At 46.6% G+C, this 72089-nt stretch overlaps 1 long non-coding RNA gene and 1 pseudogene across 1 annotated transcript; one reads left to right on the top strand and one right to left on the bottom strand.

Moving 5' to 3' along the window:
* Positions 1-21059: 21059 nt before the first annotated feature.
* On the top strand, positions 21060-60351 carry LOC144381151 (uncharacterized). The gene is made up of 5 exons (XR_013445860.1): positions 21060-21500; positions 23435-23622; positions 37142-37282; positions 47505-47639; positions 58284-60351. It is a non-coding gene; the product is annotated as an uncharacterized LOC144381151 (long non-coding RNA).
* Positions 48328-49111, bottom strand: LOC118524598 (Y-box-binding protein 1 pseudogene; annotated as a pseudogene).
* Positions 60352-72089: the final 11738 nt, after the last annotated feature.

Raw genomic sequence — 72089 nt, 5'->3', positions numbered from 1 at the left:
AAAGAGAAAGAACAGTTTCACAAGCATACTATACAGTCTCACGCCTCCTCCCTTAGCACATGCTGTGCCTCTGCTGGAAAGACCCTAATTCATAAACAAGACACAAGGACAGGTAAAAACAATAAGACTTCACATTTTGGTCATAAAGGTAAAGGATGAGTCCATCAGGGAAGATTTGTCTTTGAGAAGAGGAATGAGCCCTATCTGGGTCCATTTTGCTTCTCTTGACCACCATTTTAGCAAGGAAAGGGGGAGAGGCACGTTCTTCTCAGAGAGAGGGGCTCCCAGGGTTCCACCACTGATCATGCATCACGGGTGCTGAGCCTCTGCTCTGTCCAGCAGTACACTAGGCACTGAGAACAGGGGTAAAATGAAGCACAAATCTTTGCCCCAGGGGAGCTCCCACTGCCTTGTCACAGCTTTTTCTGCATGTTTGAGGGCCTAGCTAGCAGTTGCTAAGGGACGGGCTTTCGTAATGTGCTCAATGAGATGCCTTTTGTTGCTCCTTCCTGCCTGCGTCTTCTGCCAACTTTATATCTCTCCAATTGATGCCAACCAGGCAGAAGGTTGTAAGCAAAAGACATGAGAAAGTTTTAGGCTTCTCATAGCTTGAAACTGACACCCCCCCCCACCCCCCAGTCCACTATCCTTTGCTAAACAAATTAATGCCATTCTCAGAGCTCTGCCACTGTGTTGAAAATGGGAAAGGAAAATCTTTCGTGGGGATAATTATATCAACCAGATCCAATCAGGCCTGGGTCCTTTTTTGATAAGGTGAATGAGGAGATTACTATCTAATGGTCTAACCAGTAATAGTTAAACTATGAATTTGTATTTGAATAAAATGTTAACAGTCCTGGCATGCAGAGATTATAGAAATGTAAATTGTATCATAAGAAACAGTCCCAGTTGTGTAGCTTAAAAAAATACCAAATTCTACTTGCAATTATTGCCAGAGACTTAAAAATTAAGTTTCCTTCCCTGGAGTAGTTTAACTGTCAGTATGGTTACGTCCATTATCTGCCCATCCAAAATTATTCAGTTGATTTAATACACTCAAAATTAGGGGATTTTCACCATGGGATTTAGCCAGGGGATTTTTCCAGCTCTGCTGATAACAACGTTTAAAGTGATTATGTATAATCTATTTCCTTTCCACTATTTCATCTCAGAAAATACTATTTTCCAAATTTTTCTCTCTTCAGCAGAAAGGAGATCAGGACTGGATATGCTATCAGAATTCAGCGCTGGGCCATTTATTGGATGAAATAGCTCTAAGAATTGCTGCTGAGATCTCTCCAGCAGTGGATTCTCTTTCCAAAATCCTGATATGTTCCAGCCAGAGCTGTTCACAGGTCAGAGAAGAGTAGGGTGTTGGGTTGTTGACATGAGAAGGGTTGGATAACCCATGAAACATTTGGAGATATGGTCAGAGGTCTTTGTAATAATATTATCCCCAGCGAGTATTTCTGTTCAAAGTGATAGGAGGCAAGGAGAAGGAATGGGCATTGTTGTTTGTTCAGTATCAAGGGGTGGTGGGAATTGACACAACTACATTATAGAAGTTAAAGTCCTAGCTATATTCACAAAGGCATAGAGTACACAATAGATTTTACATAAATTTAAAAAGTTGGGTCATTTATTGTACTTGAGTACTAATACCCTTTACCATGTATCCCCCTGCTTTATGTACAGCAAAGGCCAGCAAGCTGATGTTGCCTATAAGGCAATTCGATATGGTCCCAAATAGCTTATTTTTAATAATAAGGTCTAAATCTTTAAGAGATAAATATTTTGGACAAAATTTATCAAAAACAACTTTTGATTCCTTCAGTCTTTGGGAAATGTGAATTTGAGGACAAGAACATGGTACAACATTTCTGCATCTCCCTCCATCCCCAATAAACATAGATAGAACTGTTTCTGCTGCTGTCCATGAAGGATTAACTGCTATATAGAAGTGCTCATAGGGCTCTTTTGAGTCTTTGGTTGATACCAATCTGAGCATACTCTCTTTGTTCAAGGAAGTAAAGGAAAACAAGAACATAATGAGTACAGAAGTGGAAAACATCCCACAAAGCTGGACAAGACCAACTTCCAGTGTAAAATAATTACAGGAAAACTATAAAATAAATAATTCCCAGAGCTCACACAGGACTGGGGACTATTTGACTAATGTGTAGCCACAGTAAAGAGACACTTGAATTGAAGAACATTCACAGTAGAGACCTCAGAAGGGCAAGTCTTAGAAGTGGGTAAGAAGGGCTCCTTTTATAAAAAACTTAAAAAAAAATATTTCAAAGGGGTCAAATTTAATGTGAAAGTAACTCAACTACCTGCCAGAAAATGTTGAACACTACTTAAAGGAATACAATAAAATTGAACACTCAATAGTGTTAAATTGACCATGTCAGGGTAACCAATAAAAATTACTATACATATAAAGAACCAGGACAATGCAATCCAAAATGGGAGAAAAATCAATAAAGATAAACCCAAAATGATAGAAATAATTAAATTAGCAAGATGTTAAAATAGCTATTATAAATATGTTCTGTTTATTCATGTAATTAAAGAAAAACCTGGACTTAATGAAGAAGGAAGTGGCAGAAATAAAGAGGAATTAAATGGAACTTCAGATGATGAAAAATACAATATCTGAAATGAAAAATTCACTGAATGGGGTTTAGAGCAGATTAGACACTGCAGAAGGAAAGATCAGCAAACTTGGAGATACAGAATATAAATCCAAATACAGAAGAATTTATCCAAAATGAAACAGAGAAAAAAATTTTGAAAAAATATGAGCAGAACATCCATGAGCTATGTGGCAATATCAACCAGTCAAACATGTGTAATTGCAATCCCAGAAGGAAAGGAAATGGGAAGAAGCAGAAAAGAATATGTGAAAACAGCCAAAGTTTTTTCAAATTTTGACAAAACATGAAACCCATAGATCCAAGAAACTCGGTCAACCTCAAACAGAAACAACAAAAAACACACCTAGGCACATCAAAATCAATTGCTGAAAACCAGTAACCAAGGGAAGATCTTAAAAAGTACCCAGGCTTCTGGTTTGGTATGTAAGGAATTTAGAACCCGTCAATCCATCCTAACAAGTAAAAAGCTGGACAAATTGAAAAATCAACAACTCTTCTTAGATCTGTCAGAGAAGTGAGATCTTAGGGTAAAACCACTGTCCCCCATGTTGGAGAGACAGGCAGGTTCAGAGAATTAACAACATACTGGAACAGAAACCCATGAGCAAAATGCTCTGTGGGAACCATTCCCAGGTAGAAAACCTAAACTGTAAATGACAAATTGCTGGAAGCTCAATGTTGACAAGTAGGAGAGTTAAAAACTCCAGAGGGCACTAGTCAGAGAGGAACCTCCACACTTCAGTTGAGTTTTACCATCAGGAACCCTACCAGGTTCTCGTGATGAATATTGGAGAAAAATCCCCTCATGCTTCTATAGTATGGGCAGGGGGAAGTTACCTTTTTTGCAAATATGCCAGAGCATTCTGTTCTTAACATGGCTTGCACTTAGGAAAAAACTATTTTATCAAACTATTTATCTATTGGGGTTTTCCTAGAGCCTAGCCAACTTGAGGGAGGGAAAATACCCAACTCCAGCCCCCACTAGCCATCATGTCCCACCTAAGAGGGGAAAACAATGAGAAACCCTTGTGAAGTTCATAGTTCAGAGCCACAGGCTTCACTAAAAGACTGAGACCTAATTGTAGAACAGAATGCTTTCCCTTTCCTCATGCCCTACCACCATATAGCTAAAGGCCTATTTACCAGAGTTTCTTTTACCCAATACAGCAGGTGAGACTTTCACCAAAAAGTTACAAGGCATATAAAAGGCAAAACATTGTTTGAAGAGGCAAAGCAAGCATTAGCATCAGACTGAGACCCCAAATACCCAGAGGAATGCTGAAAAAGAAAAAGCTGGTGGCATCACAATGCCAAACTTCAAGCTATATTACAAAGCTGTGATCATCAAGGCAGTATGGTACTGGCACAAAAACAGACACATAGATCAACGGAACAAAATAGAGAACCCAGATATGGACCCTCAACTCTACAGTCAATTAATCTTTGACAAAGCAGGAAAGAATATCCAACAGAAAAAGGACAGTCTCTTCAATAAATGGTGCTGGGAAAATTGGACAGCCACATGTAGAAGAATGGAACTGGACCATTTTCTTAGACCATACCCAAAGACAAACTCAAAATGGATGAAAGACCTCAATGTGAGACAGGAATCCATCAAAATCCTAAAGGAGAACACAGGCAGCAACCTCTTCGACCTCAGCCGCAGCAACTTCTTGCAAGACACGTCTCTAAAAGCAAGGGAAACAAAAGCAAAAATGAACTATTGGGACTTCATCAAGATAAAATCTTCTGCACAGCAAAGGAAGCGGTCATCAAAATTAAAAGGCAACCTACGGAATGGGAGAAGATATTTGCAAATGGCATATCAGCTAAAGGGCTAGTACCCAAGATCTATAAAGAATTTCTCAAACTCAACACCCAAAAATCAAATAATCCAGTCAAGAAATGGGCAGAAGACATGAACAGACACTTTTCCAAAGAAGACATACAAATGGCCAACAGACAAATGAAAAAATGTTCCACATAACTTGGCATCAGGGAGATACAAATCAAAACCACAATGAGATACCACCTCACACCAGTCAGAATGGCTAAAATTAACAAGACAGGAAAAAACAAATGTTGGCAAAGATGTGGAGAAAGGGGAACCCTCTTAACACTGTTGGGACTAGAAGCTGGTACGGCCACTCTGGAAAATGGTATGGAGGTTCCTCAAGAAGCTAACAGTAGATCTACCCTATGACCCAGTAATTGCACTACTAGGTATTTACCCCAAGATAACAAATGTAGTGATCCAAAGAGGCACCTACACCCCAATGTTCATAGCAGCAATGTCCACAATAGCTAAACTATGGAAAGAGCCGAGATGTCCATCAACAGATGAATGGATAAAGAAGATGTGGTATACATACACAATGGAATATTACTCAGCCATCAGAAAGGATGAATACTTACCATTTACATCGACGTGGATGGAACTGGAGGGTATTATGCTGAGTGAAATAAGTCAGTCAGAGAAGAACAATTATCATATGGTTTCACTCATATGTAGAATATAAGAAACAGCACAGAGGATCATAGGGGAAGGAAGGGAAAACTGAATGGGAAGACATCAAGAGGGAGAAAAACCATGAGAGACTCTTAACTAGGAAACAAACAGGATTGCTGGAAGGGAGGTGGGTGGGGGAATGGGATAACTGGGTGATGGGCATTAAGGAGAGCACGTGATGTGATGAGCACTGGATGTTATATGCAACTGATAAATTATTGAACACTACATCTGAAACTAATGATGTACTGTATGTTGGCTAATTGAATTTAAATTAAAAGAATCAGACTGAGAGACATGGCAGGGATGTTGGAATTATCAGACTGGAAATTTAAAACAACTCTGATTAATATGCTAAAGGCTCTAATGGAAGAAATAGACAACATACAAGAACAGATGGGTAGTATAAGCAGTGAGGTAGAAATTCTAAGAAAGAATCAAAAAAATGCTGGAATTCAAAAAACACTGTAACAGCAATGAAGAATGCCTTTCATGGGCTCATTAGTAGACTGGACACAGCTGAACAAAGAATCTCTGAGCTTGAGGAAATGCAAATAGAAACGTTAAAACTGAAAAACCAAGGTAAAATGAAGACTATAAAAAAATGGAGCAGAGTATCCAAGCACTGTGGGATAATTAAAAAGGAGGGGGGAAAAGGGAAGAGCAATATTTGAAGCAATAATGATTAAGAATGTCCTCCAAATCAATGTCAGACGCCAGGCTATAGATCCAAAGCTCAGAGAACACCAAACAGGATAAATGCAAAACAAAAACACATTAAAAATGAAAAACTATGCCTATGCATGTCATGTTGAAACTGCAGAATTTTAAAAAACTAAGAAGAAAACTTGAAAGAAGATGGGGGCAAAAAACCTTACCTAAAGAGGAATAAAGACTTAGAATCGCACCCACCTTATCCTTAGAAGCCACACAAGCAAGAGAGTGAAGTATTTAAAGTGTTGAGAGAGAAAACAAAACAAGACAACACACCAATTTAGAATTCTGTGGGCTGTGAAAGTGTCTTCAAAAGAGAATAAAGACTTACTCAGACAAACAAAAATTGAGGGAATTTGTTGGCAGTGGATCCACTTAGCAAGAAATGTTAAAATAAGTTCTTCAGAGAGAAGGAGAACGATATGGGTCAGAAACTTGAATTTATATAAAGAAAGAAGGAACACTGGAGGAGAAATAAATGAAGGTGAGAAGGCATAAAAACAATACGTTGTGTCTGGAGAAATAAAGCTAAATGTACAGCAGACTTCAGAAGAATACAGTCAGATGACATCTTCAAAATGCAGGGGGGTCGGTAGAGCATGCAACACTTGATCTCAGCCTTCCAAGTGAGCATGGAGTCTTTAAAATCGAATGAATGAATGAATGAATGAAGAGAAAGAGGGAGAGAGGTAAACCCAAGTTTATTTTCTTTCCAGAAGGCTAGTTATTAATAATTTACCAACACAGAATGCCAGAGCATTCTGTTTTTAACAAGACTTGTGCTTAAACAGGAAAAACAGGCCTTCTCATACTATCGTTGTTCTGAACATAAAGCCACACAGTCTCTACATGGAATTTTGTTAATATCTGGCAAAGTTATTGATTGCACTCACTTTTCAAAGCAGCAGTTCAACTTCTAGGAACATGGCCTAGATATTTCTGCACACATGTGAAATGCTATGCTTTTTTTTCTTTCTTTCTTTTTTTGCTTTTCTTTTGTAATAGCACATATGTCCATCAATACACAATTGGTTTAAAAAATTGTAGTACATTTTATACAGTGGAATGCCAAGCAGCTATTAAAATAGATGAGAGCATCCTTTATGTCGTAAGGTGAAATGAGATCCATGCAATAAATACATATCTTTCTCTAAAGTGCTGTGGTAATATGTAACAAGGATTTTTTTTTTTCTCTTTAACATAGCAATTACAGTTTTGGGTATTTATCCTGAGAAAATTAAGCAGAGGTGAAAACAAAGATTTATATACAAGATGTTCATCATGGTGTTCTTTATTTTTAAAAACATTTTATTTATTTTTAGAGAGAAAGAGAGCACAAGGGGGAGGGGCGGAGGGAGAGGGAGAGAGAACATCTCAAGCAGACTCTGCACTGAGCATGGAGCCCGCCATGGGTATCAGTCTCACAACCCTGAGATCATGACTTGAGCTGAAATCAGAAGTTGGATTCTTAACCCACTGAGATACTCAGGTGACCCCAACATGGTGTTATTTAGAACAGGGAAAGATTAGACATAGCCTAGATGTTCAGTGAAATGGAAAGAGTTAAATAAATTTGGTTCAGCCCTACAAATGAAGGAATAGCCCTTAAAGTTTTGAAAAAAAATTTAATAACATCCTCAAAATATTGCAAATAGAAAAGATGCAAAGTGTCATCCATGTTATAACACTAATTTTGCTTAAAAGCTATGTGTGCACATTCACATGCTTACACTGTATTACTTACAAATATAGGAACAAATATACAACACATTAAGAGGATTATTTCTGGATAACTCAGTATCCTGGAATTGTAGTCTCTTCTTGATACGATTTTCAGTATCTTGCTTTTTTAAATTTATTTTAGAGAGCAAGAGAGAGTGCGCTTGTGAGTGGGGGGTGGGAGAGGGAGAGAATCTTCAAGCAGACTCCTTGCTGAGTGCAGAGCCCCACATGGGTTTCAATCTCATGACCCTGAGATCATGACCTGAGCTGAAACCACTGACTGGGCCAACTCGGTGCCCTGATTTTCAGTATCTTCTTGATGATCACCTGTATTTTAAAAATTTTCTATGATTAGCATGTGTTTTTTTATTTAAAGGGCACTTTGAAAAATTAAAATCTTTTATGCTTTACAACACCTTAAAGAAATACTTTGCATCCTATTGTACAGTACCCCCCCACACACACAATCACTCTGTGCACTGTTACCAAATAAAGCATGTGGAGCTATAAAACATCTCATCCATAAAAATGAAGACAAAAATACAAATATATGCACTCATACCCAAATTTTGTTGTAAAAAGTAGGGCTTCCAGAAGGAGAAGAGTCCCGTGGTCAAGTAAGTTAAAGAAACATTAAAGCCACATTTCATATCTTCCTCCTAGAGATCTGTAATTAATATTACTATATGAAAGTGTCAGAATGATCCAGCAGTAAGGAATATTGTTTCATTGTTTGGCTTATACTTTCTTTTTCTCCCTCCCTTCCCCTCACCAGATACCTAAATATGGCCTAGTCTCCCAAAGAACGTGGTTTAGAACATGATAAGCTCAGGAACTTCCGAGACTCCTTTCTCTCATCTCTAACGTGTTTTGGTTCTGTGGCATTGGCTTGGTGTAACATCAGTGATAGCAAGTGTGAGGGCTGTCCTAACTCTCCTGTCTTCCCAAGGCAGGAAGTCACACCTGTCACTTCATTGTCCCCAACACCCCCACCCCGGCAGGAGGGTTTACCTGCACATTATCACTCCTGCCCATCAGCATATCAGAAGGAAAGGACCAAAAAAATTCTTGGAAACATACTGCATTGTGTTCCTAATGGGACATAAATTATTAGCATATAATTTTTGTATTTTCTAGTGTTTCCATTTCCGTTAGAAGAGGGATCTCATTTTTGTTTGTTTGCTCAGTTTTTCCCTCTCCTTTGCCTTCCAAGGAAGTCTGTCATATTTAGAGGTCCTCTTTGAGCTTCGGAGTTACAGGTTTGGAAGAAAGGGGGGAAAAGAAGGAAATAACAGGCAAGCTGTAGGGAGGAAATTTGGAAGAAAAATACAAGGGGGAAGGATAACAATATTTGAGAGGAGTGGAAGGAAGAGAGAAGTGGAATTTTAAGAATTGTTCTTTTGAATGTGTGTTATCTTTGTGGTCTTGAAGAAATGATAAATGTGTGAGGAAGGAAACAAGAGAGGAAGGGAGGGAAGCGGAGGGTTACCTAGAAAATTCTGTTTTGGTTGCTAGACTGAAGTTCTGGGACCACAGCACAGCTGTCTGATGGGCTGTGGGAGGCCCCTTCTGTAGTGTAACGGGTTTCCATGTGCATTCCCTAAAGCCCGCCCCCTGGTAAAGGAAAAGATTTTATGGGCGTGGGAAAAAAACTGAGAGAAGAGAATGGCAGCCCTGAAATGAATATCTTAGTCTCTCAGGTAACTGCATCCTAATCAGAAAATGGGGTTTAGGAGACTCTGAATGATCCTGTACCCTGAAGACGGCTTTCTGTTCTGAAAGGAAATGTAACCAGAAAGCTGAGCTTGCCAAAGGACAAACTAATGAAGAGGGGAAGAAGCAGAACAAAGCCAAGGCTGAACAGAGGAAATGCAGCAAATGGGAATCCAGATAGCTCACCAGACAGGAGAAGTTCAATGGCACGGTTTGAAAAGGAATGCAGATGATAATGCTCAGAGCATCAAAGAAGGAAAATGTTGACAAAACTCGGTGCTAGAAAGGATGCCAATGGATTGGCACTTTTATAAACTGATGTGGTAGAGGGACTGTGAATAGGTAAAACTTTCTGAAGGGCAGTCTGGCAATACGTACCAGAATCTAAAATTGTAAATGTGTATATTCTTGGCATGGCAGTTTTCTTTGTAGGAATTCATTCTGAGGACATAGGTAAATGAGTACATAAAGATGTATGGATTTCTTTTAACTTATTTTTATGTAATAGCAAAACAAACTTTGAATAATTTAATTATCCATGAATATGTGGCTTGCTTTAATACATTAAGTGGAATACAGTGGAATACTTTGCACCATAGAGCTCTTATAAGCATAGGCTTTGGAGTCAGTCTGAGTTCAAATCTGACCCTACCACCAACTACTTGTGTGACGTTGATCACATTATTTAGTATCTCTTTGCTTATGTTTCCTAAGCTACAAAATGTTTTAAAATCTCTAAAATAGCTTCAAAATCTATAAAATCTATTCAGAAAGTTGTCCCAAAGATTAAATGAATTAATTACATTGGAAGTCCATGCACATAGTAAGTCCTCAGTAAGTGTTAGTATCATTATGCAAACATTTTCAATGATGAGATCTCATTAACATGGAAAATGATCATGTTGGGCAAAAGTTACAGACTAGCAAGTAATATAGGTTTATATGGAATAATGTATGTGTGAATGTATGCATAGAAAGAATTCTGAAAAGATGTTTACTATAACTTTAATTTTAATAATTAGATATTTCTGATAGTGCTATTCCAGATTATTTTTATTTCCTTTTTTTATTTTCTGCTTTGATATTTTTATTAACATAAAACATAATAACTCCTGAAATGCCGAGTTAGGAAATTTAGATCAGCTTTTCTGCTGGGAAAATCAAAACTCCAGATGGAATATAAAAATTACAGTTTTGGGGCACCTGGGTGGCTCAGTCATTAAGTGTCTGCCTTCGGCTCGGGTCATGATCCCAGGGTCCTAGAATTGAGCCCCACATTGGGCTCCCTGCTCAGCAGGAAGCCTGCTTCTCCCTCTCCCACTCCCCCTGCTTGTGTTCCCTCTCTCACTGTGTCTCTCTCTGTCAAATAAATAAATAAAATCTTTTTTAAAAATTAATAATTTTAAAGCACTAAAGTGCCAACTAGTTAGGGAAGAATTACCAAGGCAAAATCTTGGAAGAGGTAAGTTACTCAAAGTAACTTTTACTCTGAGGGCCTTTGCTGATCCAATAAGAAACAGATGCTAACTGAGCTAGAGTTGTGATGGCCTCATGTGACAGGGGGAATAGAAGTTAAAGCCAAGGATTTGCAGCTCGGGATGTGAGTTTGATGCTCATTCTTCCATGTACCTATTAAGCTGGTATCCCAATTGGCTTCATCCTCAAAATAAGGGTGAACCAAAAGTAATTCCTTCTTTATTCAGTTTCTTCTCATTTCCCCACCTCTCCCTCCCCACTCCTCCTCCCCTTCTCCTCCTCCTCCCCCCTTCTCTGCCCCCTTCTCCTCCTCCTTCTTCTTCTTTTCTCTCTTTGTCTCTCTCTCTCTGTGTTTCTCTCCCTCTCTCTCAGCCTTGCAGTCTGAGTTAACATCACCTGGGTGGTCCTGGGTGGTCTCTCTCAGCCTTGCAGTCTGAGTTAACATCACCTGGGTGGTCCAAAACAGCTTTCAGCCCTGAACTTGGATTAAGGTGATTCCAGACAGGTGATGTGCAAAGCAAACAAAAATCCTTTTTGAAGGAATGTAACTTCATCTTAGTTAGCTTTGAATTTTTTCTAAAACATCTTATTTTTAAGCACAGTGGCCAGCATGTACTCAAGGATAACCAAACATACAAGGAAATAAGACACCTTGAGCAAGAACCAGCTCAAAGACATAACAAACAGATTTTTTTAAAAGATTAGAATTGTCAAACACACTATAAAACTCTCATTAAAGTCAGTTTGATCAGCAAAAGACAGGGAAGTATAAAAAATGATATAGCAGGTATTTAAAAGAGCCAAATAGAATTTCTAGAACTAAAAATAATATTATTTAAATTAAGAATTCAATAAATGGGATTTTAGCACATTAGACTAGACTAAAGAGAGAATTTGTAAATTGGAAAATAGATCAAAAGAAATTAACTATAGCACAGAAAGACTAAAAGACTAATAATCAAAGAGAAGAAAAGTACAGGAGAGTAGACACAAGTGATAGAGTAAGAAGACTTAAAATAAGTTTAAAAAGAGTTCTAGAAGAAGAGGGAGAGAATGGAATAGAGGCAGATTTAAGGAGATGATTGCTGATAATTTTCTAGAACTGAAACCACAGATTGAAGGAACCCATCATATGCCAAACTGTATAAACAGAAAGAAATCCACCCTTGCATAATGAAACAACAGAAAATCAAACCAAAGAAATAATCACAAAACAGATAGAGAAAATAGATAACCAAAGAAACAGCTATTAGAGTGACAGCCAACTTCTCCACAATCACATGGAAGCTAGTGACCAGTAAAATGATGAGGTCAATCTGTCAAAAGAACAAAATTCTACCAACAAAAAATGCTATGCCCACCCAAGATAGTCTTCAAGAATAAGAAGAAATAAAATATACAAACATAAAATCTAGGATCAAAACAAAAAGATGGAGCAATTTTGCCACTAGTAGACTCACACCAAAGAAAATTCTAAAGAATGTACTTTAGGCAGGAAGATAGTGATCCCAGATAGAAAGTATAAGATGAAGAAAGAGCAAATAAAGTGGAAAATATGTAGGTAAACCTAAATGAACTTTGATTGTATAAACAGTGATATTATTTTGTGGGGGTTTTTAGAATACAACTTTAAAATACAGTTGCATGTGTGTGTGTGTGTGTGTGTGTGTGTGTATGCACACATATAACGAACAACAGGAGATTTATAAACATTCTCCTCTTGGGCTCTGGAACAGTGTGGTGAGAATGTCACCTGTAAGTGTGGGAAGAATAGTCACAGGAAAGTTATCTGAGGGACACTTTGAGCCACAGCAATCTGAAGCAGTATATTTTGAGAAAGGTACCAGATTGTGGTCAAGGAAGGTATAGTGGACCTCACCTTTTTTGCCTGTAATCACCCTTCCTCTTGTCTTGGAGCCACACACCCCTTTCCTTTGGAGGAACTTATCTTCCACTCCATCTGTATCCTTTTATTGGTACCTTCCATTGTAATACCCAATAGTCATGGAAATGGGCACAATACCTGCGTATGTTGGTTACTGAGTGTGTAGTCTGTTTGGGCTGCTGTAATACAGACTGAGGGACTTACAAACAATAGAAATGTATATCTTATAGTTCTGCAGGATGGAAATCTGAGGTCAGGGTGCCAGCATGATCAAGAGCCCTTTCCCAGACCAAAGACTTGTGTCCTCACATGGTGGAAGGAGGTAGGGATCTCTCTGAATCCTCTTTGCTAAGGCACCAGTCCCATTCATGAGGGCTCCTCCCTCATGATCCAGTCCCTTCCCAAAGTCCCCACCTGCTAATACCATCACTTTGGGGGGTTAGGCTTTTAATACGTGAACTGGAGAGAGAGAGACTCAAACATGTAGACCATGGCACTTAGACCAGGTCAACCAGAATCCTTCCCTAGGAGTGTGTGTGTGTGTGTGTCTGTCTGTCTGTGCTATAGAAAGATACCAACCCCTCTGTGATGACAGGCTGCACATTGTGGGAGTGGCCGATGGCCAGTTTCCAACCACATGCAGGAAGCTGGCCTCAGAGAATGAACTGGGCACCAGAGAAGATTAGGGAGGAGATTGGAGAAGAAAGAACCTGGAATTATTCAGGTCCTTTGTTCCATTAGTCCCGGGTATGGGGGTGGGGTGGGGCGGTCAGCTCCTTCCTTTCTTTACCCTTCCTTTCTGAAGATTTACCTTTTTGTCTCAGCCAGTTCAATTCCTAGTTGTTCTGCCAAATACAGAGGGGGGCCGTGGGGAAAGCAGGAGGACCGTGTTTGGGAGCATGGTTGTACTATTATAACAAAGCTGCGTAAATAGCAGAAGCCAGGGAACAGAGGCAGGTGATACTCCGGATCAGGAAGGGGACAAGCTATTGCACAACTGGCAGGAGTTGGTGGGGCCCATTGCTGGGTCATTGGGTTGTTTTGTTGTTGTTTGATGGACTTGGGGCAGGGATGGGATGCCACCTAACATTTCATGGGAGCAGAAAAACAGGCTAAAGGAGCCAGGGGATGTCACCCAGAACTCTCAGTGCGGAAGCCACAAGTTATCTGTGGCTAAGTTAGGGAGAAACCAGAGATCTGGATTTTAAAAGCAAAGGTTTTCTGAGATGATACCTGGAAAACCATAAATAAGTTGAGAGAACAGCTTACGTTAGGGAGAAAGCACTTCTTCGTACCCGTGAATTGTGAGTTACTAAAATCTTGTTAGATAGCCATGTTCGCTCACATCTTAGAGGTTAACGTTAGCATTGGTTTCTGCTCTAGTTGTTAGGAAGAGCTGGTATGTGCAGACAGCGTCGCACTCGTTGGGGGTAAGGGCGAGCTCATGGTCACGTTGGCCCCGTGTCCCCTTGGTGGCAGCTAATCACTCTGCAGACGAAGGGCCCCTGTTGGGGTTGGATAGAGACTTTGCACCGATTGCTGAGACACGGTATTTTCATGTCTTGGCTTTGTTGCTTCATTGTTTCTTCCCTCATCACATGCCCTCTGCCTCCCCCTGCCAGTTTTGGGTGGTATTATTCTGTAGCTTTCGAGAACGAAGACATCCCACCTTCCCAACAGTATTTCCTTGTAACACACGCTGCTCCCACACATGTCAAACACAGGTCCTACTGCAGGTGACTCTCAGTAAGACGTAGGAACCCCAGCTCCCTGGCGTTCGGAGAATTCAAGTCCAGGTCAGAAGCTACAGTGGAGGGCCAGCTGGGAAGCAGGCTGCACGCTGGCCTCCGGAAGAGAGGCTGCACTTCGTGCCTCACGGCTCAGATTTTTCCAGCACGGGAGCAGGGACCAGCGCAGGCGCGGCTCACCAGTGGGCTGGGAGTGCCCGAAATCCAGCCTGGCTGGGTGCCGTCCCCCGGGTTGGCCTCCCAGGTGGGACAGAGGTGGCAGGCGCTGTTCCTTCTTGTTCAGCTGGATTGCAACGGCTGGGTGGCCTCGGCTGGGTTGAAAAGTCATTCTACCAGAGGTTCCAAAATTTGAGGTTCCCTCCCTTCTCTCTTTTTTCTGCCTGTAAAAAATCAAAAATGTGTGTTGGAGGCCTGAATATTTCTTTTTGGGGTTTTGTTTTGTTTTGTTTTTTTAAATCTTTCAAGTGGTTGGCTTTAAGCAAGTGGACAATGATCTAAACAAGTCTCATAGCTGAGATCTCCCCACTCCTTGCCCCATTTTATCAATTTCCTAAGCTCTCCCTACCTTCCTGCCCACGGCTCTGTGACTCTGGGTTTGAAGCCCCGTGGAACCGAGTTTAAAATGCCCGCCCTCGATGTCTGCCTTCTCAGAACCGTCTGACTCACAGATCCACAGCCGCCCAGAGGAGCTGTCTCACGAGCGTTTACCGAGCACCTGCTAGGTGCCGGGTACGGGGGCAGCTACTGGAGACATCATCCTGGGAGAGGCAGCCTCGCTGCTTCAGCAGTTTTGTTCTGAAACAGCTGTAGCAGGCTTCACAAGAGGTTTGGGAAAATTCTGCCTTGAGCGCGGGAGTCACTTAAGGTTCTAGAAGGACGTGCAAGGCCCAAATACAAATATGACTGTGCTTGACCAGTTTAGGGTGAGTGACACAGGAGTAGAGGCCAAGGAGGTTTGAGACCTGAGACTCTTTCTGATTCCGGGTCTACCCTTTTCTCCATCCCTTTGGCCTCAGGGATGAATGGTTCCCAAACAAAACAAGGCAGACAGAGCCTTAGGGTTATTGCTCATCAGAAAAGCCAACTCACGTTTCCTCGCCACTTTATCCTCCTGGTTTTTCTTTCCCATTGAAGCAAAGCCCTGGCGGGTAGATCTGAAGGCCAGATTGGGTCTCAGAGCTGGGTGATGCTCCAGGCTTCCTAGAAACTGGACCTGTCACTCCTGCGTACTGTCCTGTCTGGTTTCTTACAGAAGATTATGCGCTGACGCTTTTGCTTCTCTGCAGAAGGTACTGGGCTCCTAACTCCTGAGTAGCTGCTTTGGGGTGATTCAGGACAGGTCGAAGAGGGGAGATTCCACCGGAGGGCAGGCCGAGCCGCTGTGGGTACTGAGGAGCCAGAGAGAGGCGACTGCAGGCAGAAGAAAGGGGTCCGGGGGACGTGTGGGGCTGTGTTTCAGCGCAGGGGGCTTGGCTCTGAAGGAACAGCATGGGGAGTCTGGCCAGACCCTGCAAGCTTGGTCTGAGAACCCGAACCATAGGAAAAGGGAATCTGCTCTCCTTCAGCCAGGCCCTGTATATACTTTATGCTACTTAATCCTCACAGAAACCCTCGTAGTGGAGCACTGCATGGAACTGAAGCCAAGGAGATTAAGTCCCAAGTTCACGAGACCACACAGAAGATGCTAGCCTCAGATGCAAACAGGCCTGCTGATCCCAAAGCTGTGCTCTCCACCACCCCGGGCCCTCTCAGTGGGGAAGGGCCCCTGCTCACGGGCCATGCAGTATAATACCAGTGGTGGTGTCCTAGGACGCAGAGGACAAAAGCTGGATGCCCTGCAGCCTTTCCGTCATTCAGGGGCTGCTCCCTGGCTGCCAATTCGTATTGACTCATCTCCTGGTTTTGTGGGCAATTGATGTAGCCAGCCCATTCATTCCCCTTGCCCTGGACCACCACAGGACCACACAGATGCATAGGAGACGTGAAAAGCGTTTCTAGATTGAAGTTCATTGCTACAGTTTAATTCAATCTCAAAATACAGGATTCTGTTTTCCAGCCCCGTGCCCGCCCCCCGTTCCCCCGCCCCCCAGCTCTCCCTGTGAGTGCTCAAGGTCCACAGCTCTGGCCAGCTCTGAGCAAAGGGTCACAGAAGACACCGCCACCCTGAGGGGTGGCCATCACACCTGGGGACAGAGGCTGTGACCTCTGGCCCAGCCATGACGTCAGCCAGACCTCTAGGCTGTCAAGACCAGCTCCTGGGACCGAGCCATGACAAGCCTCCTGCAAGACCCCAGGACACCACTTCCTTCTGGCGTTTCTGCAACAAAGAGCAGGGGGACAGGGGAGAGGGGCAAGGCAGCCCTCGGGGCTGGAAGGCTCAGGAAAGGAGTGGAGAGCCGGCTCAGGTACCACGCAAGGCTTTGGAGAAAAGAAACAGAGCTGGGTGCTTATTTCCACCATGTAGATGCGGGAGTACGGTTGATGCCTCCGTTGGGCTGGTTTGCTTTTTAAAAATAGAACCGTTCCCCTGCTAATAAGCTGGCAGAGCTCATGACATAGTTCCGCCAACACTTTGCTGCGTGTTCTTCAACTGTTGCGCCTTCATGTCCTCGCGCCTCTCCACTCCACGTAGATTCTGCCTGCTCACTCCTCCCTCTCCCACCTCCTGATCTCCCGTGCTGTTTGGGTCCTTCCAATAGTCTCAGCACATTTATTAATTTCCAGCCGTGTGCCTGGGATGTGCACATAGCTCTTAATCTTCCCGGCACCTTGGGTGTACATCTCCAGTTTCCAAATGAGATCACAAGCCCAGAGAGGTTCAGTCACTTGCTCCATGTTGCACAGCTTCTCAGAAGCGGCGGACCTGGGCTTTGAGCTTCTGTCTGTCTGATGCCAGAGGCTGGGCTCCTGGCACTACCTGCCCACACCGTACTGCTCTGGGAGGTAAGAGGCAGCTCCTCACATCCCACTTCAGTATTTGTGATGTCGGTAGAAGGATGAGTGAGCCCTGCATTCAGCCGCCGCTCCCGGGGACTGGCAGGACCACACCACCTAGGGCTGTGGGTGTCTGCTGTCAGCAGAAGCTCCCCCAGGGTTGCATGCTGCTCTGAGAAGGCCATCAAGGAGCCCTCACCCTGCTCCCCAGGGAGGTAGCTGCTTTTTCCAGCTCAGATTTGAGCAGGCCTCCCAAAGAAGGAGTGATTGCAAACCTGGCCTCCACCCCTCCCTCTTCCAGTGATTGCAACTGCTGGCTCTGGCTGGAGGTCTAGATTGCAAGATAAGGAAGGAGCTGGGCCAATTTTCTGGTGGCTTCTTGGCACCGAGCTCTCATGTTTTTGCAGCAGCTACAGGCCCTACCTACATCCTTCCTGGAGACTCTAGGGTTGAACACAAGCAAACTCCCCTCTTCCCACTTCCCCAGCCCCTGGCACAGAGGCTGTCTTGATTTGCTATGCTCAGAGCCTCCCTTTGCTGGGTGGGGGCTTCCATATGGCCCCCATTAGTGAAGGGTGGTTTTTGAGGGGCTCCTGGAAATGTGTTGCAGGTGGGCTCCCGGGCATTTGGCTTCCCTACCGGCCTCTTCAGCTCTGTTTGCTTTGCCTAATTGTGTTTTCTCTGCTGATTTGTCTGAGTAAAGTTTTTCTTCCCCACTTTGTCCAAGGTCTCCATGGTGCATCTGGTACCCATTTGGCTGGGGAGGGGGCAGAAGCAGGGTCATTAATTGAAGGCTTGGCACGGGGCTGCAAGAAGCAAACTGAGAAGCAAGTCCTGGGAGAGCTTGGGGAACGTGGTTGGCTGGAGCCTTTGTACAGGGCGCAGACTCCACAACATCCGTCCTTCCGCTTGGTTTCCTTCCAGAAACAGAGCTGCCAGGAGGCTGAGGGAAGAACTTTGGGGTGATTCTTGTGCTAGATGGCAACCCCTGCTTCAGTGTATGCTCCGGGGGGCCCACCTCTCTTTCAGGGGAGCCCATGGCTTCTCAGCAGGTAGCCAGGGTGCCAGGAAGCCCTGCCTGCGAGGAAGGGGGGCAAGGCAGGGGCTGGAAAGGATACCTGGGTCTCCATTCTCGCCTTCCTCTAGTTAGGAGTCGGGTCTCTCATTCTGCAGCAGGAATTTTGGCGCCGGACTCTGGGCTGCTCCCAGGACGCTGAGTAGAAGTAAAGGTGAAGCAGCAGCACTTGGAATGCCCATTTCTGGCGGGGGCCCAGGGCCCGCCCAGCTGGGGCGGGGCTGCTCTGTGCCCGTTCACCTGCCTGTCTGTCGGTGCCTCTGACTCTGAGAGACCAAGAAGAGCATACACTCCAGGGTCACCAAGTTTGGGTTTCCAGTTGCGGTCCCTAGTCCATGCATGTCATTCAGTGAATGTCTATTCATTTTGGAGCCTTGATTTCCCCGTCTGGAAAATGGGACCAATTACACTGTTCCAAACAATAAATGAAATGATTCAAAACACGTCAGCTCTGCACCTCTTTAATGACTGTACACATACTCCTCCTCCCATTTTACGGAGGAGGAAACAGGCAGAGAAAGCCAAGTGACTTGTCCACGGTCTCACAGCCAGGCGGGGAGCGGGGGCCCGGAGCCGGTGCACCTGGGCGGGGCCATGGCTGCTGGGCACACGCCCAACACCAGCCCCCTCTCTTGCAGGCCTGCTGGAGCTGCTCAGGCCACCCGGAAGGACAGCGACATGGGGCCAGCAGACGGAGTACAGGAATGAGACATGAGGAGAAGAGGCTGGGTCAGGAGGACATGCCAGGCGGGGAACCCGTGGGGTGCAGGAGGGGATGCGGGAACTGGGGTCAGCCAGCCCCGTTGCAGCAGCTCCCCACCCCAGGCCATAGCTTCCCCAAGCTGGGTGTTCTCGAAATCCACACAGGCTGTCTGTGGCTCTGAGGATTCTGACCACAGGTCAGCCCTGGTGGCCTGCTGCGTCTCTAAACATCTCCCGACTTACGGAGTGCTCTCCCCCAGCCCCTGGGCGCTTGCAAGTGGGACCAACGTGCTCCTGGGACCAGGCTGCCTCCCCGTGTCTCCTGCAAGAGAGGCCGGTCTGCGATCTGGGTCCTGCCTGCGCCCCTCCCCGCCCCCACCTGCCTGCTGTCATTACCGTGATGTCACTGCTCCCAGCACAGACCAGGGATCCCTCACAGAAAGAGGTGGCCCGGGTGCTTGCTGGCCACACCCCTGGACTTCACCCAACCCTGCGAAGGGTGACCTACTTGGGGGTTGTGGATGGCGAAGCTCGTGGGAAGAGAGTGACCTGAGGGAGAAAGGAACATGCGTTCACTGGATTGGAAGGACCCATACTTACCGGTCTGCCCAAGATGACCTACTCCCAAGAGAACAGCCGGGAAAGGAGCAGAGAGCCCCATGGGGAAGCATGCAGGGAGAGAGGCCTCAGGGGGCGAGCTGAGCGGCTGGCCCTGTCTCAGTCCCCGATTCTGTCCGTATTTACACACATCGGATCAGGCTGAGCTCCCTGGGCCTTGAAGGTGTGCTCTCACAGGCCACCTCACGGGCCTCACCCCCCAGAGCAGAGGCATGGGGCTGACAGGAAGGGCTGCGGGGTCAGTCCCAGGGGTGAGCCCTGGCTTGGCAAGCTCAGTTTCCCTTGATGAAAACGGGGATAGCAGTGGTGGTCTCACCAGAAGACACATCACCTAAGCTCCCAGCACAGTCTGTGTTCAGGAGGAGACAACTCCTTCTTCGTGACGTTAGCGAAGAAATTCGTTGGCATCCCCTCGCGCTCCTACGGAAGCCTTTTGGAACATACCTTCTTAGCTTCTAACAACTTACCTTTTTACCTCTCACCTTCTACCCAGGGCCAGTGCCCTCACGATCCTCCTGCTGGATGGCTGCCAGCCAGCCCAGGAGAGCAGGGAGGTCCATGTCCGAACTCAGAAGGTCTGCCTGAGTGACTTCCAGCGCTTTCTTGTCTAGTAACTATGGTAAATGGGCAGTGCAGCACCCATGACCTGATAAATCCAAGGCATCGAGAGGCAGACCTCTTAGGGGACAGAGGTGCCTGCATAAAGCAGTCAACTTACACCAGCTCAATGCTGGCTGAGAAGATGGAGAACAGGTGATAGAAATAGACGATGAGTGTTAGTTATGACCTTGAGATCAGCTGGGACAAGGGGACCAGGGCTCGTTCCACTCACTCTCTTGCATTAAGTCCTGGCAGAACTTGCAGCTTTGGATAAAGACTCAGCTGAATTGGAGGGTCCATGAAGGGTATGCAAGGTGCAAGGGATTCCCTTGTGCCTTAGTTCAGATCCTCTCAGAGAGACACTCCCTACCTAACAGACTATTACAGGGAACAGTCTGGACAGGCTTCGGAACAGCTCCACCTGGCAGCAATGTGACCGTGTCTGCCCCAGGGGGTCCCTGAAGCTGCTGCATGAAAGCCCATAGAATGTGCTGGGCGCTCACCCTGGGACAGCCTGGAGATGGGGGAGAGTTGGTGGCAAGAGGCCACCGTTGGCCACCTGGAGACAGGAGGTAAAGCCTGGAGGTAAGTACTCACCCATCTCATTCCCTGAGCAGAGAAATCTGAGCTACAGCCTTCAGGCTCTTCAGAAGGTACCATGGGATTGGTCCTCTGTTGCCCATAGGGGCAGCCAACTCAGTCCTACATCTTTGCCTTTCCCACTTTTCCTGTTTCACTCCTCAGGTCCTCTCTCTGGATCCCTGGGATCACTTCCCATATAAACTACCTTCAGGTAAGCCTGTGTCTCAGGCACAGCTTTTAGGGGAACTCAAATGAAGACAGACATTCATAAAGTTGAAAGAGGGAGGGAAAGGTGTGAAACAGTCTTTTCACAGAGTGAAGTATCATAAAACCGCCAAGCATGCTGGGTTCCTATTTGGGGTGTGCAGGGATATGTTTAAGGTAAACCCTCCAGCACCTCTGTATTTTCTGCTACAACTTGGAGCACCTCAGCTGTGATCACAAGATATGTGGGTATGGATTTACTCTTGAATGGGCTTCTTCCAGATGGATTTGATGGAAAAAGAAAGGCAAGAAATCATCGTAATGGTAAACCATGGAATGAAGCAGAACAAAGAGGCAGGTGAGGATATAAGGAGATAAATACACACACACACACACACACACACACACACACACACACGTGTGTGTGTGTATATATATCTCCTTATATAAAGAACCTCCTTATATATAAATAATCTGCATACATATGCATATATATGTTATCTTAGCATATATTTTATATCTTTATAAAGAAAGATACAAAGATGGTAAAGTCAATGGATTGATAGCAGAGAGATGTGATGTCAGGGTTTGGAACACAAGCATGAGACTGTGTCTGAGTAGAGAGTAGAGATTAAAGATTGTTGGAGGTGAGGAGGTCCTGCAAGGTGTGGAATGGTCCACTATTCTACAAGGTTTTTAAGTCACTAAGAATGTGACAGGAGTAGGCATGGAGGGCTAGAGTCATTAATGAGTGAAGGAGAGTAGATTGGTAGCCAACAGTTGCAAGTAAGGGTGGCAGGTAGTAAAGTGTGGCATGAATTTTGAAGGATCTGGGGGTTTTGAAGGAGGAGGGAAGAGAGTTGAATTACAAGTACAATGGGACACCTACCCCACCCTCAAGCCCTCTGATAGAAGGAGAATGAAGGTGAGACCTGAATAGCCTCCACTTGAGAGGCCGCAGATGAGGTAGCATTTACAGGGGACAGCCAACTTTCCATTTGGGCAAGATATGAAGAGACCTTACAACAAAAGACAAAGAGCACAGATATAGGCACTTGGTGGTGACCGATCCTGTGTGTCAGGATGCATAGGATGTAAAGGTTGAGAAAATGGACAAGGGTGAGAAACAGAGACAATACTTGCCTTGTAGGATTATTGCCAATTTCAGAGAGAAGTTTATGTAAGTGGCCAGTAGAGTATCTGGTGAAGATGATGATGATGATGGTGGTGGTGGTGGTGGTCATGGTGGTAGTCCTGGTGATAATGGTGATGATGATGATCTCAAGTAGAGCAAGAGTTAAAGACATATTTCAGGTAAAGTCAGGAGAAGCACAGTCTAGGATTCAAGTGTCCTTGAGTCTCATCCTGGCTCCTCTATGACTAGCTGTATGGCCTGAAACAAATCAATCACCTTTCCTCTCTGAGCCATGGTTTCTTCATCTCTAAAATGACAGGGATGGATAACATCAGTGGCTGCCTCTCGGAAGTGGCATAGTGGCCATGCGTAAAATATAGATGATAATTTCCTGAAACACTTTTTCAAAATGTATATTTTTGTCCCCCCCTCCGCCCAAGCCCCCAGCCTCTCCTTACCATCCCCAAGAAGTCAAATCTCATTCTCAGGTTAAGGGCCCAGAATGTGCATTTTTTAGAAAGTCCTCCAGGTGATTTAATAAATGTGCCCCACCCCCATGCCCAACCCTCTTTTCTTTCTTTAGGGAACTGCTGTGCCAAGAAGCTGGTCTTTCCTCTCCCAAATGTCATTGCTCAGAAAGTGATAGTGAGAAAGATGTGGTTTGTCAGGCAGAGCTGGGTCAGAGCATTTATCAGAGGGACCAGATGCCCTGAGCTCTGCCCTTAGTGGGCAGATGGCCAAAGAGCAGGCAGAATTATTTTTACAGCTTTATTCTTTGGGCATTTCTGCCACTGAAATGCATAAGAATGAGAACTGAATCAGCAAAGCTCAGTTTTGTTGCTGTTGTTTTTGGGTTTTTGTTGAAGATCAGACCACACTGTGCTGTTGCCCAGCCTAGGCATTGGCTATCCTTGAGCAGGGTGGCCCCTCAACCAGTCCTCAGGGGGAAGCGTAGGAAGTAGAGGCACAGTGGTGGGAGTGAACCCAGCACACCACGCACAGGCCTATGTCAGGCACCCCTCTGGGCCCAGCACCTAGAAATGTACTCAGCACATAGTAGGGATGTGACAAATACTTGTTAAACTGAAATCTAAGGGAAAGTAGCAGTAGACCAAAAGGATAACAATTTAGGGGAATTCATTGGTTTTCAACTGCAGGAGAAAGAATGGCTGCAGAGAATTACAATGTTGTGCTGAGCCAAATTAGCGTCAAAGTTGAAGGACAGAATAAAACCACTGGCATGCAAGGACTCCACCCCCACAGACCCTCTCTGAGCAGATACACTCGACTGTTTCTAGCAAGAAGAAAAGTCACCCTGAGAAAGTGATCAAGTCACAGAAAAGTGGTAAGCCAATAAACCTATAAGCTTAGTAGTTAAGTCTAAAAAGTTTTTGATGGCGTGATGTGAAAAGGATTTCCCTATGGTGGGTTTGGAATGGAGAAGAAAGTGAAAGCAGGCTAATTTTGGAATTGTATCAAATCAATAGATAACTTTTCAGGGAAAGTTTAGAGATATTGACAAATACCAGAGATTAATAGAAAGATATATGCTTAAATGTGTTTTCAAGTGTAAGGATAATCACCAGAAAAAGAAATAGAAATAGGGTATATAATATCCAAGCTTCTGGATGAAAAAAGAAATTCAAAGAATTCAAAATCCATTAAAACAGATGGTAGGGGAAAAAAGGGGAAAGCTAACAAAGATATTTTTAAAGTTGGAGACATGGAAAACATTAAATAAGTCTATAGAAATATATCCAGTAATATTAGTTATCACAATATATGTAAATGGGCTAAATTTCTCCTGTTGAAAGACAGAGACACAACAATTGGGTAAAATAAAATCCACCGTGGGCCTTGATGTGAAAACGTTGGAAAGCTTAGTTTTGAGTATATGCCCAGGAGTAAAATTTCTGAGTCAAAGAGTATGTGCCTATTTGGTTTTACTAGATATTGCTTCATTGCTCTCCAAATTAATTGTATTAATTTACTTTTAGAGTAATGTTAGAGTTCTCATTGCCAAATATTGATGTTGTTACACTAAAATTTTTGCCAGGTATAACGTTGTTATTGTATTTTGTGTTACCTTGCTCACTAATGAGGGTGAGCATCTTTACTTGTGCTTTTTTGGCTATTCCAGTTTATTATGTGAATGGCTTGTTCCTGTCAATCTGTCCACCCATTTGTACACTTTGGCTTGTTCTTACTGATTTGTAGAATTTCTTATAAATTTGGAAAGTAACCTTTTGTCAGCCATATGCATTGCAATATCTTGCCTTTGATTTGTCTTTTCATTTTGTTTGTGGTGTTTTTGAACTAGACTAGCTTAAAATGTAATGCAACCAAATTTTATAGACTATACTTCCTGTGACTTGTTTAAGAAATTCTTTCGTATTTGAAAGTCATAACCACATTCTTCTCAGCCCAAATGCTACTTCCTTAGGAGAGTCTTCTCCAATCCCTCGAAATAGGTCATGTCTCATTGTTATATGCTCTTGTGATACTGTTTTTTCTCTTTTATTGCACTTATCCCAATGGTAATTATACATTTATTTGTGCAATTGACAAAAAGTCTGACTCCTCCATTACAAGATAAGCTCCAGGAGGTCTAGACAGACCATGTCTTATATTCATTCTTTCATTGTAGTATCTCCAGGGCATACCATAGTTCCGGTCATGTGACAGCTAACACTTACTAAGTTCTTATTTTATGCAAGCATTATTCTAGGAATTCACATGTACTCATTTAATAGTTATGACAGACACATAAGAGAGGCACTATATTGTCCACATTTTAATGATATAGAAACTGGGGCACAGAGAGGCTAAGTGGCATATTCACTGTCACACAGCTAGTCAATACCAGAGCCAGGATTCACACCTAGGTGGTCTGGCTCCATACCCTTTGCTCTCAACTCTTAACGTATGTTCCTCCAAGGGCAGGAACTCAACAAATGTTTACCAGATGAAATGAGTAAAAAAAAAAAAAATCCACAATTTTAGCATAGTTCTCTCAGAAATAGAAATATCATTTTTTTAAAAAAAGAAAACTGGTATATTTGAAAAAGAAACTACAAGCTGTATAAGTTATTTTTAACAGAATTACATATATTCTTTCATATACTTACAGAGCAGGAACAAAAATGTACTATCTACTATGATTCAAAGGAAATCTCAATAAATATTAAGTAGCTGAATGTATTTAAATACATTTTCTAGCCAAATGCACTAATACTGTAAATTAACTACAGAAGAAGGGCAAAAAAACCACTTTTTGTTGTTGGTGGTATTCTTCTAAGTATAATTTACATAGTCAAATGCACAAGTATTCAGTGTGCAGCTCATAGAATTTTGAGGTACACACGTAAGTAGTCATCATTTAGCTGAAGATCTAGAACATTTCGATCACTCCAAAAAGATTCTTCCTGCCCCTTTCCAGTCATTCCCCCATCCAGAGATAATCACTGTTCTTGAACTTTATGTAAATAGCATCATGCAGCAGAAATTCTTTTGTATCTGGCTTCTTCCACTCAGCATAATATTTTCGAGATGCATTCCTGATTGTTGTGTGTAGCAACAGTTCATTTCTTATTTATGTATTCATTTCTTTTTTTTAAGATTTTATTTATTTATTTAGAGAGAGAGAGAGCATGAGTTGGGGAAGGGGCAGAAGGAAAGGGAGAGAGAGAATCTCAAGCAGACTCCATGCTGAGTGCTGAGCCCAACGCAGGGCTCAATCCTGTGACCGTGAAATCATGACCTGAGCTGAAATCAAGAGTCAGATGCTTAACCGACTGAGTCACCCTGGTGCCCCTATTTATTCATTTCTTAAGTAGTATCTCTCTGTGCGGTTATATTACTACTTGGTGATCCAGATTTCAGTTTGGGGTTATTGTACATAAAGCTAATAGAAACATTTTTGTACAAGGATTTTTCTGAACATATGCATTCTGGGTACATACCTAGTAACAGAAGCTCTAGTTTGTAGGGTGGGAATCTGTTTAATTTTATTAGAACTGCCAAAAACTACCACTCTTTTCTGAAGTGGTTGTGCCACTTTATGCTTTCATTAGCAACGTTCGAGAGTTTTTGCTCTACTTACTCACCTTACTCACCAACATTTGATATTTTAACATCTTTTCAATGTCAGCCCTTTGGTGGATGCCAAGTGGTATTTCACTGTAGTTTTACTTTGCATTTCCCTGATGACTGCTAATGTTGACTACCTTTTCACTTTTTTTTTTTTTTTGGCCATTCACGTGTCTTCTTGATGAGTTGACTGTTCAAATTTTTATTCATTTTATTTTATTTTTTTTTAAAGATTTTTATTTATTTATTTGAGAGAGCGAGAATGAGAGAGAGAGAGAGAGTACATGAGAGGGGGGAGGGTTAGAGGGAGAAGCAGGCTCCTCGCTGAGCAGGGAGCCCGATGCGGGACTCGATCCAGGGACTCCAGGATCATGACCTGAGCCGAAGGCAGTCGCTTAACCACTGAGCCACCCAGGCGCCCTTTATTCATTTTATAATGAGCTGTCTTTTCAGTATTGATTTGTAGGAGTTCTTTATGTCTTCTAGATACAATTACCAGGACATTTTAGCACAGACTTTTAAATAACTCGTAGGTTAAAGAGAAAATCTTACTGAAATGACCAATAACTCAGGAATAAATGAGAATGTGAACACAGTAGTAGACAAAAAGTTTGTAGGATGCGTGCAAAATGACACTCAGAGGACATTTTATAGCTTGCAATATCCTAATTAGATAATGAGACAGGGTTTTTTTTAAGGATTTTATTTTGGGGCACCTCAGTGCTCGGTTGGTTAGGTGTCTGACTTTTCATTTCTGCTCAAGTCATGATGTCAGGGTTGTGAGATCGAGCCCCGTGCTGGGCTCTGCACTGGGCATGGAGCTGCTTAAGATTCTCTCTCTCTCTCCCTCTGTCCCCACCTCATGCACGAGCTCTCTCTATTAAAAAAAAATGTTATTTTTAAGTAATCTCTACACTAACATGGGGCTCAAATTCACAACTCTGACATCAAGAGTCACATGCTCCACCAACTGAGCCCGCCAGGCACCCCTTAAAAAAAAAAATTTAAAGATTTTTTAAAAATAAACTGAACTTAGGAATCAAGAAGCTAGATAACAAATTATAAGGTAATTCCCCAAAAAGTAGAAGGAAAGAATAAATAAACATGAGAAAATGCGGGGTTAATGGAGTAAATGCAAAAAAGAAAAATGATCAAGGGTTTGATCAAGGCCAATTATGAACAAGGAGGAAATTAATGAAACATTAGAAATAAGAAAGGATGTATATTCTTTTTTAAAAATTTTTTATTGTTATGTTAATCACTATACATTACATCATTAGTTTTTGATGTAGTGTTCCATGATTCATTGTTTGTGTACAAGTGCTCCATGCAGAACGTGTCCTCTTTAATACCCATCACCAGGCTAACCCATCCTCCCACCCCCCTCCCCTCTAGAACCCTCAGTTTGTTTTTCAGAGTCCATCGTCTCTCATGGTTCATCTCCCCCTCCGATTTCACCCCCTCATTCTTCCCCTCCTGCTATCTTCTTTTTTTTTTTTCTTAACATATATTGCATTATTTGTTTCAGAGGTACAGGTCTGTGATTCAACAGTCTTGCACAATTCACAGCACTCACCATAGCACATACCCTCCCCAATGTCCATCACCCAGCCACCCCATCCCTCCCCCCCCGCCCCCCCCCGACTCCAGCAACCCTCAGTTTGTTTAAGGATGTATATTCTTTTAGGAGATTTAAAGCATAAAAACACACCATGCTGAACTTTTTAAAATAAGTTTGCAAATGTGGATTTTAAAATGAGTGATTTCCTGGTAAATATAAATTCTAAAATTGACTAAAGAAAGATAAATAATTACAGAAACATGTAAAAGTTAGGCCAAGTTAGTCATAAAGCTCAGATCACCAAGAAACAGATAATTGTGGGGTTATATCACTTCTTTCAGAGCACAGAATAAACTTGGAAGCTTCTCATCTCATCTATGAGGCTTGCGTAACCATATAACAAGACTAAACAAAGATATCGGGGGAGGGGGAAAAGAAAATATAGATCAATCACATTTATGAACAAAGACACCAAAATCCTAAATAAAACATTAGTAAATTAAATCCATTTGTATACTAAAAGAATAATACATCTTAACTAAGTAGGGCTTATCCTTGGAATGCCAGGATATTTCAACATGAGGAAATCTATTAATGTAGTTCATTTGATCAGGAATTAAGAGAGAAAAGCATAATGTCATCTTGATAGATTCCGAAAAAAACATTTTAATGAGTTCAACGAAGTCCCATTTATGATGTAATGAACCACTTAACAAAATAGAATTAAAATAAAATAGCCTTACTTTAACAAAGGAAAGAAATCCCTCTACAAACCTCATATACAATGGTGAATCACTAGTTTGAAATCAGAAACAAAGATAAACACTACTATTATTCAACATCCTAGCTAATGGAATAAAATAGTATAAAATAACAAAACGTATCAATATTGAAAAAGGAGAGACAAAGCTGTTTTTACTTGCAGACCATATAGTTGTCTGTTTGGAAAATCCTTCCAAATCAGCTGAAATATGATCTGAACTAATAAGAGAATTTCAGTAAGTTGGCCAAATACTACATCCCATTAAGAAGCAATTGCAAAACGTCATGAGAAAAAAAAAGATGACATTTTTAGAACTCTAAGCTACCCAGAATAAACTGAAAAATGTGTAAGAACGACACAGGGGGAAAAGAAAACAAATGGAAACAATTTCCCACAAATTGAAGGAAACATTATGAGCTGTAGGAATTATGAAGGGGCCTGTCTGGATGAGCCGGGCCCACACTGTAACATTTGACCAATGACTTCCCATCAAGACCACACCTTTACTCTCTCTCATATAGGAGTTCCCAAAATTTAAATTCACACTTCCATGCACCTGTCAAAATTAGATGTTATGGGGCGCCTGGGTGGCTCAGTTGTTAAGCGTCTGCCTTCAGCTCAGGTCATGATTCCGGGGTCCTGGGATCAAGCCCCACATCGGGCTCCCTGCTCAGCGGGGCATCTGCTTCTCCCTCTCCCCTTCCCCCTACTTGTGCTCTCTCTCTTGCTGTGTTTCTCTCTGTCAAATAAATAAATAAAATCTTTAAAAAAAAATTAGATGTTATTTTAACCCCTTACCCTGATGACCCCAAGCCGTTTATTTGTTTTTCAATTTGAGGTGTAGGTTTTGCACAACCGAAAGCTCACCCTCAGAATGACCACTGGCATGTATGCTGGGCTCAGTTCAAGCAAGTCATACCGCTGCTGGGGTTTCTAGAAAGAAAGAAAGTGGGTTGGAGGGATGAAGAAGCCCTTGGCTGGTCTTCGGGCGGCAGGGAAAGCCTGAGATCTGGTCATGGAACCATGGAGTTAATATTATCAAAGCATACAGGGGGTGGGGGTTAGAGGAATGTCCGTTCTCTGGTTATGCTGAGATGTTTGCTCAGTATCTTTGGAGCACTGAGTTGATGTGCCATTTTCCTGGTTTCAGAGGCAGGCTGACACCACCAGAGGCAGCTCTCAAGCTCTCACGAGTTTATATGTGTGCCCCGTATTTGAACCTGGCTTGCAGACCCATCGAGGCATAATCCTCGCATCCTGGCTGGGATCTCCAAGTCGTTGGGACCTACCTTGAGAGTCAGTTTTCACAAGGGCTTTGAAGCTTAAGGGGGACACAGTGAAAAAGCCTTAGATGGTCAACGTTCTTGGAACCCTGATAAAGCATTTTAACACCTTAGTTGCTGCCAGTCCCAGGAGCGCAGTCTAGGCCAATGAGTCTAGACATAAGGTCCCATCAGGAACACTTAGAGCTACACTGGGAATTTGCCTCTTTTGCCTATGACCTTTGTCTGCATGGACAATGGAGACTGTGGGTCTAGGTGATTTCCAGCTGGGGACAGGAGTCCGGGACAGCACTGGCTGATCATTACCCTTCTCTCAACGCTCTTGCTGTCCATGAGAGCAAAACAGGCAACCTACTCCAGGCCCATTTTGGTGTTTGGCAGATGACAGAGGTATTAGCGGAAGCAGGGGAGGGAGTTTGCTGGGTTTAGGGCAGGACTGTCCTCTTCGACTGAACTTGAGGGAAGCTGGCCAGCCCCAGGAGGTGGGCTGTTCATTTTCCTCCTTTACAACAAGGAACTGAGTTTTTGTGTTCTCTTCTGGAAATCCCACTTCTCCCTGCCTGGTGAGGCGTAGCCAACGGACCTGCCTGACCCCCGGGCAAAGTTCTTCTGGGACACCAGCAAGCCGGGTAGATCTCCACTCCACATCAGGTTTTGCGTCTGCTCTCAAGTTCATTGCTTAGCTCTGCCTTCAGTCAAGTTAGCATAATGACTTGCATTGTGTTTGCTTGAAGGTACCTTGCATCCTGTGGGGAAGGAGGCTGAATACTTTAGTTTTAAAATATGATGATGAGAATCCATGCCACAAAAGGATGAGCCCATTATTCAGCTGCCCAGATTCTTTTTAAGTGAAGGGGGAAACCCCACAGCCGCCACCCCTCGGGTGGAGATTTTAAAGCAATAACATCCGAGCTCTCAGACAGGTATTTTAAAGCCACAATTTAAAATTATAATCCTATTAAAAAACCAACAGGTCTGGCAGTAATGAGATTTTTTTTTTTTCCAGAATTCTTATTTTGCATTTGACCCTGAATGTGCCTGCTTCACCTTCTCCTTGGAGTATAAACTGTCAGGCTGTTTGTGGGTTTTGACATAAGTTCACTTGGCTCCAGCCATTCTGAAAAAGGGAGATTTTTTATGTTTGGTTGGTTTTTTTTATGTGTCCGTTTGTTTGTTTGTTTTGTTTGGAAAATCTACATTCTTTAGGACATTTGGAAAGGGTATTTGAGTGGAATTCAGTATACGTACAAGGCTGAAAAATCAAATAATCCCATGATGAAAAGGAGGGCCACGAACGGACATTGCCTGAGTTTGCCAAATTTTGTTCCAGAGGTCGGCAACCTTCTGTTTGAAAACAGGAAAGCAGCTCAGTCGTGCAGAGTCACCTACACATAGGCTTTGCTAGATAATTATTCAGCTGACAGTTCAGGGAGCTTTAACGAACCCTGCTCCCTGGTCTCTGAAGACTGAATTCATTATGTCTTAAACAAGGGAAAAAAAAAAAAATCCCCATTGGGATTTTCAGATCTGAGTGCTTCCTTTAAATATGTGGTTTACCTGTTTAAGGCCTTGGCAAAGAAAATAAAAATGCCTATCTTAACAGTTAATCTCAGGCTTTAATTATTCCTATTTTTGATCTTGTAGCTGTAGCTCTAAATTAAAGTCTTCCTTTAATGTGGGTAGGTGCTTTAAAAAAGCCTTTCAACTTGTAGACTTCAAAAAATTTTTTTTCTTGCGTGAACAGCTTGGGTGGGGAGCGAAAAGAAAGTGCCAACTACAGCCTTTTTGTTTTACTGGGAAGCTGATGGGCAATTATTTGGAAATATCTGGAGTGTGTTGTGCCGCACAGGCGGGGGAGGTGTGAGGGGTGCTAGGAGTTGCCCTAGGGGAGGGGGGTGGGGGAGAGAGCCAGACAGGTGCGCACAGCAAAGGTAGCTTCCTCCCCCCCCCCCCCCCCCCCGCCCCGCCCCGGTGTTTTACCAGCGATTTCTGTGAAGATGACTTTGTCCCTGAGCCTCTTTCAGGACGGTGAGGATTGGGGTCTGGGTAGGAAGGAGGATGTGGGGTAGGGTTTGGGAACATGATTTCCATGACTTTTCCCCATGTGGCCAAAAAACACAGGTGTCCCTCCGAGAGTCCTCCTTTAGTTCTTCTCTTCTGTTGTGGAAGATTTTACAAAGATGGCTCTTGAGGAGAAATATTAAGAACCGAAGCGGCCCACCTTTAGGGAAAGCGAGGGATAGAGCATCAGTGCCATTTTTCTCCCATCTGCTGCCGCCGTGTGGGGTTGAGCCTGGTGGTGGTGGCAAGTTGGACATGTTGGGGTATACTGAGTTTTTTAAAATTAAGTCTCCATCTGTTTGTTAAATATAGATATATATTTCTCTGTAACTGGGGAAGGGTGGATCCACAGAAATGTGAGTAAACAGATAGTTCCGGAAGAAGAGGAACTGTCCCCAGAACAGGAAGGACTGAGCTGCCCCAGGATCATGATAAACAGGCAGAGAGAGAGAAGGCCCAACTGTGTGTTGCAATACAGTGGATTAACTCTGCGTCCTGGTGGAGAGCTGACTGGACAGTCTCTACTCCCTCTCTCCTGTGAGCTGAAACCTCTGAAGAACGCCACAGATTATGAGATGTCCCTGAGGCCTCAGAACACAATAACAGCGCAGTCAGCAGGAATATGGGGTTTCCCGTGTTCCAGACGCTCTTGCGAGTGCTTGCCCTGCATCTACTCATCCAGTCCTCAGGACAGCTCTAAAGGAGGAGCTATGATCAGCCTCATGCTACGGTTGCAGAAAAGGAGACACAGAAAGTTTAAATAACTTGGCTCGAGCCATATGCATAGGAAGCAGCAATTGCAGTGCGGGTAGTCTGAGACCAGAGTCCATGCTAGGAATGACTGAACGTGTAACAGTAAAAAAAGATTGAAATAAGCAATGAAATGCTGTGACCAAGACTTGAAGGACATCAGATGGGCGGTGCAAAGTTCCCCTGGAGGACTCAGAGGTAGTCAAGAGAAGGAGAGGAGGAGGGGGCTTTTCCGTGTGTCTTAGCAGAGCCACACCCCTTGCAGCTAGATGTGACCTCTACCTAGGGACAGGTGATCGCTAGTGGGAATCAGGTGCAAGTGGTCCCCTGCTCCGGGGCTGGCTACCTGCGGGTGATAGGGCAGTGCGCCCTCTGCTGGTGGTGGATTTGCAGGCTCAGGGCTGTGCTGGTCCAGTCCAAGTTGGTAGACTTGGTCCAAGTTGGGAGCCCAGTCCAGAGGGAGGATGAGTTGCTTGCTAATGGTTGCCATTGGTGGAGAGATACCAAATGGTTCACAGAATTGCCTACCAACCATCAGTGCCCTTGAGGGAGAGGTACCAAATGGTTCACGGAATTGCCTACCAGCCAACAGAGAAGCTCAGTAGACTCAGGACCCATAGATGCTGAGCTATAGAACGCTGTCTCCAGCATGAGCCTAGGAAGGAATGACCTTCTCCTCACAATGAAGGCAGTGTGGGCTTGGAGAGGGCCGACCTGCCCCCAGCTATGCAGCTGGCAAACTCCAGAGGCAGAATGAGTGAACCAAGGCTGCGTGCTCGATCCCATTGGTTTAACGGCGGGTGCCACGCTGAGACTCTGGCTATTCCTCTTTGTGCCAAATTATACAACCTCTTCTTTTCCAATTAAGCTTGGGTGCATTTGAATGCCCACACCTCACCTAAAAGTTATTTTATGATTCCCATGGAACTCTAATGAACATAGGTGTGATTGCAATCATCAGGTCTTTGAGGAGGGTGGCAAAAATGACTAATTTCTCACCTTTAAAAATCTACAAACGGCAGAGGTGGTGCTTCAGGACCGAGTGAAGTCACAGGTGCAAAAAAATCAGAGCTGTTGGCTCACAGCCAGTGAACTACTTCATGCTCTCCACAAACCAGAAGGTTCTTCAACCCCCTAGATGAGACATGGAGGTCATATCAATCTTAGCTCCTATGATGCCCTGTCCTTGGGAGACTTTGGGGGAACAGAGAAGGGTTTTGGGGATCCTTGGGACACAACAAAATATGAGCTACATGCTACTAAACACTTTCTACCTGCTAAGTACTTGACATCAACTTTCTCACTAAAGTAGTGCACCAGCCTTATGAAGTGAGGACTGTTTCTAAACCCATTTTGCAGATGAGGAGATTAAAACCTTAGTAGATGAAGTCACTTGTCCAAGCGTTGTGGCCCCAGAGCCTAAGCCTAACCATTAGGAATATTCTTTCTCCCAGTCTGATGACATTAGCTTACACACAGCTGTTGCAATGGGTTGAGTGTGTGGTCCAAAAGGAAACCAGGTTCTGCCCTATTTTTCAGGCCCCTGACCCCTTGGCCTGGGAGGCCGTGGGAGTCCTGAAGAGGGAGGTCACCCAGCTCTAAGAGGAAGGAAGCACCTCATCATTTCCCCACATGAAGCCTCCCACTTCCTCACCTCTAAATGGATTTGGAAGAACTTCTGGGTTTGGCCTGGGATGAAGGGTCTGAGGGATACAAAGGCTACATCATCTCACGTCTGGTCAGAGGGTCCAGATATATCTTTAAAAGCCAAATCTGAGTGATGGACTGGAACCTTCAAGGTCTTTCTATATCAAGAAAAGGAGTTTGTAAGCTACAACTATGACTAGATATGCAGGATGATTATCCCAGGTGACGTTTCCCTCAGAGGGCAGAATTGTAATACAAAGCATGGGATTCAGTCAAAGGTACCTCCCTCCACAACTGGCCTCGAGTTTGAGGCTTAAATTAAGACAAATAGCCTCAAAATTTCCTCTCCAGATGGTGGTGCAGGTTTTGGAAGTGAGAATATCTTTGGAGAGAGGTCATTTTTGATACTGATACAATCTCTCCATTTTATAGCTGAGGAAATGAGACCAGGCTTTCTCAAGGTGATTCCTTGACTGACAAGGCTGAGACTTGGACCCATGTCTCTAAACCAAACAAGTCCTAATCCCTGGACTTGTTTATGGGCAATTGTTCACCCATGCCTTTGAGTGCTTGAGGCTTTTGTATAGGTCAGGAGCATCTGGAAAAATCCCTCCTCATGACCCCTCTTCTCAGAAGAAAATGTGATATTCAGACTGTTATAATACAGTCTTAAAGAATAATGTTTAGGAACTCATGGGTGGGCATTTAAACATCCAATTCCCTGCTTCCTTGAGAACAAAATAGAAACTTGTTGCAAGCCTATCCAAAATATTGGCGATCACATGCATGCCTTTGTCACTAGAGTTTAATGAGCAAAATAAACATTTTCACATGACTCAAGATCCTGCAGTATCTCAAGGTCATCGTCCTAGAGAGCTCTATGTGAAGCTTCTAAGAAATCACCTAGTCTGACATTTTTTAATTGATTTTTTTTTTTGGCCATTGACCTTTTATGTTTATAGAAGTGATGGTTAAATGTCTAATTAATTGAGAAGTGATGGTTCGTTGAATCCTGGTTAGTTGAGGTCTTTGTATACTATGCAATCTGCTCTACCAAACAGGCTGTAAAGAATACTTAATGGGCAGAGAAACTTCTTGATATTTGTAATAGTACTGTGCATTCTTCCTCATGTAGAGCATGCTCACTGTAAATCCAACAGGAAAAAGATAAAACACCTGAGTGACTGACACCCAGTTTAGAATCTCCCCAATTGTCTTGTAGTCTCTCATCTTGTGTCACGGTTTACAAGGCTCAAGGAATCAGGTAGAACAGGGTTTTGGCCTCTTCTCAGGCCATATTTGCTCTGGTGGCCATGCTGCTGGCCCCCCCACCCCCCTAGAGGGAGACATGAGAGCTGCCTGCTAGCCTGCTGTGACATCGGTGTTTCGAGTCTCCACATGGACAGCCCTTCTGGTAGGAGGGCTCCGGAGCCCATCTTTCTCCCTCTGAGGCAGTCAGGTTACTCAAGAATCTGTATAAATGGCAGCACCTTTGCCTGCCTTGGATCATCCTCTCTGGGTCCAGTGATTGCCTCGTAAATCAGAGTTTTTGTCCTCCTTTAATCAAATAGAAGAGCAACAATTAAATGTGTTCTTAATATAATCACCCTTTCCTTTCTGGGCCCTGGGATAGCAAGTCTCCCCAAGTTTTGTGGGGTGTGTGTGTGTGTGTGTGTGCGCGCGCACACACGTGTGCACGTGTTTTCCCCAGGTTTATTTTCAGGGAAGGGATAGAGCCTTCTTGAGGCTAGACAAAGGAAAAGAATTGATGTTTAGGTCTATGGGCAACAAAGAGGAAGTCTAGAAACCTAGGACAGATTCAAGGGGGCTCCAGCAGGGTCGTCACCCAAGTACTGCACCATCAAGACGAAATACCTACATTCCAGTGTCCCTTGGTATCAAGGGATACCGAGTGTCCCTCTAGCCACTCTAGCCATCAGTGGCTCCTTGTGCCTGTCCGTTGCCACAGCTCACCCTTAACTTTGGCTGCTTCAGTTCTAAATTTACTTCATGACTCTTCAGAAGTAGTTTCTCCCACCAGTGGGAAATTCTTCTCTTATTCGTGGCTCCTGTTCAAGAGAGAAAGAAAGAGACCGAGAAAGACAGAGGGAATCTAATAGGTTCAGTTCTTTCTCTTCCTTTTATTAAGTTATTTTCTTGGACATCCTATGGCTCATCAGTCATTGGGAAGGTATCAGATAGTTCTTTTTGTGGGTTAGGCCTCCAACCCCTGACCCAGTGAGCTGCACAGGAGGGGTATGGGTGGGGAAGAATGGTTCAAAGGGAGGCCCCACCTAAGCTGCAAGGGCTTTACAATGCGGCTCAGTTTCCCTTTGAATACCCACCAAGATAACCAGCATTTGAGGGGCTTTTTAGAGGAGCCATAATCTATCCATCAACTATCGCTTCCATGGAAGACCTGGTTCCACAGGAGACCTGAAAAAGCTGGGAGAAAGTGAGAAATGTGTCTTCCGCTCTAACTGTCCAATGCACGTTTTTTCAATTTGAGGACAAAGCCCGTGGGCGATCAGGCCGTTTCAGAGTGGCTCCTGCCCTTTCTGACAGCAATGCCTACAGAGCTGCTATTGTTTCCTTTAGGTGACAAATGCCACGAGCCTGGGCCAGCCAAGCCATGCTGGAGCCCAGCTGCTTCCGCGCCACCACATGAGAAGGGTGCTTTGTTTTAATTGTCACATTTGTTGTTTGGAAGGATGCTTCTTAAGCACGGAATTTTCTGGGTGACATTTCCGTAAGAATTGCATGCAAATGTCCCAGTGGAAGGTCGTGATTGGTCTGGAAAGGTTATCTCCATTCGTCTAGATGATCGTCTTCACAAAAGAAGAAAGTTCAGGTAAGGAACCCAGGGCTGGGGTGCAGGCAGGGAGAAAGGTCATCTGGTCTACCCCGCTCTGTCTGCCGAGCCCCACCTGCAGGTGGCTGTGTCCGTTTGCTCCTGGCCTGCCACGGTTTGCCTCGGCCTAGAATAACCCTGCTGGCTGAGGCACTGTCCCGAAGCTTCCCCCCAGATCGCCCATTTCCTGGGAACAGGCTCCTTTTGAGCAGACATAATGCATCCTCCAGTTGCTCTGAGATAAGCCCTGTAGAGAACTCTCTCCTCTGAACAACTGAGGCTCTCTCGATAGATCCTGGAAGGGTTGGTTGAGGGGACAATTTACTAATGGTTTGCTATCCAAAAACACTATTTGAACAACTGCCCTTTCTGAACCAGAACCAAACCAAACCAAACCCCAGAATCTCTCTGGAAACTCGGCTGAGATGAATATGTTTCTTATTACAATAGAGCAATCTGATAACCCCTTCTTCCCCATCTCAGGCTGGCAGTGGGAGAGGGATGGATTTTCAGTGAGACACACTCAGATTGAAGCTGCCAAGGAAACAGGATCTGTCTTGATTTGTGTGTGGGTGGGGGGGAGGGATTTCTTGCCCCTCTGCCCAGTCACTCTTGCTGAAATCAGACTGTTTCTTTTCCTTCTGAGGCGGCATAATTAACCTGGGAGGTCACTGAGGGCAGGGGTGGGAGAGGGGGGAGGCAGGGAGCACGAAGCCTTGGACGGCGCTGTGCATGAGGGAAAGCAGAGAAGCTTCCAGAGGCGTGAGGGGATTGACGTGGCAGAGTGCGAGGGTCTAATGAATCATGTCAGCTGTGGACTGGGGATTCACAACAGCTGCATGCACAAGCCGGGGCACAGTCCTTGGGGAAGCGGGGGTGGGGACGTGAGGGCCGGCCTGCCCCGACCTGCCTCCATTAGCTGTAATTATGCTGTGCTTCTGCTTGGGGGCAGCAAGGGCCATCCAGGCCGGATGGCTGCCGGGACTACCAGAGCCCTGCATTTTGAGCCGGTGGTCAGTCAGCTGTAAAAATGGGCCACAGTTGGCAACAACAGAAGGAGTCCGAGGCCTGAAGCAATTTTTCTTTGAAATCAGCTTCTAAATTGCAGGGAGTCCAAGTAAATTGACACATTTAGTAGCTTGAGCTCCTTTCCCCGTTCCCGCTTCATTGCCTCGGCTGGCCTCTCCTCGCTGGAGCCTTTCTGGGCCTGGGGGCGGGGGTGGGCTCTGCTCTAGTTTGGGGGGGGAGGGGGGATGGTTTCTCTGGGCGCACATTTTCATTACTGACACTAACGAGTGCAGAGTGCATTTCAACTTACCAACTGAAAACCCTTTTTGCACAAAAGAGACCTGTATCTGCCAGGGCAGGGAGCCGGAGGGACCCCATAAAATAAAAAGCAAAGAAGTAGCAAGTACACATTGCATGATAAATACAGGTTGCCCCACAATGTAGGCTCTCGCGTCCATCCGGCCTCCTGGGTAGAGAAAGCCACTTTCTTAGGTGGCAGAATTCTCCTACAATTGAGCTAGTTTGAATCCCGGAGTGTTTCCTGCCTCATGGGAGCTGAAATCACACGACAGAAGCAGGCCCTCAGGAGTCTACCGATCGATAGGCTGCTCAGTGTCTACAGCAAGGTCTTCTTCTAGAACTGCGGGCCCGGGCCCGGGCAGCCTTGAAGCCGTGGGGGAGGAAGGTGGCATTGACCGTGGACGGTCTCTGTGCGTCTGAGGGATGGAGCTGCGGGCGCAGGCAGGAATGCAGATCCCTGTTCAGCCACTTAGTGGCTGGGCGTAGGACTTCATCTCCTGCAACTCAGGCTCCTGGTCCCTCAGTGGGGATCATAGTAACTAGTGAGGCTTAGTTGGGATGAGGCGCCCATGTACCAGCACCAGCATACCGTACCTGTCCTGAGTGAGCGTCTGCTACTTTTCATCCTCACGGAAGAACATCAGGCTCACATTTTCGGTTCCCAAGCTGGGGGAGCTCAGGCAGTGGGGGTCATGTCCTAGCATCATCCTCGATGTGAGCCGCGACTTTCTGCCTCCCATCCCGGACGCACAGTCCTCTAGCTGGCTGGGTTGGGGCCTTTGCACTCTGACTTCTGCTCCTTTGCCGCTCTCCTCCTCCTCCTCCCTCCCCTCTCCGCCTGTCCTCACGCGCTGGTGGAGGTCCCACTCCTCTGGGGAGCCTCCCCCAAGTCCCCCGGAAGGATTCCTAGAGCATCATGAGCACGGCTTGTCTCTTAGCCAGTGTAACACGGTGATACTAATTAGCTGCCCATGAATCCACGGCTCCTCTTAAGCCAGGGGGCACGAGGGGCTTTTTCTGGGTCTTTGCATTTTCCTCACTACCGAGCCCAGGGCCGGGCTCAAGATAGGTGCTCAGTCAACAGCGGCTAATGCACGGAGCGCTGTAAAAATAGAGAGTGGCCTGAAAACTGGCCAGAAGACCAGTGGTCGTCGGGATTATGTCTGGAATGGACCGAGCACCTTCTAGGCCCAGGGATGGGGCAGTGAACAAAACACACGAGGAACGAGAATACACGAACGGTGCTGGGACCGGCAGTTCTTCCACCGGTGGGAGTGACGGACGCGGAGGGGAAAGGTCACCGCGCTCTTGACAAGTATCAGGGTGGTTTGTACTCGAGCTACACTGGAGCTGCAGTCCCCTGAATGCCCTGTCTCGTATGGTGCCAGGTGAGCCCTGGCCTCATGAGGCCAAAATTGGGAAGCACGAGGTAGAGCAAGAACCGGAGTTCTCAAGCTCCGAATGTGGTGCGGGGCGACCAGCTACCAAATGGGCTTGTGCACACTGCCGCTGGCCCCGCTGGCTCACCCGGGGGGTGCGGGGCAGCCCCTGGCTCTGGGGGTCTTCCAGCTCCCACCAGACCTCCTGCAGCTTCTCCAGGTCCAGCTCTGCAGCGCGGGGAGCCAGCCTGTCCTGCAGGTCACCCGCGGCATCAAGGTAACGAGGGACAGAAGCGGGTTCCACTCCCCCTGCAGGTTCCGGTTGTCGTGTGAGCCTCAGCTCCCCTTCGCAGGTTCTAGTTCGTTCTTGCTGTCACCCGCATCCCACTTTCTTCTCAACTGATGTCCTGGCTGACCTCTAGTCACGCACGGACTGCACGGCCAGCCCAGTCCAGCACAGATCTAGCCCCTGCACACGCTACAGCTCCTTCCTTGGGAGACCACCCGCAGCGGTTCTGCCTCTCTGACTCAACGCCTGATCCCAGGGGCAGAGCAGATCACATTTGCAGACCCTCCTACTGGCAGGTACAGTGCTGGCCATGCTTGTTGCCTAAGGGGGTTTACGTGCACTGAGTCGGCGTGGACCCTGAAAATCCCCATCACAGAGGCGAGGGACGGGGGCGCCCAGCGCTCCCTGTCTCCCCTGGGCCGTTCAGGTCGGGGCTGGGGTTGACGCAGAGGTGGTGGGACTTACTCGTGTCCGTGACCAGCGCTGGAGGAACAACCTGATCGTCAAGGAATGGGTGCGAGAAAGATCCCAAAGGTGCTCCGGGTGGCCATGACTGGCAGGGAGAGGTGCACTGCTTTCCTTTTGGTCCAGCAGATGGTTGCCTGGCTTCCGTTAGAGACGCCCGGGAATCCCATTTCCCAGATTCAGGGGATGCATTTGCCTTCAAAGCAGCAGCAACAGCAGCTGGACCTGGTCCTCGAACGAGGATGCGCGGGCGCCTGCTGGGGCCACAAGCGTTTTCATAGGAGTCAGCCCTTGGCAGGCAGCGCTGGAGGGTGCTTTCGTGCGGGGCCAAACACGGCGCTCCCGAGCAGCAAGGCTGCGGGGATCCCAGGCAGGTCGGGATGAGGAAAGACATCCAAAATGGATGTAAAATATGCAACAACATATATATCCACGTGAGGAAAACATAGGGATGTGGAGAAAGGAAAGAAATGGAAACCATAAACCTCCCAAGACGCTGGGTTCTAGAGTGATAAAATGAAACCCCCACATCTGTCACCAGAGTGCCATAATTTTATCACCCTTCCCATGCAGTGCTGTGCTATTTTGGGTTCTGGTTTGTTGGTTTTGTTTTTTTTTTTCCCCTCTCTCACTCTGTGTGCCCAAGATGTCGACGAACACACGTGTAAGAAAATGCTTTATGTTCCCCAGCACGGATGGAGAATTTATTACAGGAAATGCCTCTCCGAGCTGCCTCCCCTGGGTCATCATGCTCTGCCCTGCAAAAAGATCTCATCTGAGAGCATAAGCCTAATTAATTTGCCCACGATGGTCTTGTGCCCGGGGAACCGAAACCCTGTTGCTCTTCACTCGGAGGATTCTTTCCCTAAGCCACAGATTCAAGCCGAATGGAAAAAACCTGCCAGCCTCCCTTCTTGCAAAGACAATGTGCCTCCCCTCCCCCGACACACACTGTGTCCACGCTTTCTCTGTCCTGCTTTGTCTAAGTTCCTTTGTAATGGGGGAGAGGGGGACAAAAAAGGCAAAACAAAACAAAAGAAAGAAACTTGGAACTCTTTTGAGGACAAGGAAGGAGAAGCCAGAGGAAGCTGGAAGCATCTGATGTTATCAGATTACGGTCTGTTCACCTAAGTGAGCTACTGAATCAAATGAACAATCGAGAGCCTGTAGAAGCCTTAAGCCATGCCACGCCTTCCCTCTTGGCCTTCCCAGCCAGGCCTCCTCTGCCTCGGGACATCTGCAACCCTCTGCCTGGGCACCTCTTCCCGCCTCGGATGATGTGGGGGCTGCAGGCTGCTCCCCGCAGGCTCTGGGAGGGGTCTCCCCTCTGCACCTGCGTCGTCCGGGCGAGTGAGCGAGGGGCCAGCCCACCTTGGGGGGCGTCAGTCTGCCTGGAGCCCTGAGGCGGGGACACCCCTGCACAGAGCACACTGGAGGCTAGGTTGTTCTGAGAGTGGTATTTGCAGCCGCGGGCCTGGCCATGAAACTTAAGGAAAGAAGCTGCCATCCATCTCCGGTAGGGAGGGCCCGGGACAGGGCAGTAGGCTGGTCACCAGCCAGCCCGAACAGCCATCTGCTGCGATCAAATCATTTCTCCTTGGAACATGGTGACACTTCACCGTAAAAAGGGAACTGAGCCATTTTGGGACATTGGCTTGGGCCCATTCCAGCTCTAGTAATAAAAAGTTCCGTTTCCCTGGGAGGGTTTATGCAGTGAGAGCAAAAGGGCTACGGCCAGGCACCCCCAACCCTCTCATTTCTCCTCCAGTCCCCAGGCAGATGCTCTCATATCCTGCCATTTATATGCTTCTCTGTGAGGGAGTCAGACCTAAATGAGCCCCACAGTCTGCTTGGAAGATTTATTTTGCAATATAAAATGCATGACCTCTTCTCCCTAAACCACCTTCAATCCTACCTCACATGACTCCCCTTGAACGCTTTACCTGGACGTTTACCATTCCTGGGCAAGCTCTGAGTTTTCTCTGTTCCTTCTAAGACCACGTCATGTCTACACGGAGATCTCCTCCAACATTTCAGTTTCCCGAACGCATCCATTCTTAAGGTTGGGCACAAATGCTACATCATCCTTGAAGCCTTGGCTGAGACCCCAGTGCTCCTGCCCCCCCCCAAGAGGGTATCTTCTTTCCTAGATTTCCCTAGAATTCCCCTATTTATGGTAGCCTATTTTAGGGGTCCCATTCATTTCTGCACCATAGTGGTTTCTAACTACATGGTACGTTGTTAAGTACATGGATTCTGGAGGCAGATTTTCTGGGTGCAAACCTGGGCTTAGGTATTTACTGTGTGACCTTGGGTAAAAGGTTTAACCTGTCTGTGCATTAGTTTCTCCATTTGTGAGATGGGGATAATAACTACCACATATGACTGTTGTACAAATTAAATGAGCAAATTTATGTTGAGTGTGTGGAACTATGACTAGCAATGCTCAGGAAAGGTGGTTGTGTTTATTACTATTATTATTATTATGGCAGGGGTCCATCCTGTCTATCTACCACATAGCGTTTTGCATATTGATGCATGTTTATTTATAAATAAGTAGATGGCCAATGGATCCATAAGACTTCCATTCCTTACAAGTTGATCCCATTTTCCTCCATTAGTTTTGAGTTACAGGGGACTTGATCAAACTGATTTAGACTTTACATGATATTATGAACACACTTCGTAAATATAATATATGAGATGATCGTTCTTTCTACCTCAGCATGCCATCTCATGCTGCCGCTGCCCAGAGGCAATACCGAGATGCTCTTGACAGCATTGTGTGGAGGTGACATAAAGCCAATCCTGGCCCTCTACGCATCCATAGTTCAAATCAAGCCTTCTAGCAATAGATGAATAATAAACAAATCAGGGCACCTGGGTGGCTCCGTTGGTTAAGCGTCCGACTCTTGATTTCGACTCAGGTCATGATCTCAGGGTCATGCGATCAAGAGAGCCCTGTATTGGGCTCCGTGCTCAGCACAGAGTCTGCTTGAGATTATCTCTCCCTCTCCCTCTGCTTCTCTCCTAGTTCATGCATGCACACTCTCTCTCTAAATAATAAAATCTTAAAAATAAAATAAACAAATCACTGCTGGCCTTGGTCTATCTGGAAGTGCCTGGCATCTCACAATATGACTTGGCCCACCATACAGACACCGGCCCAGTAAGGCCAGATGTGGGTTCTAGAAGTAGAAGTTAGTGATTCAGACACACCCCAGCTCTAGGAAGGGCCTTGGGGAAGCCATGGAATTTTTGTCATAGACCTGGTGTGAACCCTCTCATTTGGGAGGTGTCCCCACAAAAGTATTGCTGTCCATAGTCCTGTCTTAAGGATCATTTGTAAAAGGCCCGATGGTTTCGGCTAAACCTGGGTTCTGCTGGTTCTTGTCCTGCCTCTCTTTGGAATTCTAGAGCAGGTGAGAGAAAATATGGGGATGGGAAAGAATGGGGGGAAAGGAGAAAAAGAATGAGAGAGAGAGTAGGAGGGAGAGACAGAATATGAATGAAATACCAGGGAGAAGAAGGAGAGACTTCAATGTTGACATCTTTTTCCACTGTTGTTACCATGAATGAAACAACAAAGCAACCTGTCTACAATATCGATCCCCCGAGGGAGAGTGAGGACTGCTGCACCCAGGGAAGACAAGGCACACTGTGCAGCCAGTCTGCAGGGACAGAGAAGGTGCACCAGCCCGGTGACCGTGGACCATGGAAGTATCCTGGCCGCGCAGCGAGATGGAAGCATTCACAGTTCTTCTTGTCTTTCTTGATGAAAAATTTGCACTTTTTACACTGTGGCAGAGCAAATGGAACTGTGACTTACGATTCACAATTTATGTCGTTTGCCACTTCTATCATGTTTCTCGCTGGCTCGGAGCTTTATTGCGCTCAGTTTCATGGAGAGAAGCTGCAGAGGCAAGGGGAGGCACTGGGCCCACTCCATCCTTGAAGTCATGTTTACAGCAGATGTTGCTTTATTTATTTAAATTCATTCTCTGGACTAAAAAAGTCTTGGAGGAGCAGATTGGGAGTCCCGAGTTGCTTACAGATCTAGGTGGGAAAGACCAGGTGGGCTCAGGGATCTGACGGGAACAGGAAGGAGAGGATGTCTTGAATAAATGATCAGAGTCAAAATCCTGCCCAGCGATAGCTCAGACGTGATTGTAATGCGGTGTAAATTTCTGCAGTTTGTGATGTATTCAGCCTCCGTTAACAAGCACCAGAAAACACGAATCAAACCCCATGCGGGGATGACTGTCTCCAGGAGGGGAATCCAAATAGAGCCCAGAGCAGTGGCCAGCCACCCCAGGGGCTTCATTTAGTCCCTCTCAAGCTGGTAAATACAGCAGATTTCTGTTGAAAGCAAATATGATTACAATGGTTTAAATAATTTAAAGGCCAAATAAAAATCTTTGCAGAGTTGGTTGAGGTGTTAAGCACAAATGTCTCACGAGCAATTAATTTCAGTCCAGATCAAAGTGGTAAATCAGGCTGCAGGGAAGGCTCTGCACCTGCCTTGCGGCAGGGGGGGGGGGGGGGCGGGGGGGCGGTGTGCGCACGCGCACCTTCCCGGGGTTTCTGGGAAGGCGAGGCTGCTGCCACGTGACTTCCCGCCCTGCGCAGGACCGTGGAAAGGGACTTGTGTTGGGAGCTGAGCTGTGTGGCGGCCGCTCTGAATGTTCCACGCAGAACATCTGCGCAACGGAATACCATGCCACTATAAAAAAATAAGGTAAACCTGCATGAATTGATGCGGAAAGATCCCTAGGATGTACTGTCAAGGGAAAAAAGCCAGGTGCGGAGCAGGTGTATGTCATATACTACTTTCTACAGCAGTGTTTCTCAAAGTTTTCTTCATTATCACCCCCCCAAGAAACCTTTAGAGACGTTTTCCCCCTGAATGCCACCCCCATGGAATTTTAATAGCATGTATATCTGTTTCTATGCTGCATGTCTAATGTATATTTGTGATTTAACCATAAAAAGGGGAAGAATTTTTTTGCTTCCCAGAATCCATTTTCACCCCCTTGGGGGTATCACCCCCACTGAGAATGCCTATTCAATAAGAAAGTGAGAAAATAAGTATATTATGTAACACCCTCGAAGGCTACTTAAGAAACTAATAAAAAGAGTTGCCTACGAGGAAGGGAGGGAACGGGGACATGTGGGCAGAGGTATGATGAAGCTTGCCCCGTGTAGCGGCTCGTGGCTGGTTCTATTGGTAGAGCGCGCGACTCTTGGTCTTGCGGTCGTGAGTTCGAGCCCCAGCTTCGGTGGAGATGACTTAAAGAAAATAAAATTAACGTAAAAAGATTTTCCCCGTGTATTCCCTTTTCTATTATTTTGTTTCCGGACTATGCAAATATAGTGCCCATTGAAAACAATGCAATCAGAAGACATATAACTTCATTTTTTTTCTGAAGTAAAACAAAAAGACCCCGAGGACATGTGAGGAGCAGCCAAACAAAACAAACAAGCAAGCAAACCCTGCAGGCTGTTGACACTCTTCCCTAAACCAAGCAAGGGGGCCTGCTGGGACTAGAGGCCACCCTTCCTGCCACACTGCACCACCTCGGGGGGCCCTCTGCTCCTCAACAAGAGTCTTTTGTCCTCCCCGGTTTATTTTTTGGCAAGAGGAAACCAAGAGTATACTCTGCACCCTTATCAGGGCTGTTTGGGCTCGGGCTCATTTTGAAGATTGCAGCTTCTACTTGAAAAGCGTCAGGCTGTTTCCAAGCCCAGGGAAGAGCGCGCGCCAGGCTCTCCCAGACAATGGGAAATGCAGGAGGAAATCACCTGCGCCCTCTCTCCCTCCCATGGCACGCACAGGCCGTCTCGGGGAGGGAACAGGATGGGGCAACGGAGCCCTGGTGGGGAGAGGTACAAGGGCAGAGATCCTGAGCCCGGGAGGTTCCTGATCAACCAGAGCCGGAGGGAGGGGTCAACTTCCTCCAGCAGAGTGTGTTTCCTCCTCCCACAGGGAGCCCTCCCGAGGAGGAAAGGCCATGCTTAAGGTTGATTAGTAGACCAGAAATTCCATTGTGGGATTAACAAAACAAAACATCGGGCTCCCACTTCAGTGTATCAGCAACTTTAATGTGATTGTGTAATGAGGCAAGATGATAAATAAGATATGCATGATTGCACCCTCTCCTTCGCTTAAAAATATCAAGTGCTGCAGTGCCTATTTGGCATGAATGGTCTGCCTTTGAATGAGTTTTATTTTTTCAATGCTCCAAAAAGTGACCTAGGGAGGAGGGAGTTAGTACATTGGGGTCAAGTCCTGGTTGTGCCCCAAAGCCTCAGCGTCCCCATCTGTAGATTGGGTGTAATAATAGCTACTGTGTCCACAAGATGATGCTGTTGTAATGTTGTAAAGGATGAATGATTTGATACAAGAAACGTTTCCTAAGAGTAGGATACTTTCACCGTTGACATTGTTACTTCTACAAGACGGAGGGGCGGCGTCTTGCTTTGGCGGCGTCTTGCTTTTCAGACCTCAGGAGAGGACATTCAACCAGCTTGAATGGAATTGAAATGTCTCTGCGTCCTTTGTGGGAGATTCTTAGAACACACATCCCCCTTCTTTACTGTGGATTCACTTCTCAACTTCTTCCGAAGGTGGAAGCCACTTGTGAGGGTGTGGTTTGGCTTTCCAGGCTGTGTGTACAAAATGGCCCCCTCGAGGCTGGATTTTATGCCCTCTTGCCACTATTTCCCTTTGAGGCCTCAGGTTTGTCCCTGAACTTGAGTTTTTTCCTCTTTCCATCTCTAGGTGATGCTCTTTGAAATACACGCCGGGAAACACTGTGTGTCAGGAAGCCGAGCCACATTTCCTTCTGCTGGGCCTCGTGAAGGCTGGCCTCTGGGCTGTTAAGTGCCTGGCTCCTCAGCAGCATTCTCTGTCATGGTGAGTTCTAGAGACCCCGTCCATCCTACTAACCTGGGTTCCTACGGAAGAATCTGAGCTTTATATTTTTAAAATGATGTATTTATTATTTAAGATCTTTATTAACACGCGCTTGCTGTTTGTTGATCTTTTTAAAAAATCAAATCGTATACTTGCATTACAAATTAAAAATGAGGTCCTTAGAAATCTCAGTTTGACCAGATACGAAACATTTAAAAACCTCTAAAGGTGTAGTGAGAAAAATCAGGCTTTAAAGAAACAAAACAGGGGTGCCTAGGTGGCTCAGTTGGTTAAGCCTTCGGCTCGGGTCATGATCCCAGGGTCCTGGATGGAGCCCTGCATCAGGCTCCCCGCTCAGCGGGGAGTCTGCTTCTCCCTCTCCCACTGCCCCTCCTCCTGTTTGTGCTCTCTCTCTCTCTCTCTGTGTCAACTAAATGGATAAAATATTTTTTTAAAAAATCTTTAAAAAATAAAAAAACAAAACAACCAAAAAAACCCACGTTTGTCATTCCCAGTAAGAAACATCGTTAGGTAAAAATAATAGAAACCCCATCCTGCCCAGATAATGCAGGTAGTTCTGGTTATCTGGTCAGTGGGCAAAAAGGCAGCGCTGAAGGTCTTCAGCTCCACTCTTTTGTTCATTTTTTTGTTGCTGGAATTTTATATTCATTCTTGGTGGATGCCTAAATCAGGTGGCGGGAGAGATGGTAAACTGGCATTTCCTCAGCCTGCCCTGCTCAGCCTGGGAGCCACGTCTCAGCCCGTGGTCGGCTGCTTTTGTCTCTGTGCCATCTAGTGGTTTTGGGTTTTCTGGGCATCTGTGTGGGAAACTGAAGTTGTGTGGGTACCGACCTTGAGGTGGCTGCTGACCTTGGGTCTCATCTCCTTGCCTTCTTCACTGCTGTCCTCTTTAGGCTGTCTTTGGCGAGGCGAGACCGCTGTGGAATCGTGGTCGGGAACCCCGATGCATGTTCTGTCTCAAGGGTCTACCTTGCTCTCCTGCACCCTGCTTGTCGGCCCCCCACCACCCTTCTCCCCTTCTCCCCGCACAGGAGGGTTGGAAGGCCGTGGTCCACGCTCACAGGCTCCCGCAGGCAGGAAGTTGGGAGCCCGCGGGGACCTATGGTAGGGCCGGCGCTGATGGTGCTGACCTTGGGGAGCTCTCCTGATCGATCCCCGAATCTTTAACCCCACTCTCACTGCTCTGGTAGTTCGGCTGGTAATGGCGTGGAGGCCCCGGGCAAGGGGGACCATCATGATGCCTATGGTGTGCTGCTAATATTACCCCCTTGCCCTGGAGCTCCCCCGGGGCCCGCAGTATGGGCCGTCCCCGAAGCCTTTTCTCCTTCAACAAGGTCCAAGTCCAGTCTCTCCACGTGCCACACTGGAAGGTACTTCCTGGGGTTCTTCTTTATGGCAGGCTGGTGTACAAACATCTCTTCCTTGGTGTCCTTCTTGTTTATTGCAAACATATTCTGTTTCCTACAAGAAGCCATTTGACTCTTCCCCAAGCCTTCATGGCAATGACCTTGACCCAGCAGGCAGGTGCCTCAGACAAGTGAGTCCTCAGCCACTGCTCACCGGCGCTCGGGGTTGCCTTGTGGAGGGCGGGCTGGCAGCTGCTGGGTCTGGCCTGGTGACTTGTCCTTGCAGGGACGGTGACAGGGGCCGGCGACCACAGCTGCACCTCCTCCTGGGTGTGATGGTAATTAGGCTGGCGGGCGCCAGTGGGGCTGCACGGGGCTCTCTGAGCTTTCTTATCTTAAATTAAAGGGAAAAAATATGCTTATCGTAGAAAACAGTTATAAGAGAAACATAAAATGTATGCAGAAGAAAATAGGCATTGCTTGTAATCCCATTACTTAGAAATATGGAATATTAACATCTAGGTGTATAGACATCTATGTATTTATTTGTATATATGCATATGTGTGTGTCCACGTACGCCCATATATTCATATAGAAAGAGAAATCAATACAGATGAATGCATATGCATATATTTATGTGTGTGTGTATTTAGGTTTATACAGTTTGGTTTGTTTTTACTTTTATACACAAATGGCATGCACACTGTGCATACTGGTATGTGGTCTGCTTTATGCCTTTTAAAAATTTTGATAATAGGGTGCCTGGGTGGCTCAGTCCATTAAGTGTCTGCCTTCACCTCTGCTCATGATCGCCTGGTCCTGGGATCAAGCCCCATGTGAGGCTCCCTGCTCAGCGGGGAGTCTGCCTCTCCTTCTTCCTCTGCCCCTTCCCCTGGCTTGTGCCTCTCTCTCTCTCCCTCCCTCAAATAAATAAATAAAATCTTAAAAAAAATAAAAATTTTGATAATACATTGCAAACAGCCCTCCAAATTAATAAACATATTTCTTTTTTTTTTTAAGATTTATTTATTTTATTTGAGAGAGAGAAAGCAAGAGGGGGGAGGGGCAGAGGCAGAGAGAGAATCCCAAGCATACTCCCCGCTGAGTGAGGAGCTAGATTTGGGGCTCGATCCCAGGACTCTGAGATCAAGACCTCAGCTGAAATCAAGAGTCAGACGCTTAACCGACTGAGCCACCCAGGCACCCCAGCTTTTAACTTTCTGCTTTTCTCACGAAGTTGTCGTACATTTTCCTATGTTTTCCTTCTTTTGCACCATGCTTAATACTGTCCTTTGACCACTTTTTCAAAGAAGATATTTGTTACTTTCTTATTGACTTTATAAGATCCCTTTATTTATATTTACATATGTATATATATTTTTTCTTTTTTTAAGTAAGAGCATGGAGCCCAACACGGGGCTTGAACTCACGACCCTGTGATCAAGACCTGCGCTGAGGTCAAGAATCAGACACTTAACTGACTGAGCCACCCAGGTGTCCCCTAAGATCCCTTCGTTCTTAACAGATGTTACTTGCCCACCCTGGTACTTAGCATTGGCTACCCTTGCTGACATCTGTGTTCTGCATAGTCTAAGTACCGCTGATGAACTGATTTTGCTCAACTCCATTCAAAAAATGCTGAACTAAAATGCCAGTTATTTCCCCACTGTGTTACCCAAAGTGTTATCTGTGTTGTTTATGGGGTTCTGCTTCTCCACCACCACTCAAGCAGAAATGTCATTTCTCCCAGCCAACTAAAGCAAGGGCATTCCTGCCCGTAAGGCTCCAGGGAGGTTGTTCTCATTTCTCAAGTTCTAGCTCAGACATCACCTCCTCCAGGAAGTTCCCCTGATTTCTCCATCTTTCATTGCACCCCTTTTGCCCTTTCTTTAAACTCTTGGAGAACTTAATGTCTCTGTCACACATTTAGCAGTATAACTAGATATTCTTTTGTGTCCTTAGTATATATGTGCCTGTCTACATGTATACATATATATATCCCATCGACCGATGAAGGACCCAGTATTTCTAATAGTCCTTCTAAGTGTTCTTTACAGACTGGGGCAGAGACAGTCAGTTGTTACTGATTGGCTAATTCACTGATTAAGAGAGAAAGACCCTGAGCAATATTCCTGGGTTCGAAAGCAACGCTGGAATACATAAGAATATTGAAGGTCACCATCAGTGGTGGATTTTTCCCTCTGTGTTTTCTTGTGAACCATATATGGTAAACCTCAGAGCAGTACACTCAAAGAGGAGGTTCAATAAGCTCTCCTAATTGCTATCTGGTTGAGCTCCATGCTGTGTATATTTCACAGGGAATCACATGAACCCGGGTATCTCTTTGTATTTGTCTCTTTTTTTTTTTAAGATTTTATTTTTATTTATTTGACAGAGAGAGACACAGCAAGAGAGGGAACACAAGCAGGGGGAGTGGGAGAGGGAGAAGCATTTGTCTGTAATACTTGGGAGGAGCTGTAGGTACAACCCATTGCCAGAAAGCTTGCCGCTTCACCAGTTTAAGAGTACTCGTGGGGCTTAAAGGAGATTAAATAATCCACTAGCAAAAACTGACCCTTTCCCTTGCTGGTATTGACCCCCTCTAGAGTGCAAAACTGTAGCAGCTTATTATGATAATGACGCCTTTGAATCTTGGCTCTCACTTCCTGGGAAGGGGTGAGGGGAGGAAGGTCCCATCCTACCATGGGATCTAAGAGGACTGACTTTAGGGGGAGACCCCCCTGAGAGCCAGATCCGAAGCCTGATTCTGCAGCTGGGGGGCTCCGAGCAATCTTAACTCTCTCATTCGTCAGCTCGAGTCCGTACAGTGGGGAAAAGAGTCGATGTCTCCCGTACTTCCCAGAGCCATGGCAAGAGGTAGCCTGTCGTAAGAGTAATGAGGCTTCAGAACGATGTCAGTAACTTATTATTCCAGTACAGTAAATCTGTAGTGCAACTATTAGGATTATTTGCTTTCAGAGGCGCTCCAAATGCCTGAAGGCTGTGGTTCTTCCCCCTATGGCCGCATGAGGCAAAGGTGGATGCCATTCTGCTAGCGGACAAGGATGGGTCCCTTGTTCCAGACTAGAACCGGTGCTCGCGGAGGGGCCAAAATTATTGTTCGGATGGGTGGATTCCACATTCCAGAAAGAGGAAATCCCTTCTTCTTCCTAGAGCCTGTTGCTCTGGGTGGCAGCCCAGGCCCTGTGAAGATCGGGGGGCCTTGCTCCGTGGGCTTGGCCTTGGAGGGAGCCCGGGGGCTGCCCTGGGGGGTTGACAGCGTGTGTGCCCTGTGGGAGCGCTTCCCTACAGGGGAGACAGAGCAGGGTAGGCCCCTGGCTACGTTTGCCCCACTAAACACTACCATCTAAAATTTGACCCCACGATTGTAAATGGAGCATTTCACGTACAAATGCAGATTTCCTGCTTCTCTGGAAAGATCAGCCTATCCGAGGTGGCAGCACTGGACTCCCGGTGTCTCTCAGCAGCAAGCTAGTGGGCAGAGTTTGCTCTCCCTTTTGCCTCTGCCCGCACTTCACCTCTCCAGCACCTGCCAGACCCGGCAGATTCCAGGCCCGATACAAGTGGGTCCCCAGGGTCGGGAGGGCCACTGCTGCCCCAGCCCCCACGCCCCTCTTGAGACAGAGCTGGGAGCAGAGTGCACTGTGTAGAAGAGAAGGGGGACTGATGGGAAAAGTCGTTTCCTGCACATCCCCCTTCCTCCAGAGAAGCCGAGGACCGAGGCCAGGCCGCAGTGAGGGTGCTCTGAATTGCCAAGAAGAGAGGATGGAGAGGACTCAGGATTTTCTCTGTTTCGAGTGAGGGCTTCGGGAGTGGCGTGGACCCGAGGCTTTTCTTCCCAGCAGAGCTCTTCCCAAGGGGAGGAGCAGAACAACCAGGATCCTGGGGGGTGTGGGGGGGTCCCTGGGCTTTCACTGGGGCCCAGCATCCAGTGCTCCCTGCCTCTCGGGGGAGCCCCACTGGTTTTCCAGAACCTCAGTACTCCTTCTGCAGAGACCGGAGGAGAGGCAATCCCGGGCACCTTTGTGCTTCTGCGGCCCGCATCCCGCACCCCCCCTCCCCATCCCCCTGGGCTTCTGAGATTCTGAGACTCTTGTTGTCTGTCTGTTGTTGTCTGGTTTGGGTTTGGGTTTTGCACTGGAAATATTTAGCATCTAGACTCATCCTGATGTTTTCAGCCAGCCCTTGAAGCCTTCTGGATTCTGCTGTTGCCTCGTTCCTTCCTGCCTGGGTGGTTCCTGCAGCCCCTTCTGATAGATCTTGTTTACCTCTAGGGAGTATTCTTTCTTTCAAGATGGAATTATGTAGCACACTCAGCTCCTGCAAACTCTGCCATTCTTTTCCTGGGGCTAGTCAGCTGCAAATCGCAGAGAGGGTCTTGTGTCTCTCTTGCACCTTGTGTCTGCCCCGAGAAAGCCCCTGTGGGCATCCAGTTGGTATCTACTCCTGGAGGTAACGGAGGCTCTGTTTCCACCCTTTGAGAGACCTGCTTGATGAGGGAGAAGGGCCGGGAAGGATGAGGCTGAGGTGGGCAATAGAACAGTCAGGGAGAACGTGCTTCCAGCTTCTGAACATCTAAGTGCCAATTCGAGAGCCACACCCTTAGACTCTGTCTGCAGCTGATGCTCCAGGCAGGGGACACAGCTCATGGAGGTCTGGGGAGCATAGGGCCCCCCATTTTCAGAGAGGCAGAACACAGGAGATTTCTCTTCCTGGAGCAACAGTTCTAAACTGGTTTTGGATCATGGGTCTCTCAAGAAATAAGAAAGCTCCAGGCCCCATAGAATCCCATAGAGACAGATAGGGAGGGCACCAATAGGGATTCTTACTGCCGTGTGCTGTGTAGACAGGACACAGACACGTTTGAGAAGTTCACAGACTCACTGACATGCAGCCAAAAGCCTGCTGGGAGTCTGGAGCCCAAGAAAAATTTCTGGTTGGAACTTTCATTGGAAGACAGCCCAAAGCCCTGACGAGCAGCTGTCCACCCACCCGCCAAGCGGAACGCAGGGGCCATTTGGGGGATAAGGTGGAAAGAACTCCTCCCTTCCTCCCAGCAATATGCAATATTCTGGAATATCAGTATTCGAATACTGGAAATGCAAAGCAAAAGTTTGCCATTTGCCAGGCACGTGGCCCCTTCTCTGCTGGCCCTAGACCCTTGTTCTGGAGACAGGAGGCAAGGTCTGAGCCCCGGGGCTGTGGTTTTGTGCACAGCTCCTGCCAGGGAGGATCCAGCAAGGCTGGGAGGACAGGCTCCAATCCACCCGGATTTATGAATTAGAAAGTAAATCTGGCAGCACTGACTCTGAGTTTGGCCTGTGATAACAGGGGCCCCTTATGCCCTCGAAGCGGGTGTCTTTGAGCTGATTTATCATGCAGACTGTGGGGAGTCACTGGCCCCCCTCTGCTAGCAGGGAACGGAAGGCTTCCTGGCATCAGGTTGGATACATGGCTTTCCCGGTGGCAGGACACGTTCGTGGACCCAGACCAAAGCCCTCAGCAGTGTTACAAGGTGGTGGCCTTGGTTCCAAGCTATCAGCACAAGCACCTGGCCAGAGGCGTGGGGCCTGGCCCAGCCAGGGCAGACACCAGGCAAGCAGCACAAGGGGGTCTGCAGGCCTAGCCCTGGCCTTTGGGGTTACACTCCCTGAGTTACAGACCAGGGACCCAAGATCTTGTGAAGGTGGGGGAACTGGTGTTTAGGAGGCAAAGGTGTGACTTCTGGGGAGCCCTGGGTTTGGGGTCCAAAGGACCTGGATTCAAATCAGAGCCCTGCCGCGGGCTCACAAGTTTGCCTCTTTTTGTTTTTTAGGCCGTTCTGAGCCTAAGTTTCCTTATGAAGTGTCTAAAATAGGAATAATATAATGTATGTGATTGATAGGAAAATTAAATGAGAATGCATGGGAGGTGTTGAATCCTGGTGGAAATCCTGGCTATAATCTATCGAAAGCCCTTGCGCCATATTGTGTTTTTCCTTTGCTCATGTACCACTCACGCAGTCACACTTCTTCATAGCCATATTCCATTAACGAGGACCCAAAGTGAGGTTGATGGGATATTGCCAGGACGTTTCCCAGTGTCCTCACACTGAGAAGACCTGCCCTCATTTCTTTTGTTCCTACATTATTTTAAATAGCATGAACCGAAAGGGTGCTTTCCTTCTCATTCCTTGGGCAAACCACTTGGGGCATATTTCTAGAATCTCCTTGGTTACTCTCAGGTATCAGTTGGTGGGTCATTTTGATACCAAGGCAGACAGAGCAGAGGGTTTCACATTTCCAAAATCCACATCATTTCTTTGAACTCAGAACTCTCCATGACAGCCTCTTCCAACCCTGCTCTATGGGTTTCCACCTGTCAATTCTCTCTCTCCCACGCCCACTGGCACTGACTGAATCCAGCTCCACATCTTGGCCCCTTGCCTGTACAAACATGCTCGTGTCTGACAGGATCCCTAGGGCCCAATGAGGACGCTTTTTTCTCCTGCCATCCACGGCCTTCCTCACCAACAGACCACCTTCCCAGAAAGAATTCCCAACACCAAGACGTCTCTCCTCCCACAGCTGGAAGGAACCTCTCTCCTTCAGAAACCCCCTGGCACTTGTCTGTGTCTCTAATAGACGACTCATCCTTTTCTACTTTGAAGAATATTCACTCAATCTAATCTACCTGGCTTATCCCCTCTTCTCATAGATATCCTTGAAGACAAATTGCCTTGATTCATCCTTGTCGCCCCACGATACCAAACACGGTACCTTTCACATATTTTCTAATGAGTTAGTGAATTAAATAGATAGATTAAAACCTTTAAGTATGGAACAAAATGGTGGAACTAGTTTGAATTATTGAAAAGTTAGAATATATTTGGAGCATTGTAGTCCTGTTATTTTCAAATATATATCTTCAACTAGGCTAATCCAGTCTTTCTTCATCCATATCTTTAGGGAACCTATTTCAATGAATAATTAAATTATTATTAATATTCTATCAATTATTTACATGTACTTGGTGCTTGTGAAATAGTTCTCAGGTCTTTGGAAAGAGATTCTTCTCCTCTGTATTTTACTATTTCTACCTTGAAATTTAGTTTATTAAATTATTGTTCGTAACTTGTGCATAGATATATTTCAACCCAATTCCTGTCTGAAGGACCAAAATACATTCTCGGAGAATTGCCCGTCCTGGGAGATGCTCCATGAAAACAATATATTTTGTTGTCTAATAATTTTAGGAACTATTGTATCCTATTCCTTACTCATGAAGATTCCCAGCTACTAGTTTTCCATAGGAATGCTGTATTATCAGTAGGCTTCTGCTTTAATTCAGTAGCCATTTCTTGGAGCCTCCAGTGGGTATCCAGAACCCAGGTGAGGTGCTGGGAATACATAGGAGACTAAGAGACTATCCCTGACCCTGTCCTCAAGACATTACTTGGAAACAAATCATAACAAGGCAGGGTGATGAGGGCAGCGGCAATATGGCAGCAGCTTACAGATATAATCCCCTCTATCATTAGCATCCACCACCCAGAGGGAGCAGGGTCACTTCCCAAGCCCACTCCCCCACTCCATGCCACCTCCCCCATGGTGGGGACAGACAGAGGTCTCCCCTGAAGCTCAACTTCACTCTCCACCACCTTCCCCATGCCCACCTCCTGGCACAAGCAAACTTTAAAGGGTTTCCCACCCTCCCCACCCTTTCCACTGGGTGATTTTAGGTTGAATCACATGAAATTGCCAACTGTCAACCATTTGGTGCCTAAAAATGGCAATTTTCAACTCAACACTTCTTTCTCCCTTGGCCTCTGTGACCTTCCTTTGGGGCAAGGGCCAAAGAGGAATTTGCATAGGAGGAAGCAAAAGGACTGTCCCATTTGGGGCCCTGTCACTGCACCTCTCTCAATCCTTGAGGAGGAGTGTTTCCCACAGCTCTGATCTCGACCTACGGTTACCTCCTAACACTCAGAGCTCATTCACTTAGGATTACAACTGGCTACTTCCTAGAGAGACCCCAGGGCACACACCACCCTCTGTCCTGAGATACAGCCCTACATATCTCACTTGCAGAGGAGAAAGGTGTGTGAGGGCTGTGCCCCACCTGTAACGGCCCCTCACCCCACAGCAAGAACGGGCACAGGAGTGTGGATGGACTTGTACACCCGCTTCTGCTTCCGGTGACACGGCTGCAGGCCTGCCCCTCCTCACCGTGAAGGGCGCCATCGTCCTCCTTGTACGACTCCCTCAGAGCAATGACTGTCAGGCTGAGGGCAAATCTCCTTGCAAAGACAGAAAACTGAGGCACACAGAAGTAAAACAGCCATCCAGCAGAGCGGCCAAGAGCCTTGCTCAAAGCCAAAGTTCAAAAAATATCAGCCTGTTTTTTTTTTAAAAAATGAAAACAGAGAATGAGTCAAAAACCAGCCCTCTTGCTGGTCATGGTCTAATGATCATGTTACCGGGTGTCTGCTGCCTGCAGTGCGATGTGTGGGGTCCCGGGGGACAAGGGGAGCCTGGGATGCCTCACCCGGGGTGGGGGCGGGGGATGAGCTCCAAAGCCAAGGAGAGAAATCGTGTTGGATCCATCAGGATGCCTTTTTGGCTTTAGTGACCTGAGGAATAAAATATTCTCATATATGTTGTGTTCACATTTTATGCCACGGATGCTTTTTGGAAGATCTTGTATAATTCAAGACAAACTTTCCCATAGCAATAAATGTAAAGTCGGGGGATGTGTTCCAGGAGAGCATAAATCTGTAATTACTATGTTGTCTTTTGGCTTTACCGCTGCGTCCCCCCCCCCCCCAGCATTATCTGTAATATTTTACAGAGCCTTTTCCTATATTAATAGCATGTCAGAGTGCATGCATGGGTTTCGCTGTGGCATTTTACCACATCTCACTTCCCTTGCACGGATTTCAAAGTGGGGGACCTTTTTATCAGCCTCAGCATGAGCACCCCCATTGAAGGATCCTTTAGATGACAACAAGTTATACCAGTGAAGATTAATACCAGCAAAATAGTCACCAAGATGCTAACCCAACTCTTTGATTCTTATAAATAATAAGAAGGTTCATAGATTACAGATCCTGAGAAAGGATGGCGGGCATTTCTGTGGTCTGGCATGCGGGAAAAATAGAAATCGTTTCCCAGGACCTCTGCCTGGTCTTGAAATTATGCAATTCTTGATGCATTTTTTTTTTAATTTTGGAGGATTCATATTTTTTTTTAAAGATTTTATTTGTTTATTTGTCAGGGAAAGAGCACAAGCAGAGGGAGCGGCCGAGGGAGAAGCAGCTCCCTGCTGAGCAGGGAGCCCGATGCAGGACTCGATCCCAGGACCCTGAGATCATGACCTGAGCCGAAGGCAGACGCTTCACCGACTGAGCCACCCAGGGATCCTTGGAGGATTCATATTAATTCTAATCTCGTGTGTTGCATGAGACTGTCCGTCAATGCTATTTTCTACCACCTGGTTCGGACTGGCTGTGTGTGTGTCGTGATAACTAAATGGGATCCCATGGGCCTGACCACCTAAGTGGAAAATCCTGAGCAGAGCGAGGGGCAGTGGAGGGGAGGAGCGTGGGGTGCTGCAGGGTAGGCTGGACCCAGGAGACAGCTGGTAGCGGTGAGTGGGCAGCGAGTTTTCCAGCCCAGCTCTCCTGCCCTGCCTGTGGCTCTTCTGCGCCGTCATGGAAGTGGAAGGTCGCTGGCAGTGTCCTCTGCCCCACAGGAAAATGCCCCGGGAGGATACTCGGGTGGGTGGGTCCCCTGATTAGCTCTAGAGCAGTGGTTGTCCAAGCGTGGTCCCTGATCAGCAACACCCACAGCACCTGGAGGTCTTGTTGCCACGTAGCTTCTGACCCAGTCCCACTGGGTACGGCCTGAGCTTCTGCATTCCATGATGAGCTCCCACGGGATGCCGACGTCAGTGGTCCAAGGACCTACATGTTGAGTCGTAAGGATGCAGGATGCTTTTTCAGGCCATTTGCTTCCATACCTCTTCTCCCACTTAAAAGTGCCTAAAATCCGCCCTTACTAGACAGCGAGAGGAAAGGTTCAGCACAGCCCGGGTGACGGTATCATGGATGAATTCTCCCATGGGATGGAACGACCAGTGAGTTGCCAAGAACTCTCCCTTCTGCTGGTGGGGAGCGTGATGAGCGCCCCGACTTGGACCGGGGAGACAGGATGTAGAAAGGAGTCTGGGGAAGCCAGCATCTCGTGGAGGACTCGCCGCTCTGCGCAGGACCTAGAGCATCAGCCTCCGCCTCCCAGCCCGTCTCAGGTTCCCTGCTGCCTTTGTTATTTAATACGTCTGACTTCATAGAAAGGAGCTTTGTTTAGGGGAGCAGAGGGAGCTAATTGAGGCATCAAGGTATATGATATAGACCTTGCCCTCCTGGGAACGTGATGCAATTTTTAACTGTTTCCACAACAAGACGTAACTGGGATTCGTTTTCAAGTTTCTAAAGTACATTTTTTATTCTGGGTAGAGAAGCCGAAAATCCCGGGGGGGACATGCTCTCCTTCTGCAGAAACCACAGGCCCATTACATGTCAGAATATATTCAGCTTCTTGGGGGAAAGGACACAACGAATTTTCACATAAAATTCATCTTGGTGTGCATGCACACAAAGGCCAGTGGGCAATACGCAATCGTCTTGTGTGGGATGACTGAGATTTCTTTTTCTTCCTTAAACATTCCTTTTCCTGTGGTTTTAATGATGTTTATACAATAAGACATTCATTTTAGGAGGCCACAGTGTCTCTGAACTGTTTCTATTGTGCATTGTATTGGTAGGGAAAGAATAAGCTCATTATTCCCGTACAGTCAGGAGAGTGGGAAGTGATTAAACCTTTTGATAAGAAGATAAATGATAGGAAATCCATGTGAAAGCCCGCACTGCCCCGAGTCAGAGTCTCCCCACTGAGCTAGCACAAAGCCTTCCTTCTGTGCAGGGCGCCCTGGGCAGCCTCATCCTTCCAGCTGTGGTCCCACATGGGCTGTGACGCTCTAAAAGACCCACACCTGGGGCGGCAGTGTTTCCTGAGCGCAGGACCCCAGGGGTGGTCTGGCCCCCCGGGGCTGCGCGCTCCTGTAATACCTTTGTTCAATGCGTGCGTCCCTGGTGCTTTATGTTTCCAGAGGCCCAAAACTGGGTCCCGCTGGCCCAGTCGAGCACACGCCAGCCCTTGGGAATAGCTGTCAGATGGACGGAGTGGACGGACAGATGGATGGACAGGTGGAAGTTTATCAAGCTTGAAAGAGGTCGTCATTGAGTGCGTGGCCCTATGTCAGACTTCCCTACGGACAGGTCATTGACAGACCCATTGATAGCATAAGTCACTTACCAGTGTAAGGTGTAAGCTTCCCCTTGGGGGAAGTCAAGGGAAACCCACCGTTCTCAGGAATTTTGTGGGCACACAATGACTTATTTAAAAATGCATCGACCCGGGTGCCGGGGTGGCTCAGTCAGTTCAGCGTCCGACTCTTGATCTCACCTCGGGTCTTGGTCTCAGGGTCGTGAGTTCAAGCTTGCGTTGGGCTGCACCCTGGGCGTGGAGCTTGCTTTACAAAGACAAATAAATAAATAAAAATAATTAAATAAATAAATAATAAAATACAATACAAAAAAATAAAAATGCATGGACCATCGATAATTTGCCCGTGTCAGACACCATAATGCACGTTCTGTTCACCTGGCCCTCCAGCTCTCAACTTCGTCTCCCTCCATCCCGGGTCCTGGCGGGATCTGCACTTCTTCCAATCCAGAGTTTGGTAGCCGCGAAGCCGGGGGTCAGATGATGGAAATACTGATCTGCTCGCATCCGAGCCCACCTCCCCACTGTTTCTGCGTTTCAGGTTAAGTACTGCATCCTTAGCATTAGTGGCCGGCCCACAACCAGGAGACGAAGCCACTCCTGTCACTGAAACTTCTGAAGTTTTGGGGAGTAGGGATATAGATTTTTAAAAATCAAATTGACATTCCTCTGGAGGGGGACAAAAAAGCTTCCCTTTTTTTTATGTGCAAGTAAATAAACCAGACCAAAGAAAAACCCTGAACATCACATTAGTCACCCTATTTATGCTCTTGTTCTCTTGTGTGACAAATGGACAACTTTGTCACTTCCACGAGCCGTATTCAGCTCTCTGCTTTTGCAATTAATTGGGACAGGTTGACAGAACTCCAGAGAACATCCAAGAATACATTTTGACTCTATTGCCCACTCGTGCTTACGTCTCGCTCCTGAGAAAGCAACGGTGCTCCGTAATCCTGACTTAGGAGCTTATCAAATTAGAGCTTTCTCTCATGTCAGGCTAAATGATGAGAGCACCAATTATTATCTTGAACAATACTAATAAAATGAGGCCAATGATTCCATTTGCTGTCTTGTATATGAAATGATTTTGTTTACACAGGTTTATTTTTAGCTGGTCCTTTACCTTGGCGTGCAGGATAAATTGAGCTTCTAGATGGCAAACTTCCCCTATTCATCTGGCTGAGAAAAATATAAGAAGAGGGACACGGTAATAAATGAAAACCTTTGGTTTAGGAATTGAAAGATGTACGTTTGAATCCTGGCTTTGCTATTTACTTACAGGCTCTGTGTCCAGAGTGAACACCTGTTGCTTTTGCCTGGACGCCCCCCATGTCCCTATCTCCAAGGAAGAACAGGTCTTTCCTGCTCACGCACCATGCTTTCCCTGGGGCTGATCCCACAGCCCTGACCTAGGGAGCATGTGGGCAAGGCCAGGACATTCAGAGTCATGGTGATTAGCTCAAGACTGGACGTGCCAGGTCAATGAAATTCAAGCTGCGACTTTTACTGAAACCTACTGAAAGAGCCTCTTTTCATTTTGGCTTGGGTTCCTCAGTTGATAGACTACAAGGTTAGAGCTTCTAGTGGTTGTTTGCCACTCCTAGGAAAGCGAATGCATTGCCAAGAAGTGGAGAAAGATACATTTGGGAAAACATTAATTGAGCACCTGGATACAGCCATACCTGCACAAATAATGGACTTTTCAGGCATTATTTTTTTGAGCTAGTAAATGTTCCCCCCTTTGTCTTTTTATTTTCCCTCCTTTCCCTCCTTTCTGTCTGCCCTTACTTCCTCCCTCCCTCTCTCTCTTCCTTCCCTCCTTCCATTTCTGGCTTGGTTTGTCTCATTTGCACCAAAAAAACAGTCGCCTCTGTTCTTTGTTGATGAAGGAAAATGAGATTCCTTTTATCCAACAGTATTTATGACTCAAATATGTTTTAGAGGGAATGGAGCACTTTTAGAAGTGAATTCTGGCTCACACACGAAATATTCAAGGACCGAAAAGAGGCAGTGCATCTTCAAATCTCTCCAAGCTCTGCATCCAGGGAGCGGTGGCCTCGCTGTCATCACGGGCCATCTCAGTCTTCCAGCGGGGCCGGTCAGTGGACTGACTGCTCTCACCAGGTGAGACCTGCTCCAGAGGGTGCTCACTTAATCCTTGCTGGCACACTGCAGTCCCGAAGAGCGGGTACCCGGCACGCTGAATGAGCTGAATGCTGGTAGGGATACAGGGACAAAACAGTTTTACTCTTTCTCGCTGTTGACCCCTCAAATCCGGATCTTTTGGGAACCTCTTTTTACCCGCCTGTGGGGTGAATGCTTGGACACACTCCTTGGCTTGTCCTGTCGTTTACAGACAATGAAAAGTTTTCCAGTCACTCGAAGTTTTAGGAATACTTTCATTTTCATAATTAAAATGCACAGTCTGCCATAACCGTGAAACTAAACTTCCCTCAAAAGTGAAATGTCCGCCCTCCTCCCAGCTTGGGTCTGACAGGCAGGGGAGGGAGGATGCTGGCTTCTTCCCCCATCTCCTCCTGCCTGGTCCTTCTTCCTCCTCCTCTTCCTCGCTTTGTGGGACTGCTGGTGGCTCCTCCCGGGCTTAGAGATGGTGGAAGGAGGAGAGGTAGGGTGGGAAACGTAATATTCGGCTGGCATCCTGCCCCACGTTGTTGTCTTCTGTTTTGACGGGTTGCAACCAGGTGCCTTTCTGGGTTTTTTTTGTTTTGTGGGTGGCATTCTCTTCTAAGGGAGGCTTCAGCTGCAATGGGCATCATCTTGCCCCTTCAGCCCCTGAACATACAGCCATCTGCTGGCCCTGTGTGGTCCCATTTCCCTCTGGGTGTCCCAAAGGGGTCGGGTCTAAGGTTCTGTCAAGCCCCTTCCCTTCCTGAGGTCCCATGTTGAATCCATGGGAGACTGTCATTGTGGACATTCAGTCGGCCCGCCCTACTTCTCTGCTCTGCCACCAGGCTCCCCTGCAAGCTTCTGCCTCTGGAGTTCTTGAGGTGTGAGTCTGACCCGGCCTCTGTCCCCAACATACCCCAGAGGACACGGGTCAGACTCTCCAAGGGATTCTTTGGAAGCCTGCCTCAGCTGGATTGAAAAGAGGCAAGTCTTGCCTCTCTTTCTCGACCCCGGAGGAAGAGGGAGGACCCGTGGGGATCCGCATGCCCTCGCCTGTCTTTAAAGAAAGTCTGGAGGCTTCCTAACCTTCTCAACCCTTTGGGATCCTCCAGGCAGATTTTGGGAAGAAGACAAATCTTCACGGTGGCCTGCCTGCCTGAGTGGTCTAGCACCCCACTTTGGATTGGGGCTTTCTTGGCTCCTAGTTTCACTGATAACTTCTGAGCTTCTAGAGCTTCAACCAAGACTGAGTCATACTGAGTCCCCATTTAGCATCCTACTCCCTGCCTTGGGGTCCCTGTCAGAATTTTCTGGCTTGACTTCGCACTGCAAGTGGGATCTTCTTGGTAGAGAGGTCTCCCATCCCATCTTTGGGATTCCCCTCCCCCCAAAAGCATCTCTCTGTCTGGGAGCCAATAGGTTGGAGCCACACACAGTGGCCCCAGGAGCGATAGTCGCTTACCTTCCCAGGGAGACTTTGCTCAAGGCACCTTGCTGCTGCGCTCATTTGGGGGGATTTCAATCCCACACGATGGGACCCAGGCAAATATGTCCTTGTGCTCCAAGGACATATCCTCAGAGTTGGGATTCTAGAGAAAAAGAATCACTCTTCCAGGTAACCGGCATCATTATTTAGATTCTGACATAAATTACTGGTCTCTACACCTTTGTGAATTAGACCCTGAAAAGGAGACCCCGAGAGGTTAAGTAGCTTGCCCAAGGTCACGGCGGCAGAACCGCACCAAAAACTGAAGAGTGTGACCACCTGTCCCTTACTCTGGCCTTGAGACCTTGAGAGCTCCTCCCTCAAGCTCATGATCATCCGCTCAGATCCCTTCTCCGTCTTGCCCCCAGACGCCGAGATGCCTGCGATTCGTAGTCAGCGGAATGCAAACATTTCCAGAATCCACTTCCATGTCCATGTCCAGCTCTGAGGAGGTGTTAACTTCAGAGTAGCCCGCTGATATTTTTCCTCCAGCAGCAGTAATGGTTTTGAAGAGCTTGACACACACTTCACCGGGGCTCGGTGCTACCGGGCGGGCAGGGAGCAGTGAGGAACGAAATTCCAAGAACCAGATTTGCATTGTGCTGTGTCCTGAGAGGGAGCCCAACGCCCTGCTCCCATTAACAACGATAGGTGTGCGCTAAGCTCGTCTTCGTTGCCAGAAATGTATTTCATCCTTTGGGGATCTGTTCTGATCCTTGGCCTTCTGTGCACACAGCCTCCACAGCATTTGCTCTGTAATTTATAAAAGATGTGTGTTGCAGCTGGGTGCCTCAGAAAATTTAAAATAATTTAAAAGCATTCAGCACCATCTTTAAATTAAAGCTCCCTGAATCCCTTGTCTGACAAGTGTAATTAAATTCAGACCCACACAGGTGAGTCTTTTAATGCGTCCTAGGGATCAGGAGGCCCCAGGCTGGGTCTGAGGCAGGAGCCTGCTCAGGGCAGATCATGGAGTTTATCGATAAAGCTTAGGCGAGCGGCATTATGCCAAGATGTTCTCCATGCTTCACAGACATCGTCTTATTTATCTTACTCCACTCGTCAAGGAGGATGGCTTTTCCTGCCCATTCAATGCCCCAGCCAGCAAGTTCAGGGCCGGCCTGACCCTGGAATCCTCAGCGGAGTTCTGTGCAGAATGCTTGAGGTTGGGACTAGAATCACCCGCTAAAACCATAACAATGACATTTCCCTCTTCACCTTAGATTTCTATTTTCTAGCCAGTGATTTTTTTAGACCTGAGTCCCTAGACCCTCCAGCGCCGTGAAAAGCAGCAGTTTTGGAACGAGACGGACCCAGGCTTGAAGTGCAGGCCTCCTACCCCCGGTGAGTGGCCCCCAAAAGTCACGCTACCTTTCAGCTTCAGCTTGCTCATCCGTAAGGGGTGAGGGGATAACAGTGTTCACCCCACAGTAGCTGTCTTGGCCGTGACACAGAGCTGGACACTGTTTTCTGTTGCCGGGGTTGGCCTGTGTCGCTGCAGGCTGGCTGGGTAGGTCCCCAAGGTGCTGGGTCGTTGGCACATTGCCCCAGGCTGGCAGGTCATCCCAGCCTGCCTCTGATTCCCAAATCTGAAAGCAAGGGCACATCCATGGGCTCCCAGGCAAATATGTCCTTGTGCTCCAAGGACATATCCTTGGAGTTGGGATTCTAGAGAAAAAGAATCACTCTATTTATGTATTTATTTAAAGATTTTATTCACTTATTCATTTGACAGAGAGAGACTGAGAGAGAGAGAGAGAGAGCACAAGCAGGGGGAGGGGCAGAGGGAGAGGGAGAAGCAGGCTTCCCGCCGAGCAGGGAGCCCGATGCAGGACTCGAACCCAGGACCCTGGGATCATGACCTGAGCCGAAGGCAGACACTTAACCAACTGGGCCACCCAGGAGGCCCTATTTATTTTTTAAAAGATTTTTATTTTTGAGTAATCTCTACACCCAACGTGGGGCTCGAACTCACAACCCCAAGATCAAGAGTCACATGGTCTACCGACTGAGTCAGCCAGGCACCCCGATCACTCAAATTAAGTTGCAGAGAAAAAGATGACCTTAGGACCTGCATGATCCAGAGAATGGCTTTACCTGTATCCCTGGTGGACAGGAGGCCTCCACTCCAGGGTACCCTAGAGATGCACAAATAGATATATTATCATTTTACATATATATCATAGATAATAATTAATAATACTATATTAGCATAATTTATTATATAGTATATATTTGTATTATATTTATAACATAATTATATTCAATAATATATAATATTGTATTTATAGATAAGTATATATAAATCTCATTAAACATTTTCATATTGATTACATATTGAAATGAAAATATTTGGGATATAATTAATATATTTGTCAAAATTAATTTTATTGGCTTCTTTCAATTTTTTTTAGTGCCGCTTCTAGAAAATTAAAAATCACATATGTTGTGTATATAAAATCTATACCACCCTCGAGGTAGCTTTTGTTTTTTGCAAGTGGTAGATGCACAGCAGGATCATCTCAAACAAGGGTTTTAGTCTCTGGATCCATGCCTCATTGCTCTGAAGCCTCAGAACCCAGACCCCAGGGCGGCCGCAGCTCAAGACTGGATCTGCAAAGTGTTCCCGGGTCCTCAGTGGCTCAGACGCCCCCAGCAGAGGGGTCAGAAGCGACCTTCAGCCTACAGAGCTGTTCAACACCTCCTGCTCCTGGGCCTTTCCTCTCCTCGTACTGCCCACATGGAGCCTCTCCAGATTTCCTGTTAGATTCATGAGAGAAAGGGGATCAAACTGGCCTTGCTAATGCGTCTTCTCCCACAGCTCTTGTTGTGGATTCCAACAGCACCCAGCCCTTGTTGGGATTCTGGACGAAGCACAGAGGAGGCCCAGGTGAGACATTCACGGAGTGAGAGGAAATCTTGCCGCCGGGGAGAGGGAGCCCTCGGGATGGGCTGAGTTTTGTTGCCCCCACATCTGTATGTGGACGTCCTCAGAATGTGGACAGAGGGCTTTTAAAAGAGGTGATTGAATTAAACTGAGGTCATGGGCTGGGCCCCCATCCAACAGGACCGGGGACCTTGTAAAAAGAGGAGATGAGAACACAGACACACACAGGGGGAAGAACAGGTAGCAGACAGCCATTTACAAGCCAAGGAGAGAGGTTTCCAAAGATGCCAACGCTGCCCGCATTTTGATCTCAGACCTGTAGTTTCTGGAATCGTGAGGAACTAAATTGCTGTTTTTCAAGGCACCTGGCCTGCAGTACTTTTCTGTGGCAGCCCCAGAGAGCCAATACAGCCCCCAAAGAGGGCCTTGCCCTGGGCCCAGTGTTTCCGCCTGCTCAGCCTGCCTGGGCTGCCATCTTGTGATGTGAGGGCAGCCCAGGAAACTGCATGACGGGAAGCCAGTCATCCAGCTGTTCCCTCCCCGAAGCCGTGGCTGGAAGCACAGGACAGGCGGGGAGACCCCCAAGCCCCGGCCCCCCCTTATGCTCCCTGTGGAGCTGCTTCAGCTAGTCGCTTCTTTCTGCTCTGTTAGCTCCTGGAGGACAAGGTCCGGTCCCCACACCTGCTGTTTACACTCTCCTGCCCTCCTGAGTTGGCAGCAAGAATACAAGGACTTGCCTTGGCTTCTCAGCAGCTGAGAGGCAGCCATTTTTGCCTTGAAAGTCACAGGCCTGGGCCCCGCAAGAACTACCAGGAACAGGCCTCACTCAGAAGAGCAGCTTACAAGGACGCCAAGGGCCAAGAGAAAGCCTAGTCGTCATCGGGGGCCTTGAAACTTTTAAAGTGACTCAGCAAAGCTGTGTACACAAAACTTTATCAATTATGCATCATGAGTAAGTCATTGAAATGCACAATGTACTAATTGAATATTACTCTAATTCATAGCGATATGGAATAATTACGAACCCCACCCCATCCTTCTTCAAAATGCAGAGGCCAGCAGGATGGACTGCTCTTGAGAGGCCTTGCAGTTGGGGAGAGATGCCCAGAGTCTGTTAATAGGAAGCAGTGGAGAGATGAGGATCGCCGGGGATTCTTTAGTGCATTTCTCCATCTGTCTTTGCCCATCCTGCTCTGATGGCAGAAATCTAGATGTGGCAACCCTCATCCCTCCTCTGCTGGGCTCTTGCGTCAGAGGAAGGGCCAGCTCTGTGGCTCCTAACAACATGTGATGGACACCCCTCCCCAGCACTGGCCTCTGAAGGGCACGCGTGGGCCTGGGACCCAGCGCCATCCTCCAGAAGGGCTTCACTTTCACCTCCAAAACCTGGGGTGCATCCAGAACTAAGAGCCTTGGGTTATCCTGACACGTGCCAGGTGTCTCATTAGATTGAAAGAAAACTTTGTAAAAGAAATAAGAGTACAGAGGAATTGAGTTTTTCACAGGGAGCATTGAGATGCTTATAAATTAGATTCACTTACAGTGACCATCCCCAAGGGGTGAGGTCGTGGGTCCCCTCTCAGTCTGCTGCTCTGGTTTTTGGTCTCAGCATATATTCAGTTTCTAATAATCATAAAAGAGACTAAGCCTGCAAACGTCTCTACCCTTGAATCAGATGCCCCGCATCATGACAGTAGCTGACCCATCCATCCAGACTGCACAGAGTCCGGATGGCGCCCAAGGCGTGTGACCAGCCAACAGCCCAGCTCAGCACTTGGAGTCTGGTTGCCAGACAGGCCACGGGCTGGAGAGAGCGCCCGTAGGAGGGAGAATCTAAAATGTTTCCTCTGGCAAGGGAGAGGCCCCTAGGCAGAGCAGACTGAGAAGCACAGCCTTGGCCACCAGTCTCAGCCCAGATTTCTCTGCTTTGCCTGACCTGTCTCACTCCGTGAGGTCTGCTCCTCAAGGCCAGATGGTGTCAAGCAGCTGGTGTCCCTGAGAGCACAGCAAAGCGTTCCTGTCTCTAAGGGGAGGATAGCTGCAGCTTTCTCCCCACAAAAAACCACAGCCAAGCACCCCGCTGTCCCTGCAGCCCCACCCCACCCCCTCCTGGCAGCCACCAACTCCCCTTCCTCCCACAGTCTTGTACATTTGAGGGGGGAAGGAGGAGGGAACAAGGGAATGAACAGTCAGCATTTGCCAACCGTGAGCCAAGGGCTCTACATAAAATAATCTAGCTCAATCGTCACAAGAACTCGGGGAGATTGGTGTGCTAATCTACTGTTATAAATGAGGAAAGTAGAGCCAAGGAGAGAAGAAATAAGTCAACCAACATCATGCAGCCGGTGAACAAGACAGTCAGGATCTGAATCCTGCTTTTCTGACTTTGACGTTCAGGCTTCAGCTTTACTTCCGGTGCATCCCTGGGGGTGACAGCTAGTTCTAAGACTCCATGTCTGTTATTTTTTCTAAGATGTACTTCTGTGATCTGAGAGCCTCTTTTGCCTGGCTTTGCAATAGGTGAAGATACAGAAACATAGATATGTATGGTCCCTGGAGCATTATCCTATAAGGGGAACTGCAGGGTGCCCACACTCGGGCTCAAGAATTGTGGTTAAAACAGGTCTTGTGGCTTTGCCATCCTTCCTCTGACTAGACAGGGACCCCCCTGAGCGTGGGAAGTGTCATCCCCCCTGCGCTGACCCTCCCCTCCAGGCCTTTCCCACTGTGGCATCTAGCACCGCTATTCCCACCACTCTTCCTTTAAAGAGTGTTGAACCAGAGTCAAACAAAGTAGGGAACAGATGAGCCTTTGATTTGTTTTTATGTTTTCCTGACTGTATTTCCTATGCTGTACCTTTTATCCCAGGGGCTTCTTCATTCTGTAGCTGGAAGCCTGTACCTTCCACTCCCCTTCACCCATGTTGTCCATCCTCCTGCCCCCACTGACAACCATCAGTGTGTTCTCTGTATTTATGGGTCTGTTTCTGCTTTTTTGTTTATTTATTTGTTTGTGGTTTTTGTTTTTAGATCCCACATAGGAGTAGAATCATAGGGTATTTGTCTTTCTCTGTTTGACTTATTTAGCTTAGCAGAGTACCTTCTAGGTTCATGCATGTTATTCCAATGGTGCAATCTCATTCTTTTTGATGGTCAAGTAATATTCCATTGTATATATATATACCACATCTTCTTTATCCATTCATCTATCGATCGACACTTGAGTTGCTTCCATATCTTGGCCATTGTAAACCATGCTGCAATAAGATGAGCCTTTTATTCTATGCCCTGCTGTGAAGCCTACACGGGATGTGTATGTTAGAATCACATAAAATGTACATCACCACTGTGGCGCATTTAATAATGTGACTCCCTGTTCTTTCAGCATAGTTTAGGAAGTTCTTGTAAGTTCAGCTGCCTAGGTACTATTTTTACATAGCCACCGGTGACATTTCTGGGTTCTGCTGGGGGTGGGTGAGAGAGGAAAGCAAGGAAAGGAAAACTGAATACTCTGAAGAGATGTGGTCCAGAGCAACAGACCCCTTTGAAGATGTTAGAGCGATCACTGAGGGCAGAGCTTACCAAATCCCCTTCCTTTCTCCACCATCTGTATGATTTTTGTCATTACGATAGATCGTTGAGCCATTATTTATTTAATATTTTAATTTTACTTGGTGACCTTTTGAAGTATTTTGGCCTCATCTCAGACAATAATTTCTGTGAAATGGCGTACCACTTAAATCTTTTTCTGAAACACCCTTAGATTAGGACATGACAATTTAAATAAAAAGTATTTGTCGGGGTGCCTGGCTGTCTCCGTTGGTGGAGTGGAAAATATAGAGAGTGAGCTTGTTGTCGTCAGAGTTTCTAAGGGAGGGGGTGGGGCTCTTCTCCTGCCCCATCCGGGGACTGGGGGCTCCTTTAAAGCCAGCTAGACATTTTCACAGACTTTAATTCCTTGTATCTTATTAGTTAATGCCCTGAAGGTCTTTCAGGAGCATGTACTGCTGTGGTCAAAATTAACTGGGGAGAGAGAGAGAGACAGAGGAGAGAGAGAGGAAGCAGCTGAGTTGAGGGGTGGGGAACCAGGGGGTTCACCCCTGAGAAGGAAAATAATGTGAAAGCCCAGGAGTCCCCTGGGCTCTCCCAGGGGGAGGGGGTCTTTATAATCTTTGCAGAGCGAATGATTTACCATGTGATTTTCCTGCCTCGCTCACCGCAGGGCATTTTCCTTGTATGCATGGGGCACTTAGGACTCCTGATTGCTAGTGACAGAAGAGCCAGCTCCAGTCGTCCTCAGCACACACCAAAGGCACTGACCCCTGGCTGGGCATGAACCTCAGTGTGTTCAGGACTCATGTCCTCTTCACTATGCAGTTCTGTTTCTTTTTTTTATCTTTGAGTGAGTGGGCTTCTGTTTTGACTTTAGATGGCTCTATTGCTGACGCCCCGCCCTGTCTCTGGTTTCCAGGACATGTTCAGCTGCCACTCACTGGCCTTCAGCTTTATGGCAGATCCAGTGTAGCAGGAAGGGTCAAAGGCCATTTCCACCACGTTCGGGCCTCGCTCTGAACTGCAAGGGAGAAAAACCAAAGGGCAACGACCAGGCATTGAACTTGGTTCGGAAAGATCTCTCTGGTGGTGTCTGCATTCAATGTGCAAAATAATTTATGGATTGCCATCACCAAATTGGGACCTATTCTCCATTAAAATGATGAGGAGAATATTTTTTTAAAGACAGCAATACACCTGTCCTTGGCAGTGACCGAGACTTTTAGAGACGCTCTGTGGCCAAGCAGGTGCCTGGTGAACACTCGTCTCTTCTCCACATGGTCTCTTCCACTGGCTCGTCCTCTCCGCCACCTGCCTTAACGAGTTTCCCCTTCAGACTTTCTCCTTGCATTCCCTATTTTTGCTGACAACATCACCCAAGGATGTGGGCCACACAGGAAACCAGAGGGACTTGGTTTAGAATTTCCTGACCAAGAATACAGAATAACTCAAACTTACCGCTAGACACTGACTTTTGTTTCCTCGTAGAACCTTTAAAGTAAAATCGATATTCTTCATGTATCTGTCTGGAGGAAGGGTCTCAGACAACCTCACAGGGTCCCCTTTTGCCCTGAGACGTGATCAAGTCTCCGTCCATCCTAGGTGGCTCCTGCTAGCCCCCACCCCCACCAGCCGGGCTCCGCTGGTAGCTGCTCTTAGCACCCACCTCCTCTCGCTTGAACGTG

This window comes from Halichoerus grypus, chromosome 2 (assembly GCF_964656455.1).
Source record: "Halichoerus grypus chromosome 2, mHalGry1.hap1.1, whole genome shotgun sequence".
In the NCBI taxonomy this organism is placed as follows: domain Eukaryota; kingdom Metazoa; phylum Chordata; class Mammalia; order Carnivora; family Phocidae; genus Halichoerus; species Halichoerus grypus.
This window is presented reverse-complemented; position numbering and strand designations above follow the sequence as displayed.